The 72089-nt window shown below is 37.2% G+C and overlaps 1 protein-coding gene across 4 annotated transcripts; it reads left to right on the forward strand.

Moving 5' to 3' along the window:
* Positions 1-34147: 34147 nt before the first annotated feature.
* Positions 34148-57322, forward strand: MACIR (macrophage immunometabolism regulator). 4 transcript variants are annotated; one of them, XM_063706700.1, is made up of 3 exons: positions 34148-34320; positions 44871-44960; positions 54848-57322. In XM_063706700.1, the coding sequence occupies exon 3, from the start codon at positions 54871-54873 to the stop codon at positions 55489-55491; it is 621 nt and encodes a 206-aa protein (XP_063562770.1). In that variant the 5' UTR covers positions 34148-34320; positions 44871-44960; positions 54848-54870; the 3' UTR covers positions 55492-57322. The 4 variants fall into 4 exon arrangements, with proteins under 4 accessions (XP_063562770.1, XP_030867471.1, XP_030867472.1 ...); XM_031011611.3 differs by lacking the exon at positions 34148-34320 and adding an exon at positions 37691-37917; XM_031011612.3 differs by lacking the exon at positions 34148-34320 and adding an exon at positions 38051-38207.
* Positions 57323-72089: the final 14767 nt, after the last annotated feature.

Genomic DNA, 72089 nt, shown 5'->3' on the forward strand with positions numbered 1-72089 from the left:
CTAGAAAAAGAATTCAAGTTGCCCAACCTTTGTACATTTCTCTCTCAGGTTTATTTATGTTTAACTTTCAAACCTTGCTACGTGGCTATAGTTCTTAGGGATTTTTGTAGTTCATGATACAAATAACTGAAGACGTATTTTCCAAATTAGAAGCAGTATTTAGTTAGTATACAAAAATTCAAGTAACTTGACTGGATACCAATAGTCTTCATTCAAGAAATATAGTTCATTTTTGTTTTTTATTCAGCTTACATCTTAACTTTTTCTTTTCTTTCTTTTTTTAAATTATACTTAAGTTCCTGGGAGGCCGAGGCAGGCGGATCACAAGATCAGGAGATCAAGACCATCCTGGCTAACACGGTGAAATCCCATCTCTACTAAAAAATACAAAAAATTAGGTGGGTGTGGTGGCAGGTACCTATAGTCCCAGCTACTGGGGAGGCTGAGGCAGGAGAATGGCGTGAACCCAGGGGGCGGAGCTTGCAGTGAGCCGAGATTGAGATCGCATCACTGCACTCCCACCTGGGCGACAGAGCAAGACTCTGTCCCAAAAATAATAATAATAATAATTAAGTTCTAGGATACATGTGCAGAACATGCAGGTTTGTTACATAGGTATACATGTGCCATGGTGGTTTGCTGCACCCATCAACCCATCACCTACATTAGGTATTTCTCCTAATGCTATCCCTAACCCCCAACCTCCCAACAGTACCTGATGTGTGGTGTTCCCCTCCCTGTGTCCATGTGTTCTCGTTGTTCAACTCCCACTTATGAGTGAGAACATGTGGTGTTTGGTTTCTGTTCTTGTGTTAGTTTGCTGAGATGATGTCCCTTCATCCATGTCCCTACAAAGGATGTGAACTCATCCTTTTTTATGGCTGCATAGTATTCCATGGTGCATATGTGCCACATTTTCTTTATCCAGTCTATCATTGATGGGCATTTAGGTTGGCTCCAAGCCTTTGCTATTGTGAACAGTGCTGCAATAAACATATGTGTCCATGTGTCTTTTCAGACACATCTTTTTTTAGTAGAATGATTTATAATCCTTTGGGTGTATACCCAGTAATGGGATTGCTGGGTCAAATGGTATTTCTAGTTCTAGATCCTTGAGGGATCACCACACTGTCTTCCACAATGATTGAACTAATTTACGCTCCCACCAACAGTGTAAAAGCATTCCTATTTCTCCACATCCTTTCCAGCATCTGTTGTTTCCTGACTTTTTAATGATGGCCATTCTAACTGGCGTGAGATGTTATCTCATTGTGGTTTTGATTTGCATTTCTCTAATGACCAGTGATGATGAGTATTTTTTCATGTGTCTGTTGGCTGCATAAATGTCTTCTTTTGAGAAGTGTCTATTCATATCCTTTGCCCACTTTGTGATGGGGTGTTTGTTTTTTTCTTATAAATTTGTTTAAGTTACTTGTAGATTCTGGTTATAGCCCTTTGTCAGATGGATGATTGCAAAAATTTTCTCCCATTCTGTAGGTGGCTGTTCACTCTGATGATAGTTTCTTTTGCTGTGCAGAAGCTCTTTAGTTTAATTAGATCGCATTAGTCAATTTTGGCTTTTGTTGCAATTGCTTTTGGTGTTTTAGTCATGAAGTCTTTGCCCATCCCTATGTCCTGTATGGTATTGCCTAGGTTTTCTTCTAGGGTTTTCATGGTTTTAGGTCTTACATTTAAATCTTTAATCCATCATGAGTTAATTTTTGTATAAGGTGTAAGGAAGGGGTCCAGTTTCAGTTTTCTGCATGTGGCTAGCCAGTTAACTCTTTAACTGTAGTGTGGTAATGGGAAGAGAACTGAATGAGAATCTGGGTGTGTTGTCTGTCTTATCCCTTTTCTGTAGTGGTACATAACCCTGGGCAAATCGCTTACCCTCCTTTTTTGTTTTGAGACGGAGTCTCGCTCTGTTGTCCAGGCTGGAGTGCAGTGGCGCAGTGGCGCGATCTCGGGTCACTGCAAGCTCCGCCTCCGGGGTTCACGCCATTCTCCTGCTTCAGCCTCCTGAGTAGCTGGGACTACAGGCACCGCCACCACTCCCGGCTAATTTTTTTTTTTTTTGTATTTTTTTAATAGAGATGGGGTTTCACCGTGTTAGCCAGGATGGTCTCAATCTCCTGACCTCGTGATCCGCCCGCCTTGGCCTCCCAAGGTGCTGGGATTACAGGCGTGAGTCACTGCGCCCGGCCCGCTTACCCTCCTTTAACCTTAGTTGCCTCATTGGTAAAACTGGGAATAGCATCTGCTTTTCATGTTTTGCCAGGTGTGTGTGTGTGTGTGTGTGTGTGTGTGTGTGTGTGTGTGTGAGATAAGCAACAATAATATAATATATGAGAGAGTGCTTGGCAAATTGCAAAGCACATCAGAAAAGTAAAATACTATTATTTCCTCAATACTGCAGAACAGGTGAAAGGATACCACTTAGGCTAATTCAAGGAAGAAAGTGAAAGGCCATTTATGAAATTTCAGCCTTAGCTGCTGTTAGCATTTATTTGCTCCAACAATACAAGCTGACCATCAGTAAAAATTGCCACTATGAAAGCAACTCAAGGGTAGCAGTTTACAATAGGCTAGGTGCCCCTTCCTGAGGAACAAAGTTACATCAGTTACAGCAAGGTGAAATTTCAAGGTTTAGGGATGAGAGTAGAGTGCAAACTGTAGGATTAAATCCAAGTTCACTATAATTTAGTAGTTTACAAGTAGTTTAGTTGTTTTCAGACTTTCTGTCTGGCTGCTGGGTTTTTCAAATTTTCTTAACAAAGGAATTCAGTTTTTGGAAAGAGAAATAATTTGGCAAATGTGCGTGGGGAAGTTGTGGTGCTGGGCGGGTGGGCATGTACATTTAGGCACTCATGCAAGCAAGAACTAAATGTTTAGAGGCAAACTGAATTGTTCAAAATTGTTTTTGACTTTTTATCACAAGCAGTTACTCAAGGAAGATTCATGGAGCCAAGAATACAATCTACTACCAATATGAAATACTTATCTAAAAGACTTGACTGAAATGTGCTGTAATAGAGATGCTTGGATTTTTTCTGTTCCATTCTGGTGGGGAGGAGGGGAGCAGAATCTGCCAAATTAATATGCATCTATATGAGGGATTATATTTGAGGTTGTCCAAATGTCCTAGTGCTTTTGTTGCACTAAAGAAGATGTAAATGACCCTTATCCATTTCTACCCATTCTGTTCAGCTCTTGATATTCCTTTACTATATAGTTCTGAAATAAAGAATTTGGATCAATAAAAATAGGTTAATAAATGAATAGAAAAGAGGGAGAAAACAGAAAGAGAATTGATTTGTCAGAAAATTACCATAGAAAATAATTATTCCTCTCTCCACTTGCAAGATAATTTATTTTCAAATATATTTAAATACTCTCTAAGGTATCATTGGTTTGCATGTGGCTCTTTAAGAAAATATGCCTCTATATGGGATATTGGCCAAGTGTTTTAGTGATGATGTTGAGAAGTCCCTTAATCATAAAGCAGGTTTTTCAAATGATCTTTCTGCAGCAGAATACCCCAGTGCTGTGCTGCTTACTAAGAAGAAAAGTAGACTTAACTTGTTCAGTTTTCTTATAAACCATTGTTTATGGTTAAACTGACTTGAGAAATAAATGTGTATCTAACACATATTTTTGATAGTGGATTGCACTATATGTCTCAGATAAAAGTTTAGAAATGTTTCTTACTTTTATGGCATTTATAGTGTACCATGTCCTTTAACTTAGGACTAAAGAACAAAGGCATACATTTTCTGTTATTTCAAGACTACTTTCTGGCTCTAATTTTTGCTAAACTCACATCTGAAATACTGCTTGCCCACAGATAGTGTTGGTAGCACCCAGGCCTTTTGAATGGTTGATAATAAGTTGTTCTTTTAGAAAGTTATTAATGTAGGTCCTCTTGGTGTTAGTAGCAATTACTGGGGAAAAAAAGTGGAGTGATCGATGGAATCAAGGAATAAGCCTAGATTTAACAAAGTTAAAAGGCTTCATTAATTCAGGAGTTGTTGCAGCCTTGAAAAATGATGTCTGTGATTCTTTTAATGGCAAATTTAATGGGCAATATTTCCCTCCACCGACAACTTGACCATGAAATCCTTTTTTCATGAAGGTATCTCTTGGGAAAGAAAGTTAATTTAGAAATTGATATTAGCATGAACATTAGGAAAGCCTTTAAAATAGGTTGACTCTGCATTAGAATCAGACATGGTTCCAATCTGGGCTCTGCTGCTTATTAACTATGTGCCTGGACACGTTGCAAACACCCTTCTGAGCCTCAATTTCCTCAGCTGTAAAATGAGAACAGGAATACTTCAGATTATGTTTTGAAGATTAGAAGAAACTGAGAAATGGCCATGTAAATTGCAAGGTATTTTAAAGATATAAACTATTATGAAAATAATTAGTATAGCATTAAAAGTTGATCTAAGAATGTTTGCCCTACTCATTTTTTTAAATGTGCTTTGACATTAGATTAATGATCTGTAGTAATCATGTTTCCTGATGTTGTAAAGGTGAGTTGTTCTATTTGAAACCTTTCAAATACAGAAATATTAATTTTAGGAGAAATAACTATAACATAATAAGGCAAATGTCTCTCCCCTGCCCCTCCCAGTCTGTGACACACTTTCCTCTTTTGCCCTCTCTGGCCCTCAGGCTTCTGCACAGACTGCGTGCAGCCCCCTCCCAGCCCTGCAATCCCTGAGCTGGAGTTGCCCCTTGGTTGGGTCCAAGTCACAGGGTTGGGGGGCCTACGGGCCAGGAGGAAGCCACACTTGCCTGCGGCCTGCGTGGAGGAGGTGGAGGTACCCAACACGGCTGGCGGAGCATGAGCGCCCCAGATGGCAGACTGGAGGCTTTCAGCGTGCTTCCTCCGCTTGGAATTAGCAACATAGTGCATAAAAATCAACTCTGTGAGCTTTAATTGAGGAAGGGAAGCAGCAGTTCACTAGAATAGCAAAGGATACCCCAGACTCTGTGGAGAAGGTGGGCAAGCAGCCCCCACGTCGGCGTTCTGCTGATAATGTGTGAAGCCCTAGTATGTGAGAGGAACAGCCAGTCTCCCCTTGCGTTTCGCCTTTCCACTAGTGATCTGTGCAGCCCCGGCCAAGGGAGAGCACCCTGTTTCTGCCAAGCCCGGGAGCTAGCTTGGGGAGAGGCTGAGATACCGAGAGGGAAAGACACTGGGAAAAGCTGCAGGCATTTTTCCAGACCTGGGACTGAGAGGACACTTTTTTGTTTTGTTTTGTTTGAGACGGAGTTTTGCTCCTGTTGTCCAGGCTGGAGTGCAATGGCGCGATCTCAGCTCACTGCAACCTCCGCTTCCCGGGTTCAAGCGATTCTCTCGCCTCAGCCTTCCCAGTAGCTGCGATTACAGGCGCCCGCCACCATGCCCAGCTAATTATTGTATTTTTAGTAGAGATGTGGTTTCACCATTTTGGTCTCAAACTCCTAAGCTTAGGTGATCCACCTGCCTTGGCCTCCGAAAGCGCTGGGCTTACAGGCTTGAGCCATCGCCCCCGGCCGAGGATACTTTTTAAAATCTGGGCTCATACAAAGTCGGTCGTTGTTTGGTAACCTGGCAATGGTAGCCACGGCAGGCATTTTAGTCTTGGGCCAGAGATTGGAGCATTTGCTTTGGAGCGAGGGAAAGGTCCCCACAGCCGGAAATGGGCAGTGAGTTTGGAGAGTGCCCTAGCAGTGGGTGCTGAAACTAGGCTCTCTCCCATCCCAAGACTGGAATGGGAGGAGAATTGCAGAAGCCTACTGCATTTCTCCTGAGCAGCATGACTTGCAGCCAGGGACAGCTTTGCGACCTGAAGCAGGTCTGTGTGGGTCACTGATGGGTGCCTCAGACTGCTTCCTTGGTCAGTTGAGGGAGAGTGCTTCACCAGCTGCAAGGAGTAGGAGGGAGGTGGATCCCACTCACCTGGAGATCTAACCCTCCGTGTGAACTGCCACTAAGCGAAGGGGGAGTGCAGCCCGCCAAAGTCCCTTTGGGGTCAAAGGAACTATGAGTGCTGTGACAGCCACCAAAGGGCACAACACCAAAGCCTGGGAACAGACTTGGAGATGGGGGTCATCTCTCACTTCCAGATAGCCTCCCCAGTGTACTTTCGTGGACATAGCAGCGCCTCTTCCTGCTGGGGCCCAGGGAGTGTAGGGTGAAAGAGGTGCCTCTCAGGCTTTTCCAGGGGCTCCACCCCCGATGAAGACAAACGGTATGGGGAAGAGGTGGGGAGGGCACTTGTGCTTTTCTGTTGCCTCCACCCCTGCTGAAGGCGTGCATAAGCAGAGTTAAGAGCCTCCTGCCAGCTCATCTCTTACTCTTAAGCACCATCTACTGGACTGCAACCTGAATTACACCACCAAATAAGAATACATTGCTACACCAAGCAAGTCTGAAAACCCCGTCATATGAAGCTATCTGCAACCAAGGAACTCTACAGAGCCCTGTTCCCATAACAGCATCCAGAAACAAAGCTAATCGATCTGTTAAAACAGAGTTAACATGTCGGGAGAAGGACTCCATACTTCTGCAGTTTAGACCTTGTGGATGAACTGTAATCTAACTTAATAGGTAGACAAGATTGACAACCTAACTTAGCAGTATGCACCTGTAACAATAGCTGAGTCTTGGCCAATCCCAGCAGTCATACTTCAACCACTCATACACTGCCAAGTGTTTAAACTGTGTTCGAATAAGGCAAATGCCAATCAGTCCAGCTATTTCTGTAACTCACGTCCAATTTCTGTATGTCATTTTCCTTTTCTTGTCTATAAATTTGTTCTGCCCATGAGGCATCCCTGGAGTCTCACTGAATCTGCTGTGTTTCTGGAGGCTGCCGAATTTGTGAATAGGTTTTTGTTTGTTTGTTTGTTTGTTTTTTCTTGCTCAGTTAAACGCTGCTAAATTTAATTTGTCTGAAGTTTTAACAGATCATACACAACATCCACCACAGTCATAACCTCAAGGCAAAAAAAGGAATAAAATATCAAAAAACTCCATCTAAATTATAGACAATTCAGAAAAAGAAGTGTCAGCTCCCTCAGATGGAAAGGAACCAGCATAAGAACTCCAGAAGTACAAAAAGCCAGAGTGTTTCATCACCTTCAAAGATCACACTAGCTCCCTAGCAATGGATCCTAACATTAAATGTCTGAAATGACAGATAAATAATTCAGAATATTGATGACAAAAAAACTAAAAGAGATACAAGAGAAAGTTGAAAGTCAACACAAGGAGAACAGAAAAAAGATGCAGGATTTGGAAGACAAAATAACTATATTAAGAAATAACCAAACAGAACTTCTGTAATTGAAAAATTTACTACATGATTTTTCAAAATACAGTTTGAACCCTTAACAACAGACTAGACCAAGCAAAAGAATTTCAGAGCTCAAAGACTGCTCTTTCAAATCAACTCAGACAAAAATAAAGAAAACAGAATTTAAAACAAAGCCTTCAAGAAATATGGGATTATGTAAAGTGGTAAAATCTATGACTTATTGGGATTCCTGTGAGCGAAGAAGAGAAAGTAAGCAACCTAGAAAACACATTTGAGGATATAATTCATGAAATGTGCCCAGTCTTGCTAGACAGGTCAAGATGCAGACACAGGAGATCCAGAGAACTCCATGAACTACTATACAAAATGACCGTCTCCAAGGTACATAGTTATCAGACTATCCAAGGTCAATGCAAAAGAAAAAGTCTTCAAGTCAGCTAGAGAAAAGGACTATATCAGGCTATGATAGGAAACACATCAGACTAACAGTGCACTTCTATGATGGAAACCCATCAGACTAACAGAAGACTTCTCAGCAGAAACCTTACAAGGCTGAAGAGATTGGGGGCCTGTTTATAGCATTCTTAAAGAAAATAAATGCCAGGCAAGAATTTCATATCCCACCAAACTAAGCTTCATAAGCGAAGGAGAAATAAACTCTTTTCCAGACAAGCAATTGCTAAGGGAATTCGCCACCACCAGACCAGCCCTACAAGAGATGCTTAAGGGAGTACTAAACACAAAAACAAAAGAACAATACACTATCACAAAAGCATGTATAAACACATAGCCCATGGATCCTATAAAGCAACTACACAATTGATACTACAAAGCAAGTAGCTAACAACACTACGACAAGAACAAATCCCCACGTATCAGTATTAACCTTGAATGTAAACAGCCTAAATGCTCCCCTGAAAAGAAATAGAGTGGCAAATTGGATTAAAAAAACAAGACCCAGCCAGACACAGTGGCTCATTCCTGTAATCCCAGGACTTTGGGAGGCCAAGGCAGGAGGATTGACTGAGCTCAGGAGATTGAAATCACCATGGGCAACATAGCAAGACCCTGTCTCTATTTTAAAAAAGAAAACAAAACAAAAACAAACAAACAAAAAGACCCATCATTCTGTTGTTTTCAAAAGACACATATCACCATAGTACATGTAATAACACACATAGGCTCAAAGTAAAGGGGTGGCGAAAGATCTGTTATGCAGATGGAAAAAAAGATCGGGGTCACTATTCTTGTATCAGATAAAACAGACTTTTTAAACCAACAACAGTAGAAAAAGGACTAGGGCATTACATAATGAAGAAGGGTTCAATTCAACAAGATTTATCCTATACACACCCAAGATTGGAGCACTCAGATTTCTAAAACTATTATTTCTAGACCTAGGAAAAGAATTAAACGGCCACATAATAATAGTGGGGGACTTCAACACCTCACTGACAGTGTTAGATAGATCATCAAGGCAGAAAACTAACAAATTCTGAACTTAAATTCAACAGGTGACTAATTGAACCTAATAGACATCTACAGAATACTCCACCCACCAACAACAGAACATACATTTTTCTCATGCGCACATAGAAAATACTCTGATTGACCACATGCTTTGTCACAAAGCAAATCTCAGTAAATTCAAAAAAGATTGAAATCATACCAAGCATTTCAGACTACAGCATAGTAAAAATGAAAATCAACACCAAGAGAAACTCTCAAAACATGGAAACTAAACAACTTGCTCCTGAATGACTTTTGGGTAAATATAAAAATAAGGCATACATAAACACTTTTTGAAACAAATGAAAATAGACATACAACATACCAAAACCTGGGATATAGCAAAAGCAGTGTTAAGAGGAAAGTGTATAGCACTAAATACCTACATCAAGAAGATAGAAAGATCTCAAATTAACAATCTCACATTGTACCTATAGGAACTGGAAAATCAAGTAGAAACGAATCCCAAAGCCAGTAGAAGAAATAACTAAAATCAGAGCAGAACTAAATGAAATTGAGTCCTTCAAAGAAACATACAAAGGATCAACAAAATGAAAAGTTTGTACTTTGAAAGGATAAATAAGGTTGATAGATTCCTAGCTAGATTAACAAAGAAAAACAGAGAGATCCAAATAAGCACAATAAGGAATAACTAAGGTGATATGACAACTGATCCTACAGAAATACAAAAGATCCTCAGAGACTATTATGGACACATCTGTGTGCACAAACTAGAAAATCTAAAGGAAATGGAAAAATTCTTAGAAACACATATCCAAGATTGAATCAGAATGAAATCAAAACCCTAGACAGATCAATAATGGGTTCCAAAATCAAATCAGTAATAAAAAATATACCAACCAAAAAGTTCTGGAACCCCAGATGGATTCATAATCAATTTTTACCATATGTATAAAGAAGAGCGAGTACCAATCCTACTAAAACTATTCTGAAAAACTGGGGAGGAGAGATTCCTCTCTGACTCATTCCATGAAACCAGTGTCATCCTGATATCAAAATCTGGCAAAGGACACAATGCAAAACGAAAACTACATACCAATATGTCTCATGAACTTAGATGCAAAAATCCTTAACAAAACATGAGCAAACTGAATCCAGCAGCATATCAAAAAGTTAATTCACCACAATCAAGTAGGCTTTATTTCTGGGATGCAGGGTTGGTCCAATATACACAAATCAATAAGTGTGATTCAACACATAAACAGAATATTAAAACAAAAACTATATGATCACCCCAATAGATACAGAAAAGCATTCAATAAAATTTAACATCCCTTCATTATGAAAACCCTTAAAATACTAGGCATTGAAGGAACATACCTCAAAATAACAAAAGCCATCTGTGACAAACACACAGCCAACAGCATACTGCACAGGCAAAAGCTGGAGGCATCTCCTCGAAGATCTAAAACAACACAAGGATGTTCACTGTCACCACTCCTATTAAACATATTACTGGAAGTCCAAGTCAAAGAAATCAGGCAAGAGAAAAAGTCATCCAAATAGGAAAAGAGGAAGTGAAATTATTGATCTTAACTGACAATATGATGCCATACCTAGAAAACCCTAAAGACTCTGCCAAAAGGCCCCTAGACCTGATATACGACTTCAGTAAAGTTTCAGGATACAAAATCAACATACAAAAATCAGTCGCATTTCTGTGCACCAATAACATTCAAGCTGAGAGCCAAATCAAGACCAGAACCTCATTTACAATGGCCACCAAAGAATAAATTCCCAGGATTACATCTAACCAAGGAGGTGAAAGATCTTTACAAGGAGAACTATAAAACACTGCTGAAAGAAATCACAGATGACACAAACAGATGGAAAAACATTCCATGCTATTGGAAGAATCAATATCATTAAAATGTCCATACTGCTCAAAGCAATCTATAGATTCAATACTATTCCTATCAAATTACCAATGTCATTTTTTGCAGAATTAGAAAAAAAGTATTCTTAAATTTATATGGAACCAAAAAAGAACCTGAATAGCCAAACCAAACTTAGGCAAAAACAATAAAGCCAGGGGCATCACATTACTCAACTTCAAACTATACTACAAAGCTACATCAACCAAAACAGCATGGTACTGGTACAAAAATAGACACATAGGCAAATGGAACAGAATAGAAACTCCAGAAATAAAGCCACACACCTACAACCAAATGACCTTGGACAAAGTTGAAAAAAATAAGCAATAAGGGAAGACTCTCTACTGAATAAATTTTGCTGGGCTAGCTGGCTAGCCACATGCAGAAGAATGAAACTGGACCCTTACCTTTTACTGTGTGTAAAAACTAACTTACGATGGATTAAAGATTTAAATGTAAGACCTGTTTGTTCTGTTTATATATAAATATATACTCATATATATTAAAAACTTATATACACACACACAGAGCAAACAGACAACATATGAATTGGGAGAATATTTAAGACTCGTTTGCTCTGTTTATATATAAATATAAATGGAATGGGAGAAAAGATTTGGAAATGATGCATCTGACATAGGTCTAATATTTATAATCTATAAGGAACTTAAATAATCCAGTGAAAAACAAATAAACCCCATTTAAAAATAAGCAAAGTACATGAACAGACACTTCTCAAAAGAAGACAATTATTAAAAAGTCAAAAAATAACAGATGTTGGCAAGACTGTGGAGAAGAGGGAACACTTATATACTGTTGGTTAGAATGCAAATTAGTTCAGCCCCCAAGGAGAGAAATTTGGAGTTTTCTCACAGAGCGAAAAATAGAACTACCATTAAACCCAGCAATCCCATTAACAGGATTAATACCCAAAGGAAATAAATTGTTCTACAAAAAAACCCACCTGCATTCATATGTTTGTCACAACACTATTCACAATAGCAAAAACATGGAATCACCATGTCGGTGCCCATCAACAGTAGCTTAAAGAAAATGTAGTACATGTACACCATGGAATACTACACAGCCACAAAAAGAATGAAATCATGTTCTTTGCAGCAACACAGATGCAGCTGGAGGCCATTATCCTAAGCAAATTAACAGAAACAGAAAACCAAAACTTGCAGGTTCTCTTAAGCGGGAGCTAAACATCGAGTACGTACAGACCTAAACATGGGAAGAATAGACATTAGCAACTCCAAAAGAGGGGAGGCAATGAGGTGGGTAAGGGCTGAAAATTTTTCTGTGGGATACTATGTTCACTATCTGGGTGATGGGATCAATAAAATCCTAAACCTCAGCATCATGCTATATACCCTTGTAACAAACCTGTACATGTACCCCAATAATCACAAATAAAAAATTTGAAACAAAGAATAAATGGAAATTAAACATAAAAAAGTAGATGTTTCCAGCTGGCTCATTATTTTACAACAGTATCACATGTGAATTCTTGCATATTGCTTGTTGAATTAGTGATGATAAATATTAAAAAGTAGGCTTCATTATAGTTGGTGAAATATCTGATTTTTTTCTCACTTGGATTAGCAGTAAAATACTAAGAAATGAAGAAGAAAATTATGTGAGTAAATAGTATAATAGTTTTCAGTTTCACGTCTGTATTAGTCCATTCTCACACTGCTATGAAGAAATACCCAAGACTAGGTAATTTATAAAGGGAAGAGGTTTAATTGACTCACAGTTCTGCATTGCTGGGGAGGCCTCAGAAAACTTACAATCATGGCAGAAGGTAAAGGAGAAGCAGGCGCCTTCTTCACAGGGTGGCAGACTGGAGTGAGTGCACGCAGGGGAAATGCCAGACACTTATAAATCCATCAGATCTTGTAAGAACTCACTCACTATCACAAGAACAGCATGGGGAAACCACCCCCATGATCCAATTACCTCCACCTGGTCCTGCCCTTGACATGTGGGGATTATGGGGATTACAATTCGAGGTGAGATTTGGGTGGGGACACGGAGCCAAACCATACTACCCTCCTTCCAGCATTAGCTAGATAGCGAATGGACTTGTTTATAACCCCATAAAATCAAATAAGCAGCATCTTAATCTGTTTTGTACCACTATAACACAATAACAGATAGATAATTTATTATGAATAGAAATTTATTATCTCACAGTTCTGGAGGTTCAGATGTAGGTGTTAGGAGGTTAAGACTTGGTCTTTCTGCTTCCAATAGAGTGCATTGAATGTTGTATCCTCCAGAAAGGAGGAACTTCTTTTTTGGCAGAAAAGCAAGAGAAAGAGAACCTATTCGAAGAAGCCCTTTTTATAGTGGTATTAATTCATTCATGAGGGTGGAGATCCCATGACCTAAACACTTCCTATTAGGTCTCACCTTCCAACACTATTGCATTGGAAACTAAGTTTTCAACAAATGAGTTTTAGAGGGAACAAAAGCATTGAAACCATAGCAAAGAGTAAGAAAGCAGAGGTCCTTAGACATTATTGAAATAGAGTGATCTGGTTGATGACAGTCCCTTAGAATAAAATTTGTTATGGGCTGAATTGTGTTCCCCACAGATTCACGTGTTGAAGTCCTAACTCCTAGTACCTCAAAATGAGACTGTACTTAGAGACAGGACCTTTAAAGAGATAATTAAAGTAAAACAAGGTCATATGGGTAGACCCTCATCCATATGACTGATGTCCTTATAAGAAGAGATTAGGACACAGACACACAAAAACCAAGGGGTGATGGCCGTATAAGGGTAGAGTGGGAAGGTGGCCATCTACAAGGCAGAGAGAAAAGCCTGAGAAGAAACGGAACCTGCTAACACCTTGAAGTTGGACCTCTAGCTTCCAGAACTCTGATAAAATAAATTTCTGTGTTCAAGCGACCCAGTCGGGTATTTTGTTTTGGCAGATCTAGAAAACTAATATAAAAATTCAATATTTCATTCTGTGCTTTTAAAGTTTACTTTCCCTGAATCTGTGTCCAATAAGTAGAGCATTATTAAGAATTAAGAACAAAGGAAAATAACCATTAATAACTTTTCTGTCTATTTGTACTTGATTCATGTTTTAGTCAAATCTCTTGCATACCATTGTTATCTAATAAAAATATATTTGGCTAACTCAGAAGTGGATTCCTGAATCTAAAAATCTTGAATGCTCCTACATTAGAGAAATAGTAGAATATAAGAGTTGAAAGTAACTTTAGGAGCTAGATAGCCTGGAATCATGTTGTGGTTCTGTAAATTAATCCATAAAATGGGCACATAACCTATTTTATAGGGTTGTTATGAGGATTAAATGAGTTGATGAATGTAAAGTTTAGAAAATTATGATTATTTCCTTAACAGCCTGTAATATAGTGACAATGAACTTGCAATTCATATATCTAACACCAGATGACAGTGTGGCCACCCAAGGTTAGATAGCTATGTAGTCCAGTAGATGCGCTAGCATGACTGTCTGAAATACAGGACAACCAAATTCCAGAAGATTTCTATGAAAATAAGATGAATTTAAAATCTCTATGCAAATACCAGGTCACATAAATATGCACAAAATAAAAGTTTAAATAAAACATCTGATTTATTACTTACTGTCACTATTAGTTACTTTCTGTCACTATTCAAATCCTGGCTCTATAGTTTACTGTCTGAATAATCTTTGAAAAGTTTATCTTTTGTAAGCTTAAATTTTCTTATATGTAAAATACTACATGAATTTAACAAAATTTTGTTGAATTCCTTCTATACGTCACATTTGTTCAACGAGCTGGGGAGATAGCATCTTAGAAAAACGACGGAAATCCTTGCCTTTATGAAGCTTATATTCTACTGACTAGAATCTAGTGATTAACCAAAGAACCCCTATCATTTAAAAGCAGAGACAGATTGTGTACCAGGATGTTAAAGTGAAAATCTCTACATCAGTTTTCACTGAATCCCCAAAGGCCCAGAATGAAATGACAGATTCAGAGTATCTCTACATTTTGTGGCAATGTGTTAGATAGACCACTGATGCAGTACTTGCAAAGGGGATGGTCAACAACTGCAAACTTTAGCTCAATACATGCCCACACTGTATGCTGCCTTTTCAAATCCATCAAGTGGAACACAAGACACTGCTGAGGGTGATCCCATATCATTGAGTAGTGCAAACTTCAACTGCAAATATAAAGAAAAAACTCCCCCTCTTCTGTGTCCTCTGAAATGGGAGACAATTCTTCACCTTAATCAAAAGTGACTGACATTAATGTTTATACCTGTAGCTTCTTGATATAACCTTTTATATACCCAAGATGAAACTAAAATCGATGTGGAGGATAGTGTTCTAGGTAAAACAACTTAAATGATAAAACATGTTACCTCAGCAATGTTGCCTGAGGGGCAGACTTACATATTTCATGAAAAATGTTAGGCAGAAGGTCTTGATGTCATTTCATGCACCATTTAATCAGATTTAGCTCCAGAAATAGGAATGGAAAAGGCTATATTTTTCTTTTTAAAAATATAACTCATATTTTGGTATAAAAGTAATTTGTGCACACTACAGATAATTTTCAAAAACATACAATTATAACTAAGCAAGTAAAAAATATGTAAAATCCCACTAGCCAGAAACAACTACACTGATTATTTCCTTATAGTCCTTTTTTCTATGTTGAATATATGTGTGTGTGTTTAACATAATTGAGGTCATTTTGAATATATTTCACATCTTACACATTTTACTTAATGTTATACTATGAACATTTTCTTAAAATCCCGACGTCTCTAAAAATCTTTGTATAACTATAAAGTTTGTTCTAATGTCTGCCATCTTAAGTTTTTATTATGTTTCAGTGCCAGTTTTTACTCTTTCAATACAAAGAATAGGCTTCTTTTGCTTTTATCTTCTGCATTGATTTGTATGGTTTTCAGTTCTTGTTTGTACTTACTCTTGAACAAAGAGGTTTCTAATTATGGAAGTCAAGATTGAAACCGACTTTTGACTCAGTCTACCTTAAAAGATGAGAATGTTTTTATTTCCTCATACTTGTCCTCCTCCACTCCTTAATCTCTGGTAATATCATTTGGGGTTTAAACTATTATTTAACTATGTATATCTGTATGAAGAATATATAAACATATATTTTTAAAGATATATTTATTTGTAAGATTATAAAGATATAAATGTATCTTTAAAGATATGTATAAAACTTTTATATAAAAAAGTCCTTCTATAAATATATATAAATATATATATTGAAAAATATAAATATACAATATATATTTATATATTTAAATATCTATATGTATCTTAATATATTTATTTTTCAATAAATTAAAAGAATATATAAATATATGTATAATATATTAAATATATAATATACATTAATATATGTTTAATATGTAATACATATTATACATGTTAAATTATATATTTATATTATATATTTTAAAATATATTAAATTATATATAATTTATTATGTATAATATATTTATTATATAATATCTATTATACATATTTTAAAGATATATTTAAAGCATATATGTATTATTTAAAGGTGAATTAACATTTGCAATAAATTTTGTGATTAATTTATACAGAAAGAATTTTAAACATATAATATATTGCAAAAATAAAAACAGTATAAAGAACAAACACTCCTTAACCTGTACCCAAATTCACCTACTCTTAACATTTTATCCTATTTGAGTGCTCTCTCTCTCTCTCTCACACACACACACACACACACACACACACACAAATACATAATGTTAAGAGCAGGCAAATATATACTTTTTTCCCCGAGCTATTTGAAGACGATGAGAATCATCAGCAGGTGCTATATCCAGGAGGAAGTGTTGATGAGGAGTAGGATATTTGCATGATCTTAACGTGCTTCCCCATAAATTGCTTATTAATTGCAAGGCAGATTAATAAAAAGCAGTACTTCTAGAATGGGTACATTGGGCAACACTTTGACCTAATGATCAAAATTACCATCATCAGTGAAGGACAGATGTGTCTCCAGATGTGATACCTTGAGGAAGACAGAACATCACATAGTCAATCATATTTCACTTCAATTTAACCATATGGAAATATCAAACAGAAAAATTGATAGGAAAAAAAAGACAAAAAAATCAGTAAGCAGTAAGGACATAGAAGACTTGAAAAACACTATCATCAACCAACTTGACCTGACCAATGTTTATAGAACACTCCACCCAACAGGGGCAGAGTCCACATTCTTTTTAATTTGCACAGGCAACATTTACTAAGATAGACTATATTATGGGCCATAAAACTAGTTTCAATGAATTTTAAATGATTCAAATTATACAAAGTATGTTCTCTGAACACAGTGGAATTAAGTTAGAAATTAATAACAAAAATATCTCTAGTCAATTTTTCAATATTTGCACATTAAAATAACACACTTTAAAAAACCCACAAGTTAAAAAGGAAATCAAAAGAAAAATTTGCAAGTATTTTGAGTGGAATAAATATGAAAATACAACATTTCAAAATCTGTAAGATGCAGCTAAAGCAGTGCTTAGAAGGAAAGGTCTGTGTTAGAAAAGAATAAAAGCCTCAAAACAGTAATCCCAACTTCCACTTTAAGTAACTAGGAAAAAGAAGAGCAAGTTAAACCTAAAATATGCAGAGAAAAGAAAATAGCAATGATCAGAGCTGAAATCAATGAAATAGAAAACAGAAAAACTATTGAGAAAATCAATGAAACCAAAATCTGGTTATTTGAGAAGATCAACAAAATTGATACACTTTTATGTATACTAATTGGCATAAAAAGAATGAAAATACAAACTAAAAATATCAGAAAGGAGAAAGGTACATACTTAGATGTCCTATAGATATTCAAAGAATAATAAAGGATAATTATTATGAACAATTTAATGCCAATACATTTGACAACTTGGAAGAAATGAACAAATTCCTTGAGAGATACAAACTACCAAAGTTTGCCACTCATGAAGAAATAGATCACCTGAATAGTACTATATTTATTTTAAAAATTGAATTTTTAGCTTGAAATATTCCCATAAAAAATTTTCACTGGTAAATTTTATCTAAAATTTAAGAAAGAAAGAATACCAATACAAACTCATCTGGAAAGCCAAAGAGAAGGGTATACTTTTCAGCTCTTTCTGTGAGGCTAGAACCACTCTGATACAACACAAGAAAATCATCCTCTATGACCATAGATACAAAATCCTTTATGAACACAGATACAAAATTTTAAACAAAATTTTAGCAAATCAAAGCCAATAATACTTTAAACAAAGACACTATATAATGAGCAAATGGAGTTTATCTCAGGATATAAGATTGGAATCACATTTGAAAATCAAACATTGTAAATTGCCATATTAATAGACTAAAGGAGAAAAATTATGATCATCTCAATAGATGCAGAAGAAGAATTAGACAAAATTCAACATCTCTTTATGATAAAACCTCTCAAAAACTGGGATTAGAAAAGAACCTCCTCAATCTAATAAAGAATTACAAACCCTACAGTTAACATTATATTTATTGGTGAAAGACAGTATTTTTCCCCTAAAATTAGGAACAAACCAAAGACGTTCACTAGCATCATTTCTATTCAGCATTTTACTAGAGATTCTAGCCAGTGCAATAAGGCAAGAAAAGGAAATTTAAAAAAAAATCTATGTCAGGAAGGACAAATAAAAATTATTTGCAGAAAAAATTATTTTTTAAGTAAAAAATTATAAGTACTCAACAAAATTCTTCTAGAATGCAAAGTGAGTTTGCTAAGGTGGCAGGACACCAGGTCAGTATTTTAAAAAGCAGTTGTATTTGTATAAATTATCAAGAAAAAATTAGAAATTGTCATTGAAATATACAACTCACAAGACAAAAAATATGAATTACTTAAGGATAAATCTGACAGAAAATGCTCAAGACCTATACCATGAAAGCAATCAAATAGCACTAGGAGATACTAAAGAAGATCTAAATAAATGGGAGATATGCCATGCTCATGGTTTGGAAGACTCTATCATTAATATGTTAGTTATACCCAAAATGTTTTATAACTCTGACACAATCCCAATCAAAATAACAGGAGGCTATTTTATAGAAATAAGATGATTCTGAAATTTAAACTGGGTTTCATCGAGATTAAGAACTTTTGCTTTTCCAAAGAAACTATTAACTAAATGAAGACAATCTATGATCCTGGAGAAGGATTATACATCATATATTTGATAAAGGGCTTATACCCAGAGTATAGTTTTAAAAAACACTCAAATACAATTGAAAATAAGCAGAAGTGTGCAATGTATACTTTACTAAAGAGATGTATGGATTGCAAATAAACATATGAAAAGTGCATAACATCATTAGTCATTAGGGGACTGTAAATTAAAGCCACAATATAATACAACTATCCTTGCTAGAGTTATTAAAATTAAAAATATTGATGATACTAAGTGTTGGCAAGGAAGTAAAAAAAACGAGAACCCTCATATACTGCTGGTGGGGATGTAAAATGGTACAACCACTTTAGAAAAGAGTTTGGCAGCTTTTTAAAAAATTAAACATATACCTGTTATTTGACACAGTCTTTCTACTCCTAGGTAAAACCCAAGATAAATAAAAGCATATACACACAAACACTTGGACAGGAGTGTTCGTAGCAGCCTTATTTGTAATGTCTGTAAGCAGGTGAATTGTGATATGGATATACCATGGAATTCTATTTAGTATTAAAATAGAAGAAACTACAACTACATGCAATAACATGAATTAGTCTCCATATAATTGTGAGTGTAAGAAGCCAGGCGAAAAAGAATGCATACTATATCATTTAATTTATATAACATTTTAGAATATAAAAACAAATCTAATGACAGAAAGCAGATCACTGATTGCCTGGATGGGTTGGGGGAAAGGCTGTTGGTGGTTCAGAGAATTATGGAAAGCTGCGAGAAAAAAAACACAGGAGGCAACTCTTGGGATTGAGAGATATCTTCATTATCTTGATTGTTGTGACAGCTTAAGGAGTGTGTACATATGTTAATACTTATCAAGTTGGACTTTTAAATAAGTACAGTTTATTATATTTTAATTGTACCTCAGTAAATCAGTAAACAATAATAGCTGACACAAAGTGTTTTTTTAAAATGTCAGGCACTGTTTTTAGTTCTTTATATAATATATACAAGACATATATAAACATATTTAGAACAATACTTAGGTACTCAATAAATATTAGTTGAAAATAAATCCAGTTTATATAAAATTTCTTTCAATGGCATATAGTAAACATTTTATCTCTGATTACATATAAAAATAATAGGTTCCCTTTGATACATGTTTGGACTAAACAAAAAAATACCTGGTCAAAAGGCTTTCTTACACATGGAACCCAATGACAAAAACAGTAAGAACAGTAGCCACAATCATACCTCTCTCTCTCTCTGTCCCTCTCTCTCTCTCCCTCTGCATATACTCAATATACATATATGCAGGTGTCCTCAACCCCTGGATATGTGTATTCCTGTTAGAAACTGGGCTACACAGCAGGAGGTGAGCAGCCAGCAAGCAAGCACTACCACCTGAGCTGCCCCTCCTGTCAGATCAGCAGCAGCATTAGATTCTCATAGGAGCAAGAACCCTATAGTGAACTGCACATAAAAGGGATCTAGGTTGCACACTCTTTATGAGAATCTAACTAATGCCTGATGGTCTGAGGTGGAACAGTTTCATCCCGAAACCATCCCCCCACCACACCTCATCTGTGGAAAAATTGTCTTCCACAAAACCAGTCCCTGGTGCCCAAAATGTTAAAAGACCACTGCATATATGTATATATACATTCATACAGTATTATTACAGGGATTTTATATCCATCTAAGTGGATTAGATTTATTTTGAAGAATCTATTCATGGTATCTAAAAGGTAGAGATTTCAAAGTTAATTTATTAACAAGGTACATGAAACAGTTATTGTTCAAGGAATATTTTTAAAAGATGAATCCATGCACAATCTTGTTTCTCAAATTATTTATATATTAATGTAAAAGCCTTTTAATGAAAATAACTTCCAATATTAAAAAAAGTTGGTTTTGATCCCATAGCCGGAAAGTTGCTGCTATTTATGAAAATCACCACTCTTTGTATAGTCTCTAGTTGAAAATGCTAAATAAAATAAATTCTATTTCCAAAATTATCTTGTCATTGAAGTTAGCATTATTTGTGTAACACTAATTAGAGACAACTAAAAATAAAGTTAGTCACTGATACAGTTTGGATATGGGTTGTTTGTCCCCACCAAAACTAATGTTGAAATTTGATTCCCAATATGGTGGTGCTGGGAGATGGAGCCTAATGGAAGGTGTTTGGGTCATGGAGGCAGATCCCCCATGAATGGCTTGGTGTCTGTTTTCCTGGTAGTGAGTGAGTTCTCCATCTGACAAGACTGATTAGTTCTCACAGAAATGTTCCTGAGAGAGTGGTTTGTTATAAGCCAGGGCATCCCTCAAGTGTTCTCTCTTTCTACATATTTGCTTCCTCTCCATCATGTTATGAGGCAGCACAAAAGTCCTCACCAGAAACCACAGCCATGTTCTTGAACTTCCCAGCCTATAGAATCATGAGCTAACTAAAATTATTTTCTTATAAACTATCAAGTCTCAGGCATTCTGTTACAGCAACACAAAGTGGACTAAGACAAGTATTTAATGATTTAATATCAGGAAATAAAAAATAATCCTATCTCTTATCTACTTTTTCATAATTTAAATATCATGCTGTTATTACTCACAAACTCTGGTTTATCAGAGGACTGAGCTTACTGCAGTTTATTTTTATTTTTATTTTTTTGGAGACGGAGTTTCACTCTTGTTGCCCAGGCTGGAGTGCAATCGTGAGACCTTGGCTCACTGCAACTCCGCCTCCAGGGTTCAAGCGATTCTCCTGCCTCAGCCTTCTGAGTAGCTGAGATTACAGGCATGCCCCACCATGCCTAGCTAATTTTTTGTGTTTTTAGTAGAGATGGGATTTTACCATGTCGCCCAGCCTGGTCTCGAACTCCTGACTTCAAGTGATCCACCCGCCTCAGCCTCCCAAAGTGCTGGGATTACAGTTAATTTTTTTAATAGTAAAGTTAAGATGTAAGCTTTAAAAAATGGAGAGGAAAGAAGTATGAAAAAGAGGAGGTAGAATAATGAAGGTTTCTACTATTTAAGTTTGAAAGATTACACTAAATATGCATACTAAATATGTAATTTCCAAAATCACCATTTAGCCTTGAGCTTATATTTAATTAGTTCATCAAACATTCAATATTTACTAAACTTGTATACTTAAGGAACTTTGAGAGGCACTATAATGGTTGAGTCTTAAATCTCCAAGAAAAACAGTATATATTTTAAAAACAGCATAAGACTGGAAATTGAACCTTGTGAAACACATTTAGGAGGGATATGGAAGATGTAAATGTGTTTATCATCATAATTATATTGCAAAGTAACCTGGCTCAGATAGCAAGCAGTTCATGTAGATGACGGCAAGTAGTATATTACAGCCAGCCACAATTTTTGTTCTCTTCTCATTTTTTGGTACTCCTATTAAAATTCAGTTAAGAAAGAATTATCATTTTCTTCATCATCATCATCATCATCATCATCATCATCACCACCACCCCAGAACTGGTGTTAGTATTTCCCTCTGTCTCTTACACAGCACACACACACACACACACACACAAATACACAAAACAGCAAAGTTTTGGATCGGATTGCCTAAGTATCAGAATTTTCTTTCTATCAACTTTCTTATACCATGTCTTAAAATGTAAGTACCCAGATTTTTGGTTTTTGTCAAATCACTTGCCAAATGTGCTCGCTTTCCTTCCTTCCCTCCTTCTTTCCTTCTCTCAACAGTTATTGAGCACTTTACTATGTACTAGCACAGAATAATATTGTGGATGAAAGGAAAAAAAAGCTATGGTCCCAGACCTATGCTTTTCACAAGACCTGGAGGATTGCTGAGCAGTGATTCAATGCTTATCAGGCCTGTGCCGAATATCTTGAGGGTTAGGACATTTCAGGGAGCAAAGAATCTGACCACAAAGCTATTGGCTGTATCTGACCAGGTTGTGGGAAGAAAGAAAGTTGCCAGTCCAGGATTTGCAGCAATGGAAAGGCAAGAACAAAAACTGTGACTAAAGAGATATGATAAAGCTATGCTAGGTTAAAGGAAGAAAAGATGTTTACACTCCAGGAATGTAGCACTATCTCTTGTCTCTTTGTCTCTCTGCCTGTTTCTCTATGTCCGTCTTTCTGTTTTGTTCTGTCTCTCTCTGTCTCTGTCTCTCTCTCCCTCTCTTTCTCTCTCTCTCGCCCAGCGCCCCCAACACACACACACACACACACACATGCACACACACACACACACACACACAAATACACACCAGGTGTGAGTTAAGGACCAACCTAAAGCACACACAGTGTGATTTCAAGAACCAACTCTTTCTGTCTATGATGATTTACCACTGAGAAACAAAGGTTTTCATTTTGCAAAGGTTTTCCTGGTGATGACAAAAGGGTTGAAAAATATCTAGAGTGTCTCTAAAGACACTTTTTTACTTACTGTTACTGAAGAACACAAGAACCAAAAAGCAGGTTTATAACTTGTGGATGTTGTGGATGTTAAGTATTAAAGATGGGCTTACATTTCAAGAATAATCAGTAAGGTGATAGTACAAAAATCACAATGCCTTGTAAGGAAGTCACAGCTGTCCTACTGTTTGCTAATGGTAGTTAACATGATAACTTGTATAATAGATTAAACTTGCTAAATTGTGATGGGTGGAGGTATCACTTCCTTAAAAGGCTAGAAGCTGTCAGATGTTAAAAGAGGTTAATACAGAGTCTCTCTCTGTAAGACAGCAAGGAGTCTTTTTTGAGTAAATATTTAGATGTTCAAAGAACAGAAAGGGTAACTTGGAGGAGAGAAAACCTGGGCTTGGGAACAGTTTAGGACTCTTGTCTTCAGCATTTCCTGGGAAAAAGGACTCCAGTGGGCCAACAAAGAGACCCTGATAATTTGCTCAAACCCAACGTGGTATGTGTAGTTCTTACACAAATTCCGAATAAGCAGCCTTCTAATATCACATTAGTTTCTCTGCCAGGAAGCGATATTTCCCAAGAGAAGTAATTAAATGGATTTTCTACTCCAAATTTGTCTTGTGTGAACTTGGGTAGTAAATTTTTCCAGGGAATGCATGGATGAATCCTTTTATTTAGACAATCACAAACAGTAGCCTAGGATGAGAGAGAAAAGAAACTGCAAGGTGATTTTGAACACTAGTTTATCTTTCCTAATTGCATACCTCTTAACATTTCCAAGCCTTTGTCACATGTAACAGAAGAAGGTAATACGACTATCTTATTCATAAGTAACTGTAGCGAGATTGAGATTAGTGAACATCAGGATCCATACCATTATGTCCCTGTGAGTCTTCTAGTCATGAATTCTGTTGAAAGCTTAGGTAGGATGATCGCTTAAATATAAAAGTCTCTCAGAACTGGAAGAAGTCTGAGATATGATAATCACCTTGTAGCATATATTATGTGTACTGTTATTAAATGTGTATGTGAAAGTTCTGGGTTTGTCCTTTCAACTAAATTATAGTTTGAACTTTAGTGCATGTAAATTATGCATTGACAGAGGCAGAATACTTTGAGACGTGAATGTTCAAGTTATTATATGTTATTGTGGGGAGTTTTAAATGGCAACTGGAAACTTACGGTAAAATATTTATTTTAAATAATTCTTCTTTACCAACATTATTTCAGAAACACATCTAACGTGGCTGTTGAAGCAATATGGAAATATGAAATATTAAGGAAATGTCACTTTTATGTTCATAAGTTTGGTTTTATGTACACTCACTTGCTGTCTTGAGGAACTGGGGCTCTGTTGGTGCCATCCTCAATTAAAGTGGGAGCACTGTAGATACAGAGTTTTGCCAGTGTTGATCTACTGATTTAATAGGCATTCACTTGTTAAAATGAATTCACATTTATTTGTTGTCTTATTTCGTTAGGTGGCTACACGGCTGATGGTTCTCTGACTTTGAAAGTTTACTTGCAATTAATGAAAGCACCCAAGAAAAGAAGGGGAGAGGTGAATGTGGGAACTGTGGTTGCTTTCATTAAAGGTGGTTTTCCTGTAGTAAGTTGAGATGCTTTGTGTCTACTGAGTATAATCCGTGTGTCAACCTCCTCCAACTTCATAGGCTCTACTCTCTCTACAATATTTGTGAAGGAGAAGGTTTATTTCACATTCATTTCTGAGGCCTCAGTTTGGCAACCAATTTTCCACATGGCATCCCCTCCACTGCCCCCAGTTCCGGTATGGGCTTCTACCTTCTGGAACTCCATCTGTTCTCCATACTAGGGTGCTGGGCTGGACTTCACGTTGCTGATGTAGAAATTCTATACATCTTTTATTACTATGTGCCATAATTCCCTCAGAGCACCAGCAGTCAACACTGCTGTGTGGGTGGAAGTTTTCCTTGAAGAATTTGGAGTTATTAAAGAAAATTCACTACAACAGAGAGGGGAAAACCCTTTTAAATTGTACCCTAAATATGTTTGTTTCTCTAGTCTAAATTCATGTCAAGGAACATAAACTATTTCTTAACTGCAATATAATATGGAAAGATGGGACACACTTTACATTGCTGTATAGAGCCATGTCTGTTCCCCGTAGCTTACCTCACAGGTGCCCTTGTTTTCTGACGTATGTGTCCATAAAGCCTTCCCACTATTAGTTGTCTTGGTGGGTCTCTGTTTTTTAGAACTAAGGCTTTTGCTTTCTATAATTTTAGCTCTCCTTAAGCCTCTCCCACATTTCAGGTATATAAGTTATATTAATACTGAAAGCAATCTGGAAAAATGAATATTAGTTTTCTAGATAAGGGAACAGTGTTAGATAGGTCAGATAATTTGAACAATGTCACATGGCTAGAAATCCTAGATTGTATGCTTTCAAAGTCCATGCTATCACCGGAGATTTGTATCACATTGTAACTTGTAAAGTAATTGAGTGACATGGTAAGATGTCAAGGCTGCTTCAACTGACCCATAAATGTGCAAATATTTTACAGCAATAGGAACAAAGCTTTTTTTTCTGTTAACTTCCTTTTTTCAGGAAAAGAATGAGTATAGAGATGAGTATAGAGATCTTTTGAAATCATAATTTCAAAAGATAAAGGTTTTGGCTAAGTGCTTGGGAAGAGTAACAAGTTGCAATACTGTAGTAGCTTCATTATTAGAAAGCTAAAAAACTTCATATAATTTCTGACTAGAAAGTTAACAGATTAATCAAGACTGTTAGCAATTGGAAAGTCTGAAGCTTTGGTTGAGAATGTTTCATTGACATTTAAAATTTTAATTTTTAAAAATGGGCATTTATTTTACATAATCAAAATTCAAAACATACAAAAGAATGTATAATGAAAAGTTTACCTCTCAACCCTGTCCCCAGGCCATCAGCTGTTTCTCCCTAAAGATAACTAATATTTTCCACTTCTCATAGTGGTTTTGATTTGCATTTCTCTAATGATGAGTGATGTTGAGCATTTTTTCATGTGCTTGTTGGCCATGCGTATGTCTTCTTTTGAAAAGTGTCTGTTCATGTCCTTTGCCCACTTTTTAATGGGGTTGTTTTTTTTGCTTGTTAATTTATTAGGTCTCCGTTTAATTCTGGATATTATGTATTTGTTGGATGCATAGTTTGCAAATATTTTCTCCTGTTCTGTAGGTTGCCTGTTTACTCTGTTGATAGTTTCTTTGGCTGTGCAGAAGCTCTTTAGTTTAGGTAGGTCCCATTTGTCAATTTTTGTTTTTGTTGCAAATTGCTTTTGGAGTCTTCATCATGAAATCTTTACCAAGGCCTATGTCCAGAATGGTATTTCCTAGGTTTTCTTCTAGGGTTTTTGTAGTTTTAGGTTTTATGTTTAAGTATTTAATCCATTTTGCATGGATTTTTGTATATGGTGAAAGGAACGAGTCCAGTTTCAATCTTCTGCATATGGCTAGCCAATGATCCCAGCACTATTTTCTGAATAAGGAGTCCTTTCACCATTGCTTCTTATTGTTGATTTTGTTGATGATTAGGTGATTGCAGGTGTGTGGCTTTATTTCTGGGATCTCTAACCTATTTCCATTGGTCTATGTATTTGTTTTTGTACCACTACCATGCTGTTTTGGTTACTGTAGCCTTATAGTATAGTTTGAAGTTGGGTTGTGTGATGCCTCTGGCTTTGTTCTTTTTGCTTAGGATTGCTTTGGTGATTTGGGCTCATTTTGATTCCACATATATTTTAGAATAGTCTTCTCTAATTCTGTGAAAAATAACCTCGGTAGTTTGATAGGAACAGCATTGAATTTGTAAATTGCTTTGGACAGTATGGCCATTTTAAGAATATTGATTCTTCTATACCATCTCATACCAGTCAGAATGGCTATTGTTAAAAAGTTGAAAAATAACAGATGCTGGCAAGGTTGGGAAGAAAAGAGAATGCTTACACACTGCTGGTGGGAATGTAAATTATTTTAGCCACTGCAGAAACAGTTTGGAGATTTTTCAAAGAACTTAGAACTACCATTTGGCCCAGCAATCCCATTACTGGGTATACATCCAAAGGAATATAAATCATTCTGCCATAAAGTCACATGCATATGTATGTTCATCATAGCACTTTTTGCAATAGCAAAGACATGGAATCAGCCTACATGCCCATTAATGGTAGACTGCATAAAGAAAACACGGTACATATACACCACGGAATACTACACAGCCATAAAAAAGAATGAAATCATGTCCTTTGTAGCAACATGGATGCAGCTGGAGGCCATCATCCTAAGTAAATTAATACAGGAATGGAAAATCAAATACCTTGTGTTTTCACTTAGAAGTGAGTAAACATTGAGTACACATGGACACGAAGAGTGGGACAATAGATCCGGGGGCTATTTGAAGGTGAAGGGTTGGAGAAAGGTGAGGATTGAAAACCTACCTATTAGGTATTATGCTCACTACCTGGGTGACAGAATCATTTGTACACCAAACCCCAGCAACACGCAATTTACCCATATAACAAATCTGCACATGTACCCTCTGAATCTAAAACAAAAGATGGAAGAAAAATATTTTTTAAAAGTCAATGGCCATCTGAGCCTATTTCCTATTGTACCACATCACCTCCTTCTTAGATTTTGTGGAGACATGTTAAACCCCCAAATCCTTTCCAACAGCCTCTGTCACTTCCAGTTCGATTAAAAAAAACCAAAAAATTATATTGTCCATTTTTTGGTTATGCTTCTAGAGATATGTTCTAAATATGCATATGTGTTGCTTTTATCTTTCTTCAGTTTTAAAAAACATTTTATTTTGAGATAACTGTACATTCACATACAGTTACAGGAAATAATAGAAGGATTCTATGTACCCTTTACCCAGCTTTCCCCAAAGGTAACTTATAGTATAGTACTATATGATACTGTGTTAATATTATGGTACAATATCAAAACCATAGTACAATATCACAACCAGGATATTAACATTGATACAGCCAAGACACAGAATATTTATGGAATCACAAGAATCCCACATGTTGCCCTATTATAGCCACATCCACTTCCTTTCCACCCCTACTCCCTTCTTAAACCCTGGCAAACACTAATCTGTTCTGCATTTCTATAATTTTGTCATTTCAGTAATGCTATAATGTTATAATGAAATCATACAGTTTTTAGCCTTGCGAGATTGGGGTTTTTTCTTTCACTGTAATTCACTGGAGATTCATCCAGGTTGTTACATGTATAGTTTGTTTTCTTAAATTGCTGAGCAGTATTCCATGGTGTGTATGCACCATAGTTTAGTCATTCACTTGTTGAAAGACATCTGTTTTTATCCCAATTTTTGTATATTATGAATGAGGCTAAATGTTCTAAGCATTTGTGTACAGGTTGTTGGGTGAATTTAAGTTTTTCTTTCCCTAGGAAAAATGATCAAGGTGTGATTGCTAGGTTGTATGTGGTTGCATATTAATTTTTTTCCAGATTGCTTGTCTAAAGTATCTTCCAGAGTGGCTGAACAATTTTATATTCTTACTAGCAATGTATGAGTGATTCAGTTTCTCCACATCCTCATCAGCATTTGTTGTTGTCATTATTTTTATTATTTTAGCCATTATGATAGTTGTATAGTGGTATCTCATTGTGGTTTTACTTCGCATTTCCTTAATGGCTGATGATCTTGAAAATCTTTTCATATGCTTATTTGCCATTGATCTATCTTCTTTGATGAAATCTCCTTGTATCTTTGCCTCATTTTCAAATTGTATTATTTGCTTTTTAACTTGAATTTGAAGCCATTAATTATAAATTCTAGATACTACTACTTTGTTTAATATGTGTTCTGCAAATGTTTTCTCTCAGTCAGATTGTCTTTTTTTTTTTTTTTTAAGAGACCAGATCTCACTCTGTTTCCCAGCTGGAATGCAGTGGCAAAATTATAACTCGCTTCAGCTTTGAACTCCTGGAGTCAAACAGTCCTCCCACCTCAGCCTCATCAGTAGCTAGGACTACAGGCATATCCCACCATGTCCGGTTAATTTTTCTTTTTCTTTTTTTTTTTTTTTTTTGTAGAAATGGAGTCTTGCAATGTTGCCCAGGCTGGTATTGAACTCCTGGTCTCATGTGAACCTCCTGCCTCAGCCTCCCAAAGCACTTGGATTAAAGGCGTAAGATACTATGCCTTGCCCTTAGCTTAGCTTGTCCTTTTATTCTCTTAACAGGGTCTTTAGTAAAGCAAATGATATTTATTTTTTATGAAGTCCAATTTATCAATTTTTCCTTTTATGAATCATGCTTTTTGTGTTATGTTTAAGAACTGTTTGTCTAGCCCTAGATCCCAAGGTTTTCTATTTTTTCCCTAAAATTTTATAGTTTTATATTTTAAATTTAAGTTCTTGGTTCATTTTGAGTTAATTTTTGTTATAAGGTGTAAGACTTAGGTTAAGGTTCAATTTTTTTTTTTTTTTGCCTATAGATTTCTAGTTCTTCTAGCACTATTTGTTGCAAAGTCTATCTTTCCTCCATTGAATTGCTTTTGCACCTGTGTCAAAAAGCAATTTTTCATATTTGCATGAGTCTATCTGTGTTCTCTATTTTCTTTCCTTGATCTATATGTCTATTCCTCTATTAACACCTAGTTATGATAGGTATGTAAGTCTTGAAATAGGGTAGACTGACTCCTCTCACTTTATTTTCCTTTGCCAAGATTATTTTAGCCATTATAGGAATTGTGCCTTTCTATATAAATTATGGAACTGATGTTTTTACTAAATGAGTCTACAATCCATGAACATGACATATCTCCCAATTTATTTAGATTTAGATCTTCTTTTATTTCTTTAATCCAGGTTTTGTAGTTTTCAGCACACAAATCTTGTACATCTTTGATTAGATTTACACCTGAGTATTTATTTATTTATTTTGAGACAAAGTCTCACTCTGTTGCCCAGCCTACAGTGCAGTGGTGTGATCATAGCTCATTGCAGCCTTCATTTCTCTGGCTCAAGGAATCTTCCTGCCTCAGCATCCTAAGTAGCTGGGACTATAGGTGCACACCATCATGCTCAGCCAATTTTTTTGATTTTTAGTTGTTCTCGAACTCTTGAGCTCAGGCAATCCTCCCACCATGGCCTCCCAAAGTGTTGCGATTACAGGCATGAACAACAGTGTCCAGCCTATTTATCTTTTTTTGAGTGATTATAAATGATAATCATTTTTATCATAATTAGATTGTTGTATGTTCACCTTGTCTCTTGTAACTTTGCAGAACTCACTTTAGTTTTAGGTATTTTTATGTTTTTATTTTTATTTTTATTTTTTTTTAGATTCCTTGGGATTTGCATATAGACAATCGTATCATCTGCAAGCAGTGGCAGTTTTATTCTTCCATTCCAATCTGTATGCCTTGTATTTCATTTTCTTGCTTTATTGTTCACTGTACTGGCTAGAACTTCCAACACTATGCTGAATAAGAGTGGTGAGAACAAACAACTTTGTTTTTTTCCAGAATCTTAGGGGGAAAACACTCTTTCACCATTAAATATAATGTCTGCTGAAGATTTTTGTTGATACGCTTTATGAAATTGAGGAACTTCCTCTTCATTCTCATTTTTCTGAGTTTTTAAAAAATCATGAATGGGTGTTGAATTTTGTTAAATGCTTTTCTGTAAATTATAAGATCATGTAGTTTTTCTTCTTTAGTCTGCAACTATGGTGGGTAACAATGAATGATTTTTGAATATTGACCCACCCTGGGATTCCTGAAATAAACTTCACCTGGTCATAATGTATATTTCTTTTTTATTTATTGCTGAATTCTGTTTGATAATATTTTGTGAGGCATTTTGCCTCTACACTCACAAGAAATAATGTTCTTTAGATTTTTCTCTTTTTGTGGTTTTGGTATCAGAATAAGACTAGCTTCATAAAATGACCTTGGAAGTGTTCATGCATCTTCTATTTTCTGGAAGAGACTGTGCAGAATTGGTATTAATTCTTTTTTAAATGTATGGTAGAATTCTTCAATGAAACCATCTAGGCCCAGAAATTGCTTTTCTGGAAGTTTTAAAATTATAAACTCAATTTTCTCAACTCTTGGTTGTACTTTGCAGGAGGAATAGGGAAAAGTATATCTACTCCTTTCCAGGAGAAGTCTCCCCATTTTATTTCGACATATTGAACTCTTTTCATCACATTTTTTGTACAATTATAGCATGCAAAATGCTTTGCTCTACATCTTACTTTTATTTACTGTTATATTTTAGAGATCACTTTGTATTAGTTTATAAAAAGCCTCTTCATTTTAAAATATTTGCATAATATTTTATTAAGTAGTTGTATCATTATTTCTTTAATCAGTTTCCAATTAATGAATTTTAAGTTGTTTCTCTTATAATAATGTAATGAATAACCTTGCGTATATTATTTTGTTGCAGTGATTTCAATAAAAATTTACAGAATATTACACACAGCTATATGCAGTATAGCAAGTTAGCAATACAGGGGGCTTTTTTGAGAGCCACTGAAATTACCGTATTCTGTTTCTATTTTATGGCAATAAAATGGAAGTTACAGGACTCCTACAGATAGAGCCTGGTCTCTATTCCCATCTCATGCTATGACAAGGAATATCCTGATGTTAACTCTTCTAGGCTTCTGCCTGAAGGAAAAATTCTTCGATTCTCTAAATGGTTCTAGAATCCTGAATTGCTTTGGCTCATGGACAAGGGTTGGTGCCCAGTCTTTAGTGCCTGCCCAGCTTTTGTAGACCTGAGTTGGCTAATGTCTGTATAGGATGGTGTGTGTGTGTCTGTGTGTGTGTGTGTGTGTATGCATTGCAGAAGGTAAGTTTGAGGGTGAGGGGTACTGACTTGTTTTTTTTATCTTTTCCCAAGAAAGAAATCATAGGCCAAGGCTGATATACGAATGTAATTTTCTTACCTCATTGGAAACACTGCCTGCTGAAGAAATCTCTCTTGGTTCTTTCATAGAAACATCAAAAAAAGTAAGAATCAAGATCTCTAGCCATGTCCTTGCTGATATTTAGCAGCTTTCTGGGAAGAAGCCAGAGGCCTTGATATACCTTGATTAAGTTTGTGCATCAATTGTTTGACATCTTAGACTTCAATTTCCCATAGAATTGTCTTCAGAGAATCATGAAATATTATGACATCACATTGTAATTGCATAATTACTTGTCTGCCTATTCACTTAGTCTTAAAGTCCTTGAGCACAGGATTGTATCTTCTCTTGTCTATGGGTTCCCAGACTCTAACATAGGTGTGGCACATAGTATGTCTTAAAAAATAAGAATTGGAATGGACCTTGAAGACTATTGTTAGGGGGAGGACTTCTTCCTCACTCCTGATGTTTCATTCTTAATGGAGAAAGTATCACTGGTAATTACATTCCTGATCTACCTCCTTTCCACTATATCCTTCCCAAGGCAGGAGGAGAGTATCTCATTGGAGAATTAAACTGGGCATGCTCAACCTAGCTGTTTTCATTACCTTCTTGGCAATAAAGTGCCTGCGTGGGAGCAGGTGTTCTCTATTCCTTAAAACCTAAGTCTTACCTTGGCAGGCTTTGATGTGGGGAGGCCTGCCTGGCCTGATATTGCCTCTTATTGGGTAGGTATATCAGTCTAATTATGGGATTTAAAAAATAGAACCACTGTGTACATTAAACTATGTCCTCCAATGTTACAGAAACAATTGGCGCCACCTTTATGCCTTTTATTTCTCAATTTGTTTGGAATGGGGTAGGAAAGGGGGTGCTACTTGGGCCCTCTTGAAAACCATTTCTCTCACCTCTTAATTTATGAATGAAGGGGCTGAGGCCAACAGAAGTAAAGTTTAATTTGCCCAAATTCAAGTGGTAGTTTATGAGTACCTGTTCTGTGCCAGTCTAGATATTGTAAAGGATACACGTATAAACACAACTCAAGTTTTTTAAGAAGCTTATAATTTAGTGACCAACCGGAGACCCCACAGCAAGCTGGAACTGAGAAGTGATTTCTCTGTTGTTTATAATGCTGTTAAATTTTTGCTTCCTCTATTTTCTATCTTCTTTTTTTTATTGATATAATTGAGTTAAATAGGCTTTTCTATGCAAATTATGGAATTTAATTACATTTTCTTTCTATGAAAGAATATTTCTAAAAGCACAGATTTTAATTCTCTGACCTGCTTTCCTCCTCCGCACACAGGAGGGGCCCTTTGTAGATTATCAAATGGTATGCTGGTAAGCTGGCTTTCTGGGGGGTGGGGAGATTAGAGAGAAATGGGAAGCCCTGTTTATAGAATTTGCCAATTTCTATGGTGTAAATACTCCTACCATAGCTGATTTCAAGCTACTGATGATTTAACAACCAGTTTGCAAAGTTCCTGAAAATTTAGCAATCAGCACTTCTGAGCCAGATAGACGATACAAGCTGGCTTCAGCAGACCTTACCTACAGGTTCTTCTCCCACTCCTCGCAGTAAAAATAGGCTAAATATTTACTGAGCACCTGTTATATGTCAGTCTCTGGGCTTTCTTTGGGGGTTAGACATAGTCTGAGACCTCAGGGAATGTATAGTTTAGAGAGGGAGATAGTATATTTCAGCACTGTGTGGTATTAGGCTAGGGAAATGAGAAATATCAGTAGGAATCAGAAAACTCTTCTTAGAGGTGGTGACATCTACATGAAATCTGAGGAATGGCAAAGAATTAGTCAGACTGAGAGGGAGGGGTGGAGAAGAATGCTCCACAGGAAACAATTATGTACAGGCTTAAATAATGAATAAGCAGAATGCGAGTGTGGAGTTAGAAGTGGTCTAGCAAGAGCTGAAGGGCAGCCTGCATTTCCCTCCTGAGCGCCCACTCCACACATCTGGCCTTCTGCTTGACACCTCCATGAGGATGTGCCACAGAGTCACCAAATTCAACATGTTCCAAAGTAAGCTCCTTCCACCTTTCTCCTCCTCAGCTTGGTCCACAATACTAACCGTCTCTTACTTCTATGGCTGGATAATATTTTGAGATACTAATTTATGATTTTTTTCCAACTTGTATTTACCCCCTTGTTGCCTTCGGGAGAGATGTGGCAGGGTAGAGAGGAGTTGCCTGCAGATCATTTTTTCATTATGGCTCTTACTGAAAACTACCTGAGCCCTCAGAGACAGAATAGAGTTTGCTGGCAATGGCAGAGTGTCTGGGAAAAAAAAAAAAATGAAGAGGAAGGATTTTCCTTAAGAAGAGATTCCCTTGTATCTGGAAAGAAGAGGATAGAAGTCAGTATGTCCCAAGGCAGTGGGATTTGAGCCCTGAACTTGGACCACCATAATACCCTAAACATAAATGACCGAGGATGTGTGAGGCTTGGCAGGATGGTCCCAGATCTAGGAAATTCCTCTGGCCTCAGGTGTGGTGCCGGAGCCAAAGGAAGGGAACCAGTGTATAGGGCAGGGCCGTCCCGTCTGTAGGCGGGTTGTGCACTGTATCATGGAACCATAGGTGGCAGCTCCAGGAAGGAACAAAGGAAACCTCTGTGGATAGATGACTGCAATCCGAAGGACCTCCCCTCCACTCCCTGCCATCATCACCCATTCATGGTCTGGTCTAGCATATGCTCTTGGAACTTTGACCCTGCTCGAGGGAATGAGGGAAGAACTTTACAAAAGAGTAAGGCCTTTAAAGAGAAATAAAATCATGTGCAGATTCACGTTCTACGTTCTTCTCCTAGTCTCTTCAGTCTCTCAAAGGGCTGATCCCCGTAGGCTGTTTCCCTGGCTCTCATGGCAGGTGTATCAGACTTGGCCAATGCAAGGCACTGGAAGGAGATTGGAGGGCAGGAGAGGAGAACGCATAGTACATTTTCCCCTTCTCCCTCCCTAGATTGCTTCTTTGGCAGTGGTTGTTTCTCCTCTATGGCCGCAGCTCTCACCAGGCTGGCCATGCTGCCTGGGCCCTGGACTCCAATAACCCTGCCTCTTCTCTTATTTCTCCAGCTAGAGGTCGCAGTTGCTAGTTTCTGGATTACTGTGCCATCTCCTGATTAGCTTCTGACTTTTCCTATCACCTACGTTACCAATTTCTTGCATTCAATTACTTCTGTAGATATTCAAAATGGTTTCTGTTTTCCTGGTTAGACCCTGCTTGAAACAAATGAGTTTATAGAAAAGAAGGTAATGTGGTATTTCTTGCACACCTGTCTTTGTAGATTCTGTTTTACATCATTATGTTGCTATCAAATTCACCTATTCTGTTCTCTCAAGCTGGTTGTTTGCTAGCCGACATCGTTTACATCAACGTAGTATAATATTTCCCAGGCAGCTGACATTTTAAAGTCATTTTAAAGGGATTTTCTGGAAAGGATGCCTTGAGGCAAAGACATAACTTACACAAGGAGTGTGTGAGATGGAGCTTCTGAGTCCCCAGATTCAGAAGGCCTTTCAGGGCTCAGGGTCTATTCTACATTTGGGCCTAACCCTTTATATGAATGCCATTTTTCTTTATAGGTTGAAGAGATCTTCCTAAAACACTAAAAAGCTCTGGGAAGGGATTCTGCATTAACTTGCACCTCTTATATGCCCCTCAGCCACGGCACTTGCAACCCACATCCAATCCGAGTGAAGACAGTACCCAGTCAGTATCTCTAGGTGACGCATAAACATATCCTTGATGGAGCCACACATAAAGCTATTATCAACCATTACCGCCTGGTGAATTGGTTTATTAGGTGTTCTTTGTGACACTCAAGAACTGACTTAAGTTCTGATTGGGTGAAGAGTCAGGGTTAGGATGGGAGCATAGAACACCACCCAGGGAGGGAGGCAATTTGGAGACAATGCCCTCAAGAGAGCTAGCCTTGAGCCTAATAAACTAAGAGGGGAACTTTATTGCTTTTGGCCAAAGCACACTGCCAAACTCTCAGAGCAAAGGGCAAGTACAAGACATTCTTCTGAAAAAGTTGTAAGATTTCAGACAGGAAGAAATGAAATTAAGTCTCAATATAAAATATACAATGTTTTGGAGGTGGTTTTATGAGAATAATCATCAGGACAATACACTATTGTGTCAAACAGATTATAATCAGAAATAATTCTCAGTGTATTCTCCTAATGTACTGATGCAAAAAAAGTTTCTTCATTTATTTATTCATATTATGTTGTGCTAGCTTCTATATTTTTGAAATTACATACAAATCTATGTTGGGAAAAAAAGTAACTGATGTTTTGTAAAATTGTTTAGGGAACATTCCTTAAAACTTACTCTTCCCTCTACCTTCCTGTACTTATTTTAGGGCACATAAGCAGTAGCATAAAATGTCTTATAGCTGAGCGGCCTCAGGGAGTCGTTCTGTTGAACTAGAGGTGTTTACACATTTTTTGCCTTTATATTATCAGGAACATATGTAGATTCTGGAACAAGTGTGAATCAAGACTTGTTTAAACTTATATTAATCTACTCCAGATTTATGTCTTTTATGTTAAGATAAAGCATTTTGTCTTTTAAAAAATAAAACTCTCTTGATTGGACACTGGTACCGAAATTTATAACACTTATAAACAATTTTGGGGTTCACCGACTGCGTACACATTCAGCCTTAGCCACTTAGTAGGCATATGACCTAAACTTTCTGCATTTTAAAAATGTGGATCATAATTGGTTACTTCCTCACAGAATGGTTATTGAGAGATGTAAATTTGGATATGCATGCCAGTAAATATTCTTATTGCTGAGCTTAACCAGTTCGGCAGAAATGTACATGAATTGAGAGAAGCAAATCTTCATCAAAGAAAATAATTTCTTACAATAATAGACAAGATCAACATTTGTGCAAATTAAAAAATAGTTAATCCAATCAGAATCTGAATTTGAAGTCGCCCCCGCCCCACCCCGCCACCTTCACTGGATATTACGAGTTTTCGTAGACTGATCCTATAATTTTTAATTTCATGGCCTTCTAGTTTTCTGTACTTTTGCTCAGTGCTGAGCCCTTTAAGCAGAGACTCACAAGTCACAAATATCAGCACACCACTTAACTGACGAAGCCAGAGTGTTCCCAGGTCCGCAAGTCGGAGCTCTTTAGTTGGAGTGCTGGGTTTAGACTAGAGAGCGGGTGTTGCGACTCCTCCTCCCCACCACCAGTCAACAACCCCGCCCACCCCCGCCAACTTCTTCTGGCCTCTTAGCGCCTTTCTCCAGCCAGCCGGCCCGCCCTTCCTCCGGGTGTCTGAGAGCTGGGCGCAGGAGGCGGGCTCAGCGCTGACGGGCTGCGCCTCTGCAGCCAGAGGGAGGAGGCGGGAAGGCGGGCGGAGGAGGAGGCGGAGGAGGAGGCGGAGGAGGAGGCGGAGGCGGAGGCGGAGGAGGGGGCGGGGACTAAGCAGGGCGGTAGCTGGCGCCGAGCGCGGTGGGAGAGGAGAGGGTACCCGGCTGGCTCGGCTGGCGGCCTCTACCCGGATCTCGGCGCCGCAGTCCTGCGCCTCTCCCGCCCCTGTCCCCCGCTCCGCAGACTCGGGCGCGGCGGAGGCAGCGGAGCCCTGGGCCATCGGTAGGTTGCACGGGGACGACGGCTCCGTCTGTAACCTTTTGTGCTGCAGAAAAGGTGGTGGTTATGGGGGGCTTGGGGGAGTGGGTTTGCCCCAGGCTCCGATCCCCAGTGCCAGCCCCAATCGCGGCGCCGCCCCTTCCTCTCCGCCTCGTGTCTGGGCCGGGCGCACGATGCCCGCGGTGCTGGGGAAACCCGGCCGGACCAGCTTCTGCGATGGGCGGCGGGGCGGCCCCAGCGTCCCTTGGCCTTGGTGGACCGGTTCCCAGGCACCCGAAGGGGACTGGGGTCTGGTAAACTGGGTGGGGCCCGCGCGGGGTGCGGGGAGGTTGCGGTTCCCTGGCACAGGGGTGGGGCCGCAGACGCCGTGAGTGTGCAGCGCGTGTGAGTGTGCGGGGGCGTGCGCCCCCGTGTGCGCGCGTCGTGCGCTCGCTGGGGAGGTGCGGGGACTCGGCGACCCGGAGCGCCTCTCCCGCGGTGCCGCGGTGCGGAAGTCGGGGCGCGTTGGCGCGCACGCTCGCTGCCTCCCTTGGCCGCTGTTCCCGCACCGCGGGGCAGCGGGCCTGGAGGCCCCATTGAGAAGTAGCTTTCCCCGGCCGGCGGCACCTTTGGCTGCGTGCCCGGCCGCGCTCAGGGTGCGACTGCCCGGGTCAGATAGCACCTCAGGGCGAGCCCCGGCGGTCTGATCTCGCCGACCCTCCTCGTCTTGGTTGCAACCCGCGTGCGAGGCCGCCCGCGCCCTCCGAGGGTCTGCCGGTGCAGTGGGGGTGGACTGGCCGGCTGTGGCCGTGTGCGCGCGTGTGGATTGGGGCCCGGTCCGAGCCAGAAGCTTAAGCGGCAGATGTCGTCGGGCATTGCCGCCCTCGCCCCACCTGTCGCGGGTGGACTTTGGGGCAGGTGGGAAGCGGAGGAGAGGGGTTTCGAGGCGGGTGGCAGTCAGACCTCCAGCAACGCGGCCCCATTGTGAAGCTGCCAAACTCTCTCTAGTGGTGGAATCTGCAGGTCTCCGCCAGAAAGGAGATGGGAACGCGAAGGGAATGGTGGCCCCGTCCTTTTCCCCTTGCTAGTGTTCCACACGCTTAGGGACTCCCTGCCTCTCCTTCCACCTCAGTTTTCAACCCGGTGGGTTAGTGATTTGGGTGGAACCAAGATTTCCGTGTGTGTGTGTGTGTGTGTGTGTGGTGCACAGGTAAAGCTGGAGCTGGGAACTTTTTATTTGAGCAGGAAGAAGAATGGAGGCATTTTACAGTGTGCTTGCCGCTCCTAGCTGAAAGAACAATTCTTGCATATTTCTGATGTTACTAGACTCATTTTCCTTTTTTTTTTTTTCCGAAGAGCCAACCTACAATTTAGAGTTGTTAGTTGTTTTATTTTCTCAAATCCTGTAATGCTGGATTGACACTATAGAGGTAGAAATGACCCTTTTGCAAAGTTTATTTTCCCAGTCATTTCAAAATATAGTATTGGTTATTACGGCAGAAGCTTTTGGCCGCGATTTATGATTACACTATTAAGTTTAATGAATGTGTCACAGAATCCTCAGTGTTTTAATTATGTAACTGTGAATGCATTATAAACTGAAAAGTAAAATGAACAGGATGGAATATGAGTTAATGAATACAGAGACCTGTTAATTTGATAATAATTGATGTATAGAATATGCTTTTCCTAAAAGTTTAATTGCAAATGAAAGTGTTAGTAATTATTTCAGTGTATAAGATATATTTATTGATATTATATAACAGTCAATGAATTTTCTTATTTTCTTTGTATATTTCTGTGTATTTTAGAGAGCTATTATAAAATTAACTCAAAAGTACTTAATATGGTTAGAGTAATAAAGCTTTATGTACAGGGTTTAAAATTTCTTTGCTGATTTGTAGCTGGGGGTGAAGTGGGGGATCAGCTCCTTTCCTCCAGAGAGAACTTTGATTTTGTCACCAGCCTATCAAAATGAGTACCTGGTTTTAAGCCTTCCCAAAGGTTAGCCAATTCCACAGTGTACACCTGTCCCATTTTGATGATACTTCCTAAGAGACAAATTTCTTGTAAAGGCTGCATGTTGACTTTTAGTTCCACTTACTGTCGGTCATATTTGCAGTGAAACTGAGTATTTTTCTAAAAGTAGAAGGATGACACCACGTGATAAGAAGATATTAGTAACCTAGGTTTAATTTTTACTAGCAGAAATGGAAAGATAATGAGTGCTACACTTTAAGGGGGTGGATTGCTATTAAAAGAACTGATACTAGAAAGAGAAACACATTTTTGTCTTACTGAACGAATTATGGGTTATCTTACAAAGTTGGCAAGGTTAATGGTTTGTTTGTAAGGTCAAGGATGGTTTCAGAAAAGTCACACCCTAGTTAACTCTTCTTAAAGAGTATTGATGACTTAGTTTTTGCAAGTTGCAAATGGTAAAGTAAGAATATTTGAAAGAAGCCTCTAAGATGAGCATCTAGGTGCAGCTAAACATTTTGTTTTCATTGTTGTGTTGTACTTTGACAGTTAAGCCATTTTATTTCTGCTTAGTGTTCAGTTAATATTCCTCCAGAGATGTTTTGGTTCATCTTTTACTTGTTTTTAGTGGTCTTTGAGATTAGTGGTTACAAAATATTTTCACTATTTTGAAAGAATTTTTAAAAATTGATGTTTTTTTTCCAAGTGCTTTTCCATTATTGGTCTCTTCTTAAATAGCCACTCTGAAAATACTACCTGTTTCTCTTTCTTTTTCTTTCTTTCTTTCTTTCTTTCTTTCTTTCTTTTCTTTCTTAAAAATGTTTTGGTGGGCTTCAGGTTAGGGCCATGAAAAAAATGAAAATAAATGTTATGATAGCTAGAATTAGAACTTACAGCTTCTACTGTACCAATTTCTTTGCCTAAAATTTGTCCTTTCATAATATAAACTTTAATGATGAATGTGATTTTTATTTACCAATATTTGAAAGGGCTATGTGCTGGTCCTCATATTTATAGTCTTATGATTTGTGATCGATGTTGTTAAATTTTTTCTTACTGCTGTTTTGTTAGTGATCTGTGCTGAAGCTTGAGATTTACGACTTTTTTGTGTGTTTACGGATTTTGTGTGGACATAAACATTTCCAAATGGAGCTTTGTATATTTTTGGGAAAGCCACTCCCTTTTTTGGGTTCCTAGTGCCATTCAGGTTTACTGTTATTAGAAGGATTTATTTCCATGTCTGCCCTCCCCTCTGACCCAGTCTCAGGCCATCTCTTTATATGTGCACCAGTGCCTGCATAGTGTGGGGATATATAATAAGACTTAAGAAACATTGTTGAATGACTGAATAAGTGAATACCTAAGTGGGTACACCTGAAGAAGAACTCAGACCTGTATGGGAATTCACTGTTCAAGCAGAAGGGTGTTTCCCTTTTTAAAAAAGTCATTGCCTTTCCATGTTGCTTTTGAGTAGGATAACAATTAAAACAGCCAAACTGAGACACTTTTGAGAGTTAAAGGGGGTTGCTTTCAATAATTATGCCAGGGTATTGACTATGAATTGAGATATATAGTCACTCTTCTTTTGAAAGACATTCTTATTTACCTGTGATAATAACTATCACCTGAGAAATTCGATACATTTGGTGGTTAATGTTTGCAAACTTTTCTATTTGTAGAAGCTCCACTTGCAGTGAAATGTTGGGTGTCTTTTGCTTAGTCACCCATGACTTGCTTATCCAGAAGTCTGTGGGCAGCTCTTGGCCACTGCTTGGTTTTTCCTATTTTTATTTCTTATGGGATAATGTCCCACTGCATTCTGTTTCAGCTTCTTATAACTGGAAGCATTTATTATATCTTGTAGCCTTTGCTCTATTTACTTCAGTCTTTGTTTTTATGCAGCATTTAGTCTATCTTCTAAGAATTTCACATGGATTCCTTTTCCTCTTGCTGACTGTTTTGGAGAGGAAATCTGTTGATATCTTTCCAAGCCTTCAGTGTTCAGAACATTGGCCAAAATCAGTTGCAAGCGTTAGAGAATTATAGATTTTTAAAATATTCTACAAATGTGTGTTATTTGAAAGGTACGTGTTTTGGGAATTTTTATATTACAATCTTGTAATTGTTATACGTGGGAGATGGGGGTAGAACCCTTACTGTAATTTTGTAGTAGATTTCTTTATGGGTTATGTCTTAAAGAAAAGGTATAATTTTATACTAGTTAGTTTCTGGTCTTGTTCTTTTTATTTATTTTTCCCTCTTTTTTACCATATACCTCCTCCTCCTCCTCCTCCTCCTCCTGCTCTTCCTCCTCCTCCTCCTGCTCTTCCTCCTCCTCCTCCTGCTCTTCCTCCTCCTCCCACAAAGCAGGAAGCAGAGTCAAAATTAGAAAAAGTGAGAATGTAATGGAGCTCCTGCACCTTGGTTTTTCTTGTGTTGCTCCCTTGGACATTGTGTTTATATTCTATTTTTGGCTTGGCACTGGCATAATAGGAATAATCAGTTACTACTCTTTGTTTACTATGAAATTACCGACCATTTCCTAGATTTACACATCAGCTCCAGTGCAAGAGTTGGGTAATGTCTTTAAGGCTCCTCTGCTTTCAAATCCAGACTAAAGTTTTAGTTGATTTCTTTCTTTTGATGTTGAAAAAGAAGCTCTTTGAAAGTGTAAATATTTTTCTAATGCATTTAAAAGCTTGAAAAGAATATGTCACCAAATACATGAGGCAAATTATGTGAAAGTTTGAATGAGATTTAAGACTGTCAAAACTATTCTTTAGGATTAAGACATTCAGATATTTCTAATGTTCCTCCTGCTTGTTTTTCAATTGACATTTATAAAAGTATAAATGAAATCTATCCCACTTTGTGATAGATGTAGTCTTGAGAAATAAAGCGGAAATACATAACTGTATTTGATATCCAACCATATAACCAGACAGTATTGGTTGATATCTTTTTTCTGTTGCATAATTTATGATTTTAGAAAATAGAAGCTCATAGGAGAAAGAGTCCATGATTCAGAAGGATTTTGTATAAGACTTTCCACGATGTGCCACCAAATCTTAATATTTTTCAAGTTGGAAATAACCATGCAGCTAAGTAGTTCCCCCAGCCATTTCACAAATGAGGCAATAAAGCTTTTAGATAAAGTGCCTACCCATACACTTAAAATAGAATTTCACTTATAGAAATTACTTGATATACATTTTGCGGGATCATGATTATTGTGTAAAAGGCTATACATGTCGTCTTATCATTGAACAGGGGCCAGAGTGTAAAGTAAATGATCTTTGGAGTCAGACCAATTGGGGTTCCAATTCCTGCTCTGACTCTCATGTAGTATCACTTAAAAGAGTACTTTAAAATAGGGCTACTACTAAAGAGTACTTTAAAAATGGGATAATATTTTCTTCATGGAGTAGTTAAGATTAAATGATATAAATTGTATATCACTTTTGACATAAGGAAGATGCTGAAGAAATGTTCGTTTTTAGAACTCCTCTTTCCCATTAAAAATCCATTAAATAAGAAATGCAGATGAATGTTATTAGTATTGGGGAAATTCTTTGGGATAATTATATTAAATAAACATTTTGTCTGTAGGTAACAATTTTTGTTACAATTTACTGTGTGTTAAAACCAGAGGCTTCATTGGTGGGGTAGAATCAAGGCTTACTTTTCAAGATTTTTTGGTTGCCCAATTTGAGAATAGTTGGTGGCAAAAGACATGAAAGGGAGTGTTTCTGTTATCTACATCTGAAGAAGTTGCAAAGGGTGATAAACATGCTAGTTTCTTGGAATGACAGTTCTTGGTGCATTGGCTCCTTCCAGTTTCTCAAGCTAAAGAAGCACATATTAAACTCAGTAATTATCTATTTCCTTTGGATAAAACTCTCCGGTACTGGTAAGGAAAGTAATAAAGTTACAACCTCCTTGCCTTTTTTCTTGCAGTTTGTCTTTTGTTTGATAAGGTATTGTACTGTTGACACTTCTTGGGCTCTGTGCACCTACATAGATAAAATGAATCTACTCGCTTCATTTGACACCCCTCCAACTGCTTCTGTTGTTTAACCCAACAGAAAACCAACAACCAAAGAAACTTTTACAGGTGGAAAAGGACTTTGGAGGGTTTTCCTCGTCTCAGCAAATTAACCCTATTAACTAGGGAGGTAGGAGATAAAGATAGATTCTCTTACACATTAACTTCCCAGGTAAGAGAGGGAAGGCACAGAGGAGATGCTAGAAACCTTAAGTAAGGTGGTAACTATAAAAAAGTGCTTTTTCAGTCACTCTCTTTTTTTGTTGTGTTATCCAAGAGACTTCTAGTCATTTGCCTCGCATCAGTCTTATGAAAGATTTACATTGTTGCTGCTTTATGGCTACAATGAGTCGATACCAAAAATTAATTGCATAATAATAGCATCACACGTTGTAAAGAGCTTTGCAGCATGTAAAGCATTCACCTACCTCATTTCCTTTGATCCATCTAACAACTGTATTAGGGAGCAAGGGGGGTTATTATGGTCCACATTTTAGAGATTGATATTTATGCAGGGTCAAGAGGCAGAGTTCTTAGCAAGGCCAGAGCTAGAACTATGGCCTGTGCTTTTGATCCTAGCCTAAGCATTATTTTTTTTCCATGGAGTACTGTGAATCAGTTGAACACATGAATAGGACTAGGATGGTGAAACCAATACTTTTTACCTTACTTTTTCTTGTCTCTTTATTTAGCCCAGTTAGCTACTCCTAGTCTCTAGGTAGAATTTAAGTAACAGAGTACGGAGAAATACACATGATAAAATGTTTGAGGATGCATTTAGGTGAACAAACTCAACATCAATTGAATTAATTAATTATTGGGTCCTATATAACCTATACTTGATGTTACTACCTCCTGCTAGTTTCATTCTCTTTTGCAGTTAGAATTGATATCATGTTATAAGTTGTGTTCGTTGTTAAATTAAAGGTTTATTTTTGTATTTCATATTTAGTACCTGGAGTAGAACAGAAAAATTATTATGTCTGTGTTCCCTTGGGACTCATTGGAAATTGTACAGTGACATCTTCTGGGATTTAGTCTGGTAAGTTATATTTTGCTTTTTCTGTTTGTTAATGGTTGTATGAACACAATACCATAATGTGTTTTTTTAAAGACTACATAAATAAACAAGTGAATGTGAAATGTCAGTTAATCAAGTGAATGTGAAATGTTGGTGTATTATTGCAAATATGTATACTATAATTACAAAGTTTTAATGGTGAGAAATGAAATTATTGTTGCAATATGCAAACATTATTTTATTTGAAATGTTTGACTAAGTTTTCCTTCCTTTAAATTTCTTTAACATAAAGATCTTATGAAATAATATTTCAAAGTATAGTAGTTAGAGGTAATTGTTCCAATTTGGGGCAAATTTTAGTAAAAACATTAATCTCCAAACATTGCTGAAATAATTTGCAAAAAATTCTGGTTATATATTATCATACATAAAGAATGAGCTAACAGGTGTCTGAAAGGAGCATTATTTTCACTTAGTCATATAGCAGTTCACTGAAAATGTGACATTCTTTTTATCACACCCTGAATTTAAACTGTTAAAAATATGCAATGCTGTTTTCTTCCTTTAGTTGTCTTTTTTCAGTGTGTCATCTGTATATCTTTGCTGACATAGTTGTCCATGTGTCTCGAAGTCTTTGAAGGGAAAAAAGAAATTCATAATGATCTATGGTAGCTCTTTAGCATTCTCAAGACTATATTAGTGTGACTTCATGCTTTGGTGTGTCATTCTACTTGGCCATTATCTTTGTGCATCCTTACCTTGAATTATGTAAAGAGGTCATAATCCTTAGAGAAAGCAGAGTTTCATAATAAGTGATTTCTAAATTTCTAGTCAGCAGCAGAATGATTCAAAGGAATGGTAGAGAAAAACAAATACTTTAATCTCATTAAGTAGATAAAACCTATTACATTTATGAAAATGCATTTTCAAACATTGGAAAATTGGAAACATTACTAAAATTTTCAGTTTCGAGGAAAAGAGTAAGAAATTTGAAAACCATAGTACAAAGTACTTGGAGAGGATATTGAATAAAAAACAATGTGGCCTGGTCACTGACTCAGCTAATAGAAATAAAGCACAAAACTAGAGCAATGGGTAGAAACTACAGGAATGTATGTGTATCTATGTCTATCCATCTATCTCTGTATATACCTATATTTATACAGTTGTCCCTTGGCATCCTTGGGGGATTGGTTCCAGGACTTCCCCCAGGTACCAAAATCTGATGATATGTAAGTCCCTGATACAAAAATGGTATAGTATTTGCCTATAACCTATGCACATCCTCTTGTATACTTAAAATAATCTGTAGATTACTTATAATACCTATTACAATGCAAATGTTACATAAATAGTGGCTGTACTGCATTATTTAGGGAATAATGACAAGAAAACAGTCTATACATATTCAGTGTAGATGTAATTTTTTGCTTTTTCAAATATTTTCTCTCTGTGGTTGGTTGAATCCATGGATGCAGAACCCGTGGAGACAGGGTTGACTGTATATATGCATGTACATGCAAATATATGTGTAAATAAATCGACATTCTAGCAGAGCTGCACAAGGTGAAATGAGTCATCTTGGGAGGTAGTGAGTTACCTGTCACTGCAGGTGTTCAAACATACACTGGGCAACTATTAAGATTCCTTTTGATTCCAAAATTATATGGTACAAAAAAATTTAAAATTTGGAGGACCATCTGAAACGTGGAAATATGTGACAAAGAGTTCATTTATTTTTAATGTCAGGTTTATTATAACTTAGTAAAATCCATCCTTTTAAAGTGTATGGTTTGATGCATTTTGACAAATGTATCCAGTTATGTAATGACCACTACAGTCAACAAATAGAACATTTTCATCACCCCCCAAAATTCCCTTTTTCCCCTTTGTAGTTATCCCCTCTCCCCACCCTAGGCCTTGGCAATTAATGTTTGATTCTGGCCAATAGTTTTGCCTTTTCCAGAATGCCACGTAAGTAGAAACATGTAGTATATAGGTGTAATATCTGCTTCTTTCACTTAGTGTTTCCCCAGATTGTTCCACTTCATTGCTGAGTGGTATCCATTTTAGGGATGGACTGCAGTTTGTTTATCTCTTTCCCTGTTGATGGATATTTGGATTGTTTCCAGTTTCGGTGTTTGTGAATGAAGCTGTCATAAATATTCACATTCAGGTGTTTGTATGGACGTGTATTTTCATTTTTCTTGGGTTAGATATCTATGAGTATGGTGGCTGTGTTGTTTAATGAACATTTATTCAATTTTATAAGTAAATGCCAAACTGTTCTCTAAAGTAGCTGCACCTGACAAAGGCTTCTAAGTAGCTAAAATAACTACGCCAAAGTGTGTGCAGATGAAGGAGCCCGATTCTCATTCAGCACAGATTTATTTTTATTTTATATGCAGTTTTAACACGTTTGGTTAGCAGATATTTCCAGCCCACAGAGGATTAGGAACAGTAAATTAGAAGGCCTAGGGGTAGGTTGTCAGCAATTATAAGCAGCCAAAAATTATGTTCACCAACATGACTATACAGTAATTACTGATTAAAAACAAAGCAGGGACTTAAAAGAGTGAAACTCTTCTATCTGATAAGTTCTATCTGACAAGTTCCCAAACCTATACGCATATTAGAATCACCTGGGAATCTTTTACAAACTGCAAAACCCAGGCTACACCCCAGATCAGTTAAATCACAAATCTGGGATGGAAAACAGACATCAGCAGTTTTTGAAACTCCTTGCATGATTCTGGTGTAGACAAGTTTGGGAACCACATGCTAGAAGCACAACATGGACTTGGAGCCAGGGGGCCTGGGTTGTAATTATGGGCATTAACTACCTATGTGGCTCTGGGCAGGACCCTGTCTTGGTGGTTTCAGTGTCTTCTATATATTTCAAGGTAGATGTTCCAGGTAGGTTATGTCCAAGATGATTCTGGCATTAAAACTATATCACTCTAGCCAGGGGCGGTGGCTCGCACCTGTAATTCTAGCTACTTGGGACATTAAGGAGGGAGGATTGCTTGAGACCAGCCTGGACAACATAGTGAGACCTCATCTCTAAAAGTATAAAAGAAATAATTAACCAGATGTGGTGATGCACACCTATGTCCCAGCTACTTGGGAGGCTGATGTGGGAGGATCGCTTGAGCCCAGGAGTTTGAGGCTGCAGTGAGCTATCATTGCCCTACTGCACTCCAGCATGGGTGACAGAGCAAGACCCTGTGTCTAAACAAACACACAAACAAAAAACACAAAAATAGGTGGCTCTAGATATCATGATATCACTAGACTGGTATTAGCCATGCTTAGGAGACCCTGTTTCCCCAAAAATGGCTCTATAAGAAATGGTTTGATTCAAGTACTTCTTGAAAAGGATTTTCTTAACATGATGACATTTTTATTCTGCATATTTAAAATGGTTATGTTGATGTCTGTTTTCTCTTATATGGTATTGCTGTATGTTGCTTAAAAAAAACAGTGAAAGCATATGGAGCAGTGTTTTGATTACTGGGAGTGAATTTTTTTTTATAATCTTATTTTTAAAAATTCTCAGAATGCAATTTCAAAAAGAATTCTTCGCATAGCAGTTCTGAAATTTATTAGCTATTTTCAGAGCTGGTCTAAGGAGCTAAGGCATCTAGATCATATTTTCAAAATGTTGCTCTTTGTGCCAAATAGGAAGCTTGGCCTCTTGAAGAGTGTTCAAAGCTGTGCAGATTTTATACAGGTCTACTCTCTTGACTGTTCTTCTTGGTGCACGGGGTTCCACTCACGTGTGTTATGGTTTGGACCTGTTTGCTTTAGTCTCAGCCGGAATACTGGTATTGGGGTATTTAATGCTGTACGTAATGCTTTTGAAATGTACACTGTATATATTTTTGTAATATATATAAATGCATGAAATGTTATCTTCCCTTTTTTGAAGGAAAGTTTACATTTAGTTTGTAAATTTCTTTAAAGAGGTGTCTAAGTGTTTTAAGTGAGAATAATATCAGGAGATTTGAGGTCAAAGAATGGCAGTCATGTCCCTTTCATTTGTCTTTTTCTTCTTGGAAAAATCAAACACATCAAACAAAAGGAAGTACATCATCTCCTTTCTTCTTTTGATAATTCCTATTTCTAAGCAATAAGAGGAGAAACAGGCACTCTTCTGGTGAGTGTATAGATGATACTCTTTAAAAGTGTTTACATTAATTTTTAGTTATATAAAAGAATATCCATATAAAAACCAGAAACATTATTAATAAGGTTTTGTGGTGCTTGCTATAAAAATCTAAAAAGTACATGTTCTTTGACTCAGCATTTTTACTTCTGGAATTTCCTGCAGAAATATTCATGTGTGTCTATGTGTACTCTTGCATGTTTTCATTGTAGAAAGAAGTAATCACTCACTCTTACATTTGTAAATACGCGGAAAAAGGAAGGATATACCAAAATATTAATAGGGGTTTCCTCAAGATATGTCCGGCATTGGTAGGGGATGAAGAATGATTTTGCCATTTATAGTACATCAATATGAATTATTTGGACTGGAGAGCTTTCAGTTTGCATGCATTGCTTTTATCAGTTTCAAAACAATAACAAGGAAAAACAATCACTTGAGCAGGTTATTGAGGTAAGAAAAAGATAGAAAGTATCTTCTGGAAGGGAAAGGTGGTTATAAAAAATGTTCATGGACTCTAAGACCTCTTTGAGATATCTCTGTGTATGGTTAAAGAAATTAGCAAGTAGGATGGTGCCCCAGGCTTAGAGCCTAGTGAAATAATTTTTGTTTCTAGGAGTGTGTCACTGACTCAGACACCCTATAGCATAGGAGCTGACTGTGGGCAATATCTGGATGTATCTTGGTGTTAAGTCACATTCTCAGCTTTTTGGAACCTTTGCTTTTCTTTCTCTCCATGAGAATTACATTGTACCCTACCTTTACCATATCCCTCCTATCATGAAAAATATGTTTGATAAACTAATTCAGTCTGTAATAGAGAAAAATAAAGGTGTTTTAAGAGAAGACAGCAAAAAAGAGCAATATTAAACTTGGCAGAATGAGTAACAATAGAATTTTATGCCTTTGACATCTCAGCTAAAGGTTTGGGGAGTTGGAATATTTTTTAACAGGCATGCTGCTGATGTATAAATGAACTCTATATATAGGAAAGCTAATGAAGCAATTAATTTTTTGAGTTTCTTAAATGAAATACAGGTATTAGGATACGGTGTTTCTCAAAAAGAATTCTTTCTATACCATTTGTCAGATTTACCACCTGTTTCCAAAGCTGGTCTAAGGAGCCAAGGGCATTTAGGTTATATTTTCAAAGTATTGGTATTTATGCCCCAAATTTAGGTTTGGCCTCTCAGAGAGTATTCAGACCTATGCAGATTCTATAAGGGTTACAGGCTTTTGGACGTGCTTATCCTGGTGCACCAGGTTCTCCTATACATGTGTTGTGATTTGGACCTATTTGCTTTAGTTTTAGCCAAAATTTACAATTTCATTCTGTACCCAGTGCTTTAAAAATGTACTGTGTACATTTTTTTAAGAATTATGGTTACCTTTGTCTGATATCATCTAGTTGGATCCACATAAATTTCAGCAATATAGAAGCATCTATAAACGTTGCCAAATCTTTCATGTTTTATAAATACGTTGGTGCTATTGTTACTGGTTGGATTGTGAGGGAATTAGATATTGAAGACCTTAGATGTCATTTGAAAAATTGTATTGTTCCTGGTACTTTTTAAGAAGCTCAATTTCAAAAGCATTGTTCAATTATAAGTTGACTTTTCTATTCTTGTTTCATTTTCTGTTTTAGCTTCTTCTCTCCACATTTTGCTGCTTCTGTAATTATAAAATTAATACTTTTTCTATTTTCTATTTACAGTCTATTTTTGCTTTAAATTATATATGAAAGGCATTAATGGAAGCAAGAAAGGTATCTTTGATCTCTGGGTTTTAGTGCTCTGGAATGAAGCAGTTGGCATTAGACCTGATTTCTTGACTCACAGGTTATTCTTATTGATGTAGTGGGAAGTGTGGCACCTGTTGCATGGTACCTGTAGTGGTAATTTGTGAGAGTGCTTTGTAATTGTTTATCTTGGCAGCAAGCTTTTTGGATACAAGGTTTATTTGACAATATGAAACAAAATGCTGAGTCATGCATAGGCTTATTAAAAATAACAAGTCTGTAAGCAGTTTTTTTCATGGTGAAACCTGAAGAATATACTGCTAAACACAGGCCATCTCTAGTTATAGTCACCATAGCTGAGTTTCCTGATGAATGTCTTTCAGTAAGAAATTTTGCTGTGGAAAATGTTGGACATCTGTATATCAAGATAGGTTGACTTTGAGACTGTTCAGTTTTTACTGTCTTTAGTGTCTTTTTTTTTTTTTTCCCAGAGTTCTGGAGTTAGGAGGTACCCAGACTTCTTCCTCTGCAGATGGGACAGTGTCTAAAGAGCTTCTGCCCATTGTAAAAATAACCTGAGCAAGTTGATTCTGTAACTGTTCTCAGGATCTTGCTTCAATATTTAAATCTAGTCAAGAAATTCTCAGGAATGTAGTAGCATAAGAAGTTTTGTTTTCTGTCACACAGAAGAATGGGAGGTATGCTGCTTATTCAGCATTCAGCCCAACTACAAATGAAATATTTGACATTGAGGGCTGTCTTTTCTGAAATCCAGCCTCTACCTAGCTTTCTTGGTGCAGCATAGTAGATGTGTGTAGAAGGGCAATATATAAGTAAAACGAATCCTTTAGAAAAACAGAAGCCGTTTGTGAGAGTCTTGTTTCCAGCGTTCATGTTCCTACGTGAATATCGAGACCTGAAGTTGTTCTTGTACATGTGGCAGTATATTGCAGAGACCAATGAACCACCCAATGAGCTGTTAGTTTTGAGAATACACTATTTGTAGTTTGGAGCAAAAATACTGATGTTTGATAGCCAAAAAGTGCAAACAGTTTTCCAGCTCTGAGAATTGCTCATCAGAAGTTCAGCAGATAGCAGCTATATATATTTAAAGTCAGCCTTTTCATGTTCCTGCGCCTTGAGACTCTCCCTCAGGAATCTCCCTAGAATACTGACCTGTTTTGCCTTGGCTTTAGTTGCTCCATTGAGTATTTGTGTTTGAGGATATTAGAAATGCTTATTCCTTCAACTTTCTGGTTAGATTCTGTTTTCCACAGTGAATGTTTTGTCTACCTCAGTAAAATATGGTAGATTTCATACACCAGACTGCCTGGTTGAAATTTCCAGAGCTCTTAAACCACATCTGTATCTTCTACTTAACAACGTAGGTTAAATCATTGTCTACCAGGTTGATGTGTGAAGATCCTGTTTGGATAGTTCTCTTCCCAAGCCAATTGATTTTTTTTTTTTGTGGTGTTATTGGCTGTTGGAAACTTAACTGATGAGTTACTCGTCTAACAATAGTGTCTATTTCTTATCAAATCAGATTTTGACCTTTACACAAGTCTTCACATTTCTAATTTTGCAGGTACTTCCAGGTATTTTCTAGCTAATATATTATTTCTGCCTATTTCTCTAAACCATTGTCTCCTTCTAGGCTTTATCTTCAACCCCTAAGGATTCTCAGAATTTCTGACAGTTTAGCTTGATGCAGCAGGATTGGCTTAGTATGGGGAAAAACTTTTGATGATTCTGTTGCCCTCAGAAGCCTGTGCCCCCTCCTCTTTACGTAACTTTGTGCATTATTAACTTACTTAGCAAATTTTTTCCCTCGTAGACAAAAAAGATGAATTTTAGCCTCGCCTCTGTATGAATTATTACCCAATTTGGAATGTGTGGGGTCTGAAGTCATAGATTTAAAGAAATTTGTAATATACTAAATGAGAATGCAGTAAGCTGCGTGGTGGGACTCCATGAGTTGTCATGGAGTGCCAGATTTGAAAGAGACCTAGACCAGAGTCTCAGAGTAGACAGACTGCTTGAGTGTCACTGCCTTGGTGACTCTCCTTGAGTGTGGTGCCCAGTCTTGGTGTGAGTGTGTGCCCTTTCCTTAGTGGCCCTGGTTATTTTTTTTGCCTCACTGACCCTCCTCTCCTTTTCAGGATGAAATATCAGAGAAACAGCTACTACCTGTAGCTGCCAGTCAGGTTACGTAGGTTGGAGGCCTTGGCTATGTCCTCTTGCATTCTTTCTGGGTTACAAAATTAGTGAGAAAGGAAGGATAAATTTGTCATTCGACTCCGAGTAAATATTTGTTTGTTTAGCATAAAAATTTGTTGAGGCTTCATATGGCACTCTAAAGTTTATTAGCTAAGAAGTCTTATATGCATATTAGAGTAGCTGGTAGTCACCTGATATTCCAGTACTATCAACAGAGAAATAAATTCCTCAAATATAATTTATTTTATATAAATAATATAAATAAAAATATTTACATTAAAAATATAATAAAGCTGATTACTTTAAATCTAAAAGGGTTCAGGGACTAGAGTATTTTGGTGAAATAAAAATGGGAAATAGTCTAAGGTTGAGAATAAATAGTGAGTAATACTATATAGATCCTTTGGCATTTGCTTTATCTCAAATATTGTAATAAATGTTTGTTTTCAGTGGGGATCATAGGAAGGACAGCGTGGTATCTGGTAACTTCACAATCTTCTAATGAAGGAAATTAGAACATGCATGTGGTGGAATAAAGTGCTGTTTTTTTTTTTTAAAGCTTTCTAATTGCTTGGATTTTAAATGAATACCCAAACTTTAAGAAATACTTCAATAGGAAGTGGTTATTTGTCTAGTGAGAAGATTCGTAAGACTTATTTAATTTTTAAGTAAATTTTTCATCTTAAAATCAGTTGATGTCATTTTGATTAGCAATCTGAGATACTTAAAACTGTGTTATCTACTTCCAATTAAAAAGCAAGTACAAATAGTTTCTCAGAAATGAAACTGTCACTATTTCCCTTAGTATTTTAGCTTCCCAAATTTGATCTATCTGTAGCTTTCAGGAACCTAGCCGCCATTTCTTCTATTTCTTGTCAATGGAGCTTTCCAAATTATGTAATGTAATAATCGTAAGGAACAATATTACTATTCATTGTGAATTATTCTGCCATTTATGAAACTATTTAAAAGTACAACGTCTTGGGTATTGAAAAACAGAATGTCAAGCCTGTGGTATATTTTATGATTAAGTAGTCAATTAAAATGACATCTGATGTTTTATACATTTTTAGTATTAAAAATTATGTGATATATTGGATTTAGGATTACTTTTAAACTACAAAATGATATTCTTTAATTCATTGGGGATATGGAAGGAAGAACATTTACAAGGTTTGGGGGAACCTTCCCGTAAGACTCCTCATACTCTACGAATAGTTTTTAGGTCTAAATTGGATTCCTTGCAGAAATTCGTCAGCTCAATCAACTTTATTATATGTTCCTTAAAGACAAATTGAAAAGAATTGCAGGTGTCAAGAGCTAAGCACTTACTTTAAATTAAATAATGGAAAAATTTAACTTTCAAGCCAGAAATATTTTGTGTGTTCGTATGAAACTATGTATGATGGCTTTCATTTGCTTAATGCTGAGATCTGTATTTGACTTGCTTAATATTGCATTAAGGAATAAACTTTATGTGATTGAATAGAGTGCAGAATTTAGAGAAGTATTGTTGTTGTTGTTTTCTGTTTGCTTCTCCATCTGAACTTTTTGGTAGTACATCAGACTTTAACTTGCCTTTCAGTTCTTAAAGGCAGAGCGGTATTGTCATTTCATGCCCGCTCTGAAACGTTTAGTAGACATAGTTACATGTCAGTGGTACATTGACTGTCTTTCAGGCAAGTGTTACTTCATGCTCCCTGAGCCTTCTAAAAGGACCTGGCCTGGCCCAAGTCTCTGTGCATTATGTTCTTCTAATCTAAGTCTGTTTACTTTTAGGATTGTGCAGACTGGTGCTTAAAATGGAAGTCGATATTAATGGAGAGTCTAGAAGTACCCTGACCACCCTGCCCTTCCCTGGGGCTGAGGCCAACTCCCCGGGAAAGGCGGAGGCAGAGAAGCCCCGCTGCTCCAGCACACCCTGCTCCCCGATGCGGAGGACTGTGTCAGGCTACCAGATCCTACACATGGACTCTAACTATTTGGTTGGCTTCACGACTGGCGAGGAACTCCTGAAGTTAGCTCAGAAGTGCACAGGAGGTGAAGAGAGCAAGGCAGAAGCCATGCCATCCTTACGCTCCAAACAGCTAGATGCAGGACTTGCCCGTTCCTCTCGTTTGTATAAAACCAGAAGTAGGTACTACCAGCCATACGAGATTCCAGCTGTTAATGGCAGGAGGCGAAGGCGGATGCCAAGCTCAGGAGACAAGTGCACTAAATCTTTACCTTATGAACCTTATAAGGCCCTCCATGGGCCTCTGCCTCTTTGTCTTCTTAAAGGTAAGAGGGCTCACTCCAAATCTCTGGACTACCTCAATCTAGATAAAATGATCAAGGAGCCAGCTGACACAGAAGTGCTACAGTACCAGCTTCAACACCTAACCCTCCGAGGGGACCGTGTGTTTGCTAGGAATAATACATGAATGACTTGGAGAGAGCTTAAACCAATTTAGGTCAGCCTATGCTTGGCTAGAAAAAACCCACTGCTGTACTCTGTACATGACTCTTCACACTATAGATGGTTATATCAGCTAAGTGTTCCTGGAACATAAAAATTGTTTGGGTCAAATTTGAATACAGGAATGAAATCACAGGTACTTGGGGGGGATATCATTCTAGAGCACGCAACTGCAAAGAAAACAGAATGTTGACTGTTAGTTTGTATAGCTTTTTAGCTAGGAGAAAAAGGCTTTGGTACAGTAATTTCATCTTTATGATTCTGACACTCAAATTGGGAATGTTACCTGCTTGGTTGTTGCTGACTTGATATGATTCATTAGAAATTTATATCTTAAGTACTCAAGTACTTCTTGAATCTCTGTATTTTACTATAAAATGTATGTAATGATTTGTTTTATGAAATTTAGAACTTGAACATTGCTGAATTGGACCACTTTTTATTTTTAAATATTGAGTTTAAATATTTTATAACTGGTTTTGCACTGAAAAAATTAACATTTCAGATTGACAAGAGAGTAATCTTTCTTCACTTGCCTCAATAATGTTATTGAGCAATGAATTTTTTATTTCCGCATGGAAAGTTATTGATCTCTATGGCTGTAAAATATTTCTTTATAGCGTTATTAAAGTGTGTCTTAATAAAATTAAATTTGGGATACAAAGTATTTATTTTACAATGGGTGGGCTGGGGAAGCTTTTCCAGAAAGTTTCCAATATGACGTTTCCATAAGTTGAAAAAACTCTCCTTAGTGCTTGTTTTCTAACTTAAAATTCACCTGGAACTTTAAATGGGAAAGGATTCTTTTAATTGTGGATTATAGGCATAATACTGTTTGCATCTGAATTTTCTGTAAGTGAATAATAGTTTAATAGAGGAACTCATGATTTGTACTATTGAATGATTAAACTAAGTATGAAGTGATACCATTCAGCATGGCATCAGGTCATTGCAGTTTTAGTTCTGTGTAACACAAGCACTCACTGAAATTCCAGTTTCTAGGATTAGTGTAGGAGCCTAACGTGCTTCTACTGTTTTAATGGGTTAATCCTGGATTACTTAACAATTTATGTCAATGGCACTGGTTTAATTTGTTGCTAAAGAAATAATGCCCTGGGTTTAGTAACAAATACAGCTCAACTATTCTTGAATATATTTTGAAAAAAAAATGTATGTAACTTACCTTTTGTAAACGTTCTATTTCTTTTTTCCCCCATTTTTGACTCTTAAAGGTGCAATTTATTACTGAATTGGGATTTCTGGCAGCACAGAACTGCTTTTTATTTTGGGGTCTGTGAGTTTCTTAGGTATTAGCAATCTTGCTTATAAAATAAGAACACCTTTTAATTAACGAGTGGGTCATTCCTGGTGCAATTGTGATTTTTCTTTAGCCAGAATGAATGGCAAACTCTATTTAGAGCAAAGTAAGTATTAGAAAACCCTAGGAACTCTTAATCAATGTTTATTACACTTTCATTAAGGCAAACTACGTTGAAAGAGCCTTGGGGAAGTTGGCCCATATCTTACTGAGTTGATCAGATTTCTCGTTGGGCTGGAAATGTTTCGCTGTTGTATATTTTAAAGTAAATTGCACCTTTGTAACATATTGTATTGACGAATGATCACTAAGATTAGCTATATCTATACAGTCATTAGTTTGACAAGAAATAGAATCCTGTCAGATGCCAAAGAGTGGGATTTTTACGTTTAATGATTAAACACCATTATTTATTGACAGTTTACCCTGTGGAACTGTATTATTTCTAACTATGAAATAAAGGGGTAATGTAAACACACATTGTTGTGTGGTGCTTTAAACTAGGTCCACCATCAACAGGCTACTTACTGTTCAAGAATTCCGCTGGAGCACTTATTTTAAGGCCTTATTTTTCTTAAACAAAACAGTGACAACAACAATCAAACCATTTACTTTTGATGCTCATTGGCATTTTATGATAAAAGATGTATTCATGGCAATGATATGTATTCACCCTGTTAGGAAACACAACTGGTTACCTGTGAGACCTGTTCTGTCCGTGAGCCTAAGTTTCTTAATAATAGCTAAATAAAAATTTGTAGCTTTTTTTGTTTTGTTTTGTTTTTTCCTGAAAGACAGGTGAAACTCTGTGGCAAAAATAGGGGGGTTAATAGTATAAGATATGGCATACTTATTCTTTTTTGATTAGTAAAGATAGATATATAATTTTAAATTTGGTTTTCTAGAGAGAAAGTGTCAAAACTCTAGGTCAGTAATTTTCACAATGTGTTTGCGGAACCCCTTTATTAGTTCAGTCTTACTTTCTCTGCACCCCATGGAATTGTAGCCTATGGTAGGTAAGAACCAATTTTTTTAAAAAAAGGATAGGCTGGATCTCTTTTAGTTGAAAAACAATCCCTTTTGACATGGTTTCTATTTTTTAACTTTTTCATTTTTTATTCAATTTAATATTCCATACTAAATAGGGTACACTTGGCCAGAATATACCTGATGATATTATCTTACTGTTCTTGCCCTTAAACATTGCAGCACTATATAACTTTAATTTTTTTCTTCTTTTGCAAAAGTACCATTTGTTTGAAGCTCAGATGATGCATAAAGTTGCAGTAAAATTTCATTCCTTGCCTCAATCTGAGGTGAGCTTCTTTTGCTCTTCTGACTTCCATTTGGTTGCATTTTACACCTCTGGGTGCAGGGCTCCCATAGTCAGTAGTCATGGAAGAAGAGGCTCTATGGGGATGGATTTAACATGTAAAAATCAGTTCAGAACCCCCAGATCTTCTGGACTCCAGCCCAGCTGGGCTATTGTTCCAGAGCCATCATGTCCTGTCCATTGCTTCTTATGCCCTATAATGCCCGTCTGTGAGCACTGTCTTTTTCCTTCCCTGGGATACTTTATTTAAGTGATTTCAATATTTGAGGTTTGAGAAGCTTTTTGAGGATTCTGAGTTAAGTTTTAGAGGCAAATAAGTCTTCCACTAAAGGAAATATTTCTTCAAATCTTAAGCAACCTATTTTTTATTAGTTTTTTATTCTAGCATATATTTGTCTCAGAAAGGCTTTTATTCTACTATAATCATTGAACTTTTTTAAAGGAACTTTTAAGTGACCCTGGTCTAAGTGGTTCTCATTCAGTGAACAGAGGAGGGGAGACTGTCACAGTTTATAAATGGCATAAATGCTCTAGAAGAGTTGGGGGTTGAAAGAGAGCAAGGATGTACATTACTGTAATGCAGAGAGGACAGCAAGTATTAAGTAAAATTGCCTTTTTAAACAATGTAATTTGATTAGAGAAATGGAAATTGATGAGGAAGATTGCCTTGGAAATATAATAAGTGTGATTATGAAGCTGGAAGTGGAGGCTGTCAGCACTTAATGATGCACTTCACTTTGTAATATACGTCTTTAGATAAGAATTATGAAATGGACTTCTTTGATATTTTACATTGGAAAAAAGTTAAGGATTTTTCTGGCGGAGAAGACTGGAAACAGAAGAAAAGAAGAATGAGCTTGATTTGTTATTTTGAGTTTGCTGAGCCCCCAAGGACACTTCTTTCTTTACTCTAGCCTGGAGAGATGTTGAATTTGTATTCTTGCCATTGTGAAATGACTTTGTGCAAGATTTTTTTTTCTTCTTCTTCATCCTTTTTTTTTTTTTTTTTGAGACAGAGTCTTGCTCTGTTGCCCAGGCTGGAGTGCAGTGGCACGATCTTGGCTCACTGCAGCCTTCACCTCCCGGGTTCAAGTGATTCTTCTCCCTCAGCCTCCCAAGTAGCTGGGATTACAGGCACCCGCTACCACACCTGGCTAGTTTTTGTATTTTTAGTAAAGATGGCCATGTTGGCCAGGCTGGTCTGAAACTCCTTACCTCAGGTGATCCACCTGCTTCAGCCTCCTAAAGTGCTGGGATTACAGGCGTGAGCCACCGTGCCCGGCTGTGCAACGTTTTATTAAATGGTTTCAGAGAGAAAGTCTGAAACCAAGTCTGAATGTTGTCACCCCTGACCGTGGGGTTGTGCTTGATGTATAGATGTATGGGAAAGCACAGAAGGAGAAAAGGGAACTCAGCATCTATTAGATTGGAAGAGAGTAGCTGCAGTTGGTGGAATCCTTAAGTGATCCTGGCTGGAGTCGCTTCTGGAGAGAAGAGCTTTGATGCTTTTGCTTTTGTGAAAAAGCCACCTGCACTTTCAAAGTTCCTTCTGAATGTTCTCAAGAGAGGATTCTTATGGTGATCCGGTGGAAAGAGGAGGGAACGCTGGGTTCATGATAGTGACCTTTAGCCTGATTGGCCAGGAAAACTATTCTTCACCAAACTTTCATGTAAAAGGATTACGCATTAAATATATATTTGGAAGACTTTGAATCATCTTTTGTCCCTGGCCTAATGCCTCAGTTAGGGAAAGGAACTTACACAGTAAGAAGTTTTTGAACTTAAAGAAATTCAGGTTTTGGCTAAGGGATTGGAGCTGGGATGGCAAATACTGAGCATGCCGACCACCGTGCTCCTCGCTTATGCATGTGGCAGACATCACTAATCTATCAGAGCACAGTCCCCCTAGAGTCCAGATGTGGATGCGTTATCTTTCTTAGCACTTTAGGCAGCTGCTACTGAACTGATCAGCATTACATAAGAGTTTTGCCTATCACATCCCCACACCCCTTGCAGTGGGTTACAAGGTAAATTTAAAAAATAGTCTGAAACTTTTGGAGTAGACCAATCTGTAGACCATTCTGGATCCTGTCCTCTAACCAGAGAACAGATGAGAATGGTCCCACACTGTGACCCATAAGGCATCTACTGAGCACATGCCAGTACTTTGGGAACAGAAGGGCTTAAGACAGTTTTTACCTTCAAGAACGTGCTTATTATTGGGAAAGCGGAAAGACAGCATAAGAGGCACCCCAAGCACATATTTTGTAGACTAACAATTTAAGAGAGGGGAGCTTAAATCCCATGGAGCTGAAGTCTTAAGAAAGAACAATCTTGTTTATTTTTCTCTCTGCCTGGCTGGCTGATTGGATGTGTTAACTTACATTGCTGATCTGTATAAAAGTTGAAATGTAAATATATATTTCTTGAAAGTACCTTCATTGGAAAGCCTGGGGAGATGACAAATATGGGAAAATCAGCATCTTAACAAAATAATTGAAACTGAGGAGCACCAGGGAATGCTAGTGATGTTCAGGTGTTAACTCCCCGTCTCCTCAGTAGGCTGCGGAGATGAACTGAAGAGAACTAGAAGAGAAGAGTTAAGGTGGAGAGGTAGTGTTAAAGAACTGAAGCCTTGGAGCTAGCAGGCAGAGAAGGCAAGGGCTGTGAGAGAATGAATAAATAAATGGATACTTTAGTGATATTTTTTCCCTTTGCATTACCCTTCCCTTTTTTTCTGGGGCAAGGTGGGGTGAGAGTGACAGAGAGAGGTTTACTTAATTAATTAGTGTCAGAAGCACATTTAAAAATGTATATTTTTGATATAATTTGTATAAGAAAATTATATGGAAAGTATTTTGCTCAAAAAGTTTCCTAACGTAGATTATCTTTTGAAATGACCAAATAGAACCCTGAATTAGTTGGTGGATTTATGTATTTTATTTTCAATTGGGCATTTTTAAAAATACAATTTGGGCTTTTTTTCTTTTCTTAGTTTTTGCATATATTTTCAGTGTCATGCTGATCTAAGATTTTAATGCACTTATGTGGAAACATTTTTAAGGGATCAGGATATTTATAGGATTGAAATACTGTTTAGGGGTAGGCAATATAAGGTAATCTAGTCAGTTCAAAAAGATATTCATTAAATAGTATGAATTGACTTGTTTTATTAGGAGAAAATGACCTATTATATTGCATCTGGTATAACATTGCCTGGTCACCTTCCCCCCACTCCCTAGAAGTACATTTCTTAAATGTTTTCTGGGACAGGATCTCAAAGTGAAAGAGATGGGGATTGTATTTTTTTCTTCAATTTTCTTTAAATCTTAACTTGATTTTTTTTTTTTTTTAAGACGGATTCTTGCTCTGTCGCCCAGGTTGGAGTACAGTGGCTCGATCTCGACTCACTGCAAGCCCCGCCTCCCGGGTTCACGCCATTCTCCTGTCTCAGCCTCCCGAGTAGCTGGGACTACAGGCGCCCGCCACCATGCCCAGCTAATTTTTTTGTATTTTTAGTAGAGACGTGGTTTCATCGTGTTAGCCAGGATGGTCTCGATCTCCTGACCCTGTGATCCGCCTGCCTCGGCCTCCCAAAGTGTTGGGATTACAGGCTTGAGCCACAGCGCCTGGCCTTTCCTTGAATTTTTTAGAGGAAACTTTTGACCAGGGTAGATACCAGAGAATAAACATTGAAAGCATGCCTTTCTGCAGAGACCGTAGGAAATGCTACAGATTATAATGGTTCCTAATTTATGAATAGAAAAGATATGAGATACCTCATTTGTGTTATGCTAGATATACAACCCAATTAGTAACGAGATAAGTTTTCTTTGTTTATTGACAACTAGATGAAGTGATATTAGAAAGTTATAAATGGAATGTTCAGAGGGCTATGATGGATTTTATATAAAAATGTATACAAACAAGTCCTCGTTTTCAAGAACCACCAAGACTAAACTACAGCAGTTTATCTGTGGGGACTGATGCTCTTTAAAGTCCATGGATTCAACCTTTATTTACTCATCCACCAAATATTTATTGTGATATATTTTTATGTGCCAGCCTCAGGCATAAGTCATGGGAATAGTGCAGGAGTAAGATCCAAAACCCATAGTCAAGAGTAAATAGTTACATTTTTAAACAAGTGTTTCTCAATAAACATAGACTTAACAACTTTACTACTTTTGAGGAGAGGAGAAAGTTGCTAATTTCACCTCATGTGTGGGTAAGGCTTCACCAGAGAACTATGCTTGAGCCTGGAAAATGAAGAGGAGTGTGCAAGGTGGGTAGGAGGGGTGGGGGCCTACCAGGCAGAAAAGAATGCCTATATCGGAATACACAACTCCATTTTACTTTGCCTACTATCCAAACAACCTGGACAGAAGTCTGTCTGTCACTTATATTTCTAAAAATCTCCAAAACAGGAAATACAGCTTGACCCTTGTTATCTGAAGAACTTAGCAGTGGTGAAATTTCCAATCATGGTATTCAAACTGCCAAATAAAATTTTGCAGTCAGCATTTCTCTTAATCCAACAATCTTTTCACCTTCAAGTGACTTGCCAGCCTCAAAGAGCCTCTCATCTTTTGTGGGTTTCTGGTGGTCCAGAATTTGCACAGATAATAGTTTTTTCTGTCTTTGGAAGACAAGCTTTTGGACCAGGTAGCCAGTTTTGGGCCCTATTTGGGGACATAGCTGGAAACTCTGGGCCCTAAGAGAAAGTCAGAGGTGCTCCACTGCAAAATTAGCCTGGTGAGAAGAGGGGAGGGAATCCAGTTTTCTTTTTCTCCACTGCCTTTGTTCTTTCCCAGTGTGGAGTAGAATGCCCTGCTCTGCAAGCTCCCAAACTCCACAAGTTCTCTTTTAAGATTAGAGGATGTTGTTCTGCGGAACAGTGCTCTTGAGGCTCTAAGGTTTCTCTTAACCCTGGGCTGAGTGTGTCTAACCACTGTCATTACCTCCGGAATTCTCTGCAGGCCTCTTTTGAAGATGTAAAAAGATAATTTTGCTGCGGGGGTAGGGGAAAGAAAGCAGCAAGTGGAAATACTTGGGGGCTATTTTTATTTTTTTAATCTAAAAGTAATTTTTAGAAGCCAGCAGCTCAATTTTTCTCTCTTTAAGGGGCCAACTACAAATAAAGGTTCTTATAAATATTAAAATGCTAGAAACTTCATATAAAATGTCTGATAGTTGTGACCATTTTGATTGTGGTTTTATATATTTATTTAGAGATAGGATCTCGCTGTGTTGCCTTGGCTGGCCTTGAACTCCTGGGCTCAAGAGATCCTCCCACCTCAGCCTCCCAAATAGCTGGGACTATTGGCACATGTCACCGTGCCTAGCTTAGATTTTGTGCTTTTAAAGATAAAGTCTCATCCACTCTGGCTCCACCACTTTTTTTTTTTTTGCAAGATATGGCTAATCAACATAAGCCTTAATTTTATTTGTTCATAAAATGGTAAAAATAATTTCTACTTCCCAGTTCTTATGAGAATTAGGTATATGTAATATAAAATATCTGTGACATAATAGTTGCCAAATAAAGAGCAACCATTTGTAGTAATAAAAACAGAATGTGAAACCCTTAATTTGCCATGTTTTTATTCTCATAACTGCTTTTAAAAAATTCTAGATAGTAAAATAAAAGCACTATATTTAAATTTAAGCATTTTAAAGATAAAATGAAATGTGTATACGTGTATGATGTGTGAATATATGTTGTCCCTCATACCTAATTAATGAACTAAAATTGTGTTTTCTGAGTGTGTGTTGATATCCCAGGGGGTGTAGAGATGATCCAATTGGGTATGGAAAGAAAATATTAGATGTGCTTATAAAATTGTTTTATCCTTTTAAAATTTTAATTTTATGTGTACATTATGTAGTTAGCTAGTATAGTAGTAAATACATAAAATACATAAATAACATATATTGGAGATATTGACTCAATGTTTTAAACTAAAAAAATCTCATAAGAGCTTCACAACCACTGGTCTAAATGGCCATTTATAACATAAACATAACACTTATGACAATTCATTTTAACTTGCATTTTATTTTTAAATTAGAGACAGGGTCTTGCTCTGTCACCCAGGCTGGAGTGCAATGGTGCAATCATAGCTCACTGTAACCTCAAACTCCTAGACTCAAGAGATCTCCTGCCTTGGCAATAATCCATTATAACATGAAAGTCCTTCTCGTTGAGTCCAATTTACCTTCTTGGAATTTTATCTTATTTAATGTTTGAACATAGGTTTGAGATTTAGCAAGATTTTAAAAGTGACCATTTTTAGATATTTATGGACAGTTTTATTTTGATTCTTATTCTACATATCTTTGCTAGTAATTTTCTATCATGTGCAGTGGTTCTTTAATTGTTTGGATTTGCTTTTGGTTCCAAATCTGCTTTTGGTATGTTGGGAAATAAAAGATACTAGAAGAGAACCCACCTGTCTCAATAGGTGTCTGAGGTTTGCATCTGTGAACCTTTTCTTGGGCACTCATTGTATTTCTTTTTGGGGACTTCTTGAACCATGCAGTGAAACATTTACTGAATATCCCATTTGCAGAATCCATTATTTGTGCCTGGAGTGAGGTCGTGTTCTTGGCAATTATTTTTTTAGTCATGTCTTTTTAGAGCGTGATACCTCTTTACTCAGCAGAGCTTCCTACTTATCCACATTTCTTTGATTATTTAAACACCCTTTTTTAGAGGATTAGCAGAATTCCTAATCTTATTCTTTGGCCCATGACACCCATACATAATATGTCTCCAGAGGTTGATTCTCTTGCACTGACAGGTAAAAGGTTCATATAGTTTCTATACATTACTATACTATACTATACTATACTATACTATACTATACTATACTATACTATACTATACTATACTGTACTATACTTACTATGCATACTATACTAGGGGGAGGGGGCAGTAAAACCAAAGACTCTGTGTTCTGATGCACTTTGTTGTCAGAAATTTTGGCAACCAAAGCGTAAATAACATGAATGACAAAAGAAAGTATGTCTAGAAAGTGGCTTCCTCCTTCCCTTCTCCCTCGCCTTTTTTTTACTCCTCCTGTCTGTTTCCTGATGGCTGCCACAACTTCTAAGAGACAAAGTTGACCCAACCCTCTCGGCCCAGCCTGCTGGATCACAGCATTTAAGGCACTGGGTTAGATGTGGTCCAGGGAGCTATTTTCCAGTAACCCATACATTCTGCTCCTCATCTTTAGTACCAGCTGGCTCTCATCAAACTAGGTAGTACCCCGGAAATAATTATTTGCTGTAGTTAACTTTGCTATAGTTAACTACAGCCAACTTGCTGCAAGGCACAATTACACGTTACTTTTACATAATATGAAAAGGGATCCATTTTCATTATTTCCTTACTCTCCTATAAAGAAGAAAATATTTCCTTTTTTTTATCTTTTTTAGTCTACGTATCATAACCTATGTGTTTACATCTCCCCATTAGACTTGTTTTGCTGTCATCTCAATGCCTGATCTGGTTTCTAGTGTGTATTTTTTTGTTTTTGCCTAGGGTAAATAGAGAACCCAGGGGGGATATTTTCAATTATTTCTGCTGAAATTTTCTTGAGTTGTCAACAATGCCCCTATTTGTTGTCTAGCCACTGTGTAAACCGACTTTGACAAAGACTGCTGGGAATTCAGCTTGTCTTTGTTTTTCATAAAGAAATATATTAACTATCTTTTGATATTTTTTTCCAAAAATCTCTTGTGACTGGTGCCGCTTACTTTTTCATTGCTTCTGAAGTAAAAACAAATTTGTCTTTTTTATGCACAACTGTAGAATTCTTCATTTTGTGGCAAAGCCTCAAAATGAGATTAATTCTTCCCTTTAAGGTGTCATGATGTATCTAAAAGATGGAGAAATCACACACACACACACACACACACACACACACACACACACACACAATCAATATTTATTTGGTTGCAAATAAAAAAAAGCCAAATAGCCTGTCTGTTAAATCTGCATTCACTACACCTCTGTAGCTGTTAGTTTTAATAAAAACGGTGGTGGCAATGGAAAATTGAGGCAGAGGAGGGCTTTGTGAGCGTGTGATTGGATCTTTTTGGAATTACAGAAGTTTTCACAAAACATTTTGTACCTAAAGGCTTTTCAAAGCAGCATTCCATTCATACAATTTAGCTATGCAATCACAGTTTATAACAACCTTGGATGCAGTTGGTGGCTCCATCAAAAACTTGTACTAACAAGTTTCTTTATGTGGGCTGTATAATAAATAGCTGCCCATTCACAGTCTTTGTATTAGCATACCTGGGAAGTCTTGTTTTTCCCCTCCTAAGGCCTGCTGATAATAGGTGCCATGCATCATACTGATCCTATCAGTGCTTTGTTTTGAAATCAGTTACTATTATAGAGTATATATATTTTTCCTTTGACCATTTCCTATATTAAAAGTACTTAGTTTTATTCAAATGATATATTAAGAACCTATGATATGCATAGAACGCTTTGGGCACTAAACCATATTAGGTAATAGATGGCTCTTATAGATGAGAGTAAATGGTCAGAAGCATACTTGTTTTCCTTGAGTTAAATATTGCATGCTTTTTATTTTGTGTAAATATAACCAAAGGTATTATGGAGTTGGGTTGTCACGATAGCTTTATCATCAGTTTGACAATTTGATACTAGTTATGTACTATTATTAATATATGATTCAAGGAAGAAACTGAAATTATTGTTCTAAAAAGAGATAATCTTTACAAATAAATAATTTCACTTAATATTTTTAAAGTATGTGGACAAAAGATCTCCGCACAATTAACCTATGTATGAGGGTTTGGAGATAATTGTTCTAGATTTGTTCAAACCCTTACAAAACTGGTAGTGTCAGAAATGAAAGGAGCAATTCAAACAATATGGAAACTGAGAAAAAAATATGAGTTCGTTCAGTAACACTCACCTCCTCCTTTTTTTTTTTTTTAAAGAAAATTATCACCTGGTTTAGATTTAAAAATAGCTTTTCAATTGCAGACTTCCAAGTTTATCTCAATGTTCTCAGCACTGTGGGGTCAACGTGGATGCACAGTGTGTGTTAACAGTGCTTTTGTAACCATCTCGGGATTTTTTTAATGTCTTGTTATTTCTGTGAAGTCGCACAAAAAAGCGACTGCTGAAATATGCAAGAAATTAGAGCAAGGTGATAGGATCTGGAGCACCTTATAAAAGCCTGACCTTATGCTTTAATTTGTTTATCTCCCACACAATCTTTTCTTTTCGAAAGTTTGATTGTGTTGTAGTTGGATTTTGTGGATTAGGACAATTATGCTGAATGACTTTAAAATCTCTTTGCATGCACTTTTAGCTTGGGCACGTCTTGTAATTCCTCCGAGAGAAACCAGAGAGTCCTTCCCAGAATTCCCAGAGTAGGGCTGTGCAAGAAAACCACCCAAGAAAGAGCAATATGAATTTAGGGAAGCAATTATCTTTGTTCTGCATGCATTTCTGCTATTCAGCACTGCAAAGGTTGGTTATCACATTGAAAGCTCCATGACTAGAAGGAGCCAAGACAATCTGAAACCAAGCAGAATATGCAACTGAAAGAATATGCGCCTTGAAATCAGACCAAACCTGGGTTTGAATTCTGGGCTTGAACCCTGGTGCTGACATTTTTAGCTGTATCACCTTGAGCTACTGTCTTTGAGACCCAGTTGTTTTTTGTTTGTTTGTTTGTTTTTGTTTCTTTTAATCATTGAGAATGTGGCTAGGTTTACATGTAACCGCTTAGCACGGTGGTGGAATACTTTTTTTTTTTCCAGCTTACTTAGGATAAAGGAACAGACATCCATTCACCTTTGACAAGTAATAAAGGATATTTGCATCATTCATTTTAATTGAATTTTCATTTTTTTATCATGAAAAAATGCCATGGCATGTCATTGACCATGAAAACTCAGTTTATAAGCAATTTAGGGCATTTCTTTCCTGCTTTAAAGAACAAGTTATTTCAGGATATCTTTTATATTTAATATTGTGCAATAGAAGTGATGTGGCTGATGTCAAATCTAAATTGAGTTTCCAAGAAGAGTGTCTATTCATTGTGCGTTTGCTTCTAGCTGAATTTTGAAGTTTTCTCTCTTTCATATTTGTACTTCATTTTAATGGTGAAGGCAATTTATAAAAATAATGCATAATCAAACCTATCAAGGTAGAACAACCTTTAGCCCACTAATTTAAATTTCTTTGATAACAAACAAACAAAAACACCCTGTCCTTCCATGGCTAAACTACAAAGCATCCTTTACTCAGATTGTGAAATTAATAAAATTACATAATTTATATATATAAATGTTAAAAAGCATTTCTAAATTGCTTCCAGGTCTAAATGTATAGGTTAGTTACAACCAGTTAGACTTTTACAGTATTTTTTAATGTTTCTTGATATGTAGTGATAATTAAGTGCATATCCTTTTGGAATCAGATGTAGTTTAGCTAAATAAATTAAATTGAAAAGTAAGTTAGTGATTAAATGTTGAGGTGAAAATGTAGCCTTACCTTGGTTTCAGGCATTACCTTTTAAATAAGGTATAATAAAGCTTTAATTTTGAGTCTTTTAGTTATTAAATCTGCTTCATGTTTTGGTATGATTCTAGGCTAAGACCTTCCATCTTCTCCCTTCTCAGTCCCAAGTCATTAAATTGGATGTGGTGTGGGTCATTAAATAGATGCTGTGTTTCATAATTACATCAATTTATGAATCCAGTTTTGGAAATATAAAATCAATTGTGAATTTAATATTAGAGATCATGGTAACTAACTTTCCTGTTATTTTCTAAGTTTTTTTTTTTAATTGACTGTATTGGGGTAAGGGATCTGTTTTCTGTGTGATTCCCTAATCTACTTAATTAATACCTGATACAGGAGTTGTATGAGTTTGTGCCCTGAAATTGCTTATTTTTCGAACATCAGGTTTCTCTAAGAAATATTTACTGAGGACTTTTTTTCCTTTTTATTCGTGAGACAAGCCAGGAACTTTCTAGATTAAACCAGAACTGTTCTGATAAATATAACCTCATTTACACATTTAAAAAAAAGTCATTGAAGGTCTATTCTGTCACAAGGGAAATCATTTTTCCTTTGACATACAAATGAGAGAGAAAAGTTAAATATAGTAGATAATATTAATGCAGTGACCATGCTGAGGACCCAAAAGCGTGACTATTTTCCAATTTCAGCTTGGTAAATGGGGGCAGTAAGCATAGAAACCTATGGTCAGCTGGAATGAATGAGAGAAAACAGCAGTGACCTTTGCATCAGGGGAAAGACATCATTCTGCTTCTGGCTTTTCACAGCTTATGTGTTTGTGTTTTTAATGTATGACTGAACCTGAAAGTTCATCTCTAATCTTGATCCACAGGGAAATGGCAGAACTCCTAACCAGCCAAATGATACAAATTTAAATTTCTTGTGGAGGAAAGGTCAGTCATATTCTGTTCACTGGGGACAATCTCAGCACAGCTAGCAATCCTTCTGTTTAAAATTCCTGTTGAGAGCTAGCGATTTATCTGATTGGAAAACTAAATAAGTCCTTAATCACCTAGATAAGATGACATCACTGGGGCATCATAAACTGTCCAACAAACGAATAACCCCTCTCAAATATCCACTTCATTTTAAAATTGAAAACCAAAAACATAGGGCTGCATTTAACAGCAACTATTTATAGTTTTGTGATGGAAGGCCTCCAGTTTCCTATAATCCCCATTGTTCTCTAAAAATAAAGACCCATTTAACCAAGGAGGATTGACAAGTGATCTTGTGATGTATTCGAGTTGTTGTTCAATGTGTGAGACTAGGGAGGGTACCATAACATCATAGCAACACTTATGGGAACCTGGCTGGATGGGGCACTGCCTTGGCCCACTGTACATACCTGTTTGCATACTTACTGTTGAAAAGTAACACTCCTGTAGTTGATTTCTGCTTTTCCAGTGAAACACATAAGCCTTTTTATAAGATGAGAACACAGCCAGCATATTTAGTTTGTGACAAGTGACGGACCTAATGAATTAGACCAGCATGGAGATGATTCAGTTCCCCGCCTCCATCCCTAAGGCTCTTGTGTTTTTTAAACGTGGGAGTTTTGTATCTGTACCATCTCCGTCTAACTAAGACTAGCCTATGAAGTCTCAGGCTAGCTTTTATCCTGAATTTAAAATAACCTGAGATGCACCATTTTAATCATAGACCAAGAAAATGATGTAGAGGAGCAACCTAACATCCTTGTTACTATATCTAATACCTATACTAGGTTTTACCTGAGAGTTTCCACTTACAGTTTACTTCTTTCTCGTTCACTTTTTATGTGAAAAAGCAGATACAACTGTAGTATCATATTTTTCTTATAAACCAGAAGAAAGTTATTAAAAAAAAAAGTGAAGAAAAGATATACATGCAGGCTAGGTGCATTTCCAGTCCAACCTTGAAATTACACAGGGAAGTGGCTGTCTTCCCTGCCTCTGTCAGTTTGTGTGGGGAGCTCTGGAGAACCAGGGACAGTGACTGCATTCAGAAAGGCCCTGGGAGTCTTTATTTGAGGCTTCTCATCTCATCGCTGAAGGCCTGAAGGAGAATTTGGAGATTTCTCACAACTGGTAAACCCTGACATTTTGTTTTTAATCTCTTCCTCAATGTGAACTCTGTCAGATGCTCTGAGAAGACACCCAACAACAATTGCTATCCAGAGTCTAAAACTGCTCCAGAGAAGGACTTTCTTTTGAAGAGTATGATAGCGAATATATACTCTGAGCGTGTAGCTTTTCATATGAAATTATAATAAATTGTGCATGAAGGTGAAACACTGAGGAAGATGCAGCCTTATTAAATTGAATTTAGTGGATGGTTAATTCTGATGATGCTGAAATATTGCTCATTCTGAAAAAGGCACACTGGGGCCAGGAAAGTCCTTGATGTATTTGGCATGGAACTGTGACATTTAGCTGTTAGGCTGGCGTGAAGCATCTTGGATAGCACTGAAGGAGTGAGGGCCGAATACTTGAGTGGTTTCACTTTTAATGCATTTGTGCCTGATTATAATTAAGAACTTTATAGATAGTAAATATGTGATCTTTATTTAAATGGATTTAGAAGGCTTAATGGTCAGATAAGTAAATTTGGGATATATTTTTATTTTTATTTTTTATTTTTTATTTTTTTGAGACGGAGTCTCGCTCTGTTGCTCAGGCTGGAGTGCAGTGGCGCCATCTCGGCTCACTGCAAGCTCCGCCTCCCGGGTTCACGCCAGTCTCCTGCCTCAGCCTCCCGAGCAGCTGGGACTACAGGCGCCCGCCACCACGCCCGGCTAATTTTTTGTATTTTTAGTAGAGACGGGGTTTCACTGTGTTAGCCAGGATGGTCTCGATCTCCTGACCTCGTGATCCGCCGTCTCGGCCTCCCAAAGTGCTGGGATTACAAGCATGAGCCACCGCACCCGGCCTGGGATATATTTTTAAATGTGTAAGTTGGACATTTTCAGTTATCAGAATGCAGCCATATATTGTGTGTGAAAATGAGTATATTGTGTCTTTCAGATAAATAACTGAAATATGTGACAAAGGGGGTAGACATTGGCCCATGCTTAGCAGGTTTTAGAAAAGCAAAACAATTCCAAATATTTATTTATTTTTAAAAAGGATGCACGTTGTAGGAAGCAATGAACAAATGAAGACAAAGTCACGGACTGAAAGCTTGATAAAAGTTTGTGGAGAAATAAAATAACAAAAATTGAGAAAAAGAACCTTTAAACGTTTTTGCTGAGCCCAGTGTGCAATTTCATAGTACTTAGCACTGGTAAGGTTGGTGAACCTTGGGAAGGTGATTAGGGTTTTTTCTCATTTATATAGTATAAGCCCCAGA

Source organism: Gorilla gorilla, chromosome 4, assembly GCF_029281585.2.
Source record: "Gorilla gorilla gorilla isolate KB3781 chromosome 4, NHGRI_mGorGor1-v2.1_pri, whole genome shotgun sequence".
Lineage (NCBI taxonomy): Eukaryota > Metazoa > Chordata > Mammalia > Primates > Hominidae > Gorilla > Gorilla gorilla.

Coding starts and splice junctions, on each gene's coding strand:
- MACIR (XM_063706700.1), top strand. CDS start 54,871: ATGGAAGTCGATATTAATGGAGAGTCTAGAAGTACCCTGACCACCCTG.